Raw genomic sequence first — 59,260 nt, forward strand, 5'->3', positions numbered from 1 at the left:
CTGTAACGTGTGGCTTGCTTGTGTGTGGTGTAGATGGCTAGGAGGGGGGGGGGGGAGGGTGCCCCACACATCTCTCCGCGCTCGATCTGAGTTATCTCCGGGCGCGCCATCGCTCGGGGCACGCCCCGCCGAGCCGCGATTGGCCGGCGCCGCGCCAGGCCACGCCCCCATCCACCCCCCTCCACACCGGGCGCCAGGGACGCGCGCAGGACGTCTCTGCGCGCCAGTCCCCGAACCACGGGCGACGAGGCAAGGAGCGCGAGGTATCGATAGCTCGCCGGATCAGTTCAGGACGGGAGATGCGCGCACGCGTCAGCAAGCCGACAATGCGTTAGTCGGCTTTTCCCGTCGCGGCTCCACCGATGCCAAGGCGCCACACGGGGGGCGCTGCCTGTGGACTGCTCGAGGACTCTGCCCCCGGGGGCCGAGACCCCGTCGCGCGGGAGACATCGAGGACTGCTAGACACCCGGGACTGCCGGAGGAGGTTGCGCGCCATGCCGTGTCTGTGACCGTCGCGACACCGGGGCTGCCGCGAGGCGAGGGGTCGATAGTCGCGCGATGAGTGTCGACGCGGGGTCGAGGGGTCGCGGCGTGCTGCGGCCCGTGGCGCGCAAGCAGCCGGCCGTCGCGTCCAGGCAGCTCAAGTTCGGCGTGGACCGCATCCTGTCGCCGGACATCTCGCCGGCGGCGGCGCGGGTTCCTGAGGCCTGGGCCTGTCCGCCGCCCCCGGACCTCGGTGCGTGCCGCCCCCACCCTGCCCCCCGCAGTCCTGCGCAGCACGACGTGTCCAGCCGTGACACACGTAACAAGCGATGAGTAGGGGCTTGCAGATTTCGCGAAAAGATTTCGAGACTAGATGAAAGTTAAAACACTGTAGCATCGTCTGTGTTTAGTGATTGGGGTGAGTTTCTCCCAGGTACATGTCGATTGTGACAACACCAATCACAGTGATTCAGTGCGGAAGTAAAAGCGTCCTGAGTGGCTCTGCCAAATAAGGCAACGACTTCTCTCGCAGACGGCCGCCAATTACAAGGAAGAAACCACAGGTGCGGGTATACCTTGTTGCAGTCTAATAAGTGTTCTGATCTTTTCGCGAAAAATACCTGCCCCTACAAATGAGTAGAGACCTGAAACATTCGCGGATTCATTTCGTGTTATGGTAGAATTAAAATAATTACACCTTATTGCTGCTTCTGCCATTGGTTCACTGTTAATCTGGAGGACTGAGGGCCAATTAGAGACCCATCTCTCATAGAAGTGTCGAATCACAGGCCCACACAATCGAGACGACTCACAAGTCAGCAGCCAATGAACACGACTCACAAGTCAGCAGCCAATGAACAGTTGGCATTTGCCCGAGTGTGTGGAAGATATTGGGAGTCTATCGTGAAGGTCATTGAACCCACGATTTTTTTCCTGTCTCTAGGAATAACTAAGAGGCAGGTATTTTTCGCGAAAAATATCTGTACGTCCATTAGACTGCATTAAGTTATGCCCGCGCCTATTGTTTCTTCCTTGTGATTGGCGGCCGTCTGCGAGAGAAGCCACTGCCTTGTTTGGGCCGGGCCATTCAGGACGCGTTGCTTCCGCACTGGACGGCTGTGATTGGTGCGCCGACAGTGGACATGTGACTGAAACCTAACCCAGCCAACCACGAAACACAGACAAGTCAACAAAATTTTTAACACACAGCTGGTCTGGTAAACCTTTTTCGCGCAAAATACATGGCTCCAACAAATAGCTATGCAGGGACACTTGCGTTTAATTTGGTGCTATTTGAACATCAAAATATTGTGTTCATATTTTCTACGTTAGTTACTTTTATTGCCTCTGGCCGGCGAGGAAAGCTTGAACTACACTTGTCATGGCCAATCAGTAGAGACCAACGAATATCGCAGATTAATTTCGTGGGAGGTTAGGATTCATAAAATTATTTCCTTCGTTCTGTTTGTGTGTTTGTCTGGAGGACTGAGAACCAATAAGAGACATCCAACCAAATAAGTGTCCAATCTCAGTCATTGCAGCTGAGAACTCTCAATAAGAGGGTATCATCCAAAATTATTTTGCTTCTAATATTTATTATTTTTAAGATGAGTTTAAATAAAGCCATAGTATAACCACATTATATATGTGAATGTTTGTTTGTTTGTCCCGTATGCGTTGCAATACCAGTCATCCGATTGTGATGTAACTTTGGTGGGGCGTGATAGTTTTAACAAACGTGTGTGTGTATTATATATAAATAGAGACTGGAAAAATTCGCGAGTTCAATGACTTCAGGATAGACTCCAAAACCCTCTACACACTCGGGCAAATGCCAACTGTTCATTGGCTGATGACTTGTGAGTCGTCTCGATTGTGTGGGCCTGTGATTCGACACTTCTATGAGTGAGGGGTCTCTAATTGGCCCTCAGTCCTCCAGATTAACAGTGAACCAATGACAGAAGCAACACTAAGGTATAATTATTTGAATTTTAGCATAACACGAAACGAATCCGCGAATTTTTCAGGTCTCTATATATAAATTAATGTTTGTGTGTTCGTCTTCCATGTGTTTGCGGCTCGTTCATCCGATCTCAGTTAAATTTGGCACACTTGACCTTAGTTACACGAGGAATATCACTGTTTAGGCGAGCTTTCGATAAAACCAACACTTAAAGCATATTTTAAGGTGGCGCTTGAGTAGTATCGGATAATTACTAGAGACCGGAAAATTTTGCGAGTTCATTTCGCGATAGGCTAAAATACAAATAGTTATACCTCAATGCAGCCTCTGTTATTGGCTCACAACTCACCTGGATGACGCTGGGCCAATGAGAAACACCCAACCAAATCTGTATCGAATCACAGGCTGCTACGTTGGGACGTCTCACAAGACAGCAGCAAATGAGTAGATGATATTTGACCAAGTGTAAGTAGAACTATGGAGTTCATCCTACAGGTCACAGAACCCGCGAATTTTTCCGGTCCCTAGATATAGGGAGATACAAACTGATACAGGGAGATATAGAGGGAGATATAGCGATGCATGTATAAATGCTTTGCATATGTGAACCTACTTCAAACAAAATGCAAAAAAAAAACTGGAAGAGGCATTGCAACGCATGCTGGGCATTAACTAGTTATTCATATTTTTTTTTTACTAAGCAAGTTCTTAGAGCCTATTTAATGTTTTTTTATAAACTTTAAGGCAAATTGCTATGTCAGTCCCAGCATGCAATTTACTGAAAGCACAATGTCATGTTACAAAGTTTATGATTAACAGCATACAGCATTCATCTTAAAACTTCTTTTTTTTATTATTTCGTTCATAAATATATATATATATATAAGGATTATCTAAAACCCCTGAAATCTCAGGTTTGTACGGTGTTAAGAATACCTAATTTCTTTTATTGATTCAATGAATTGATGATGATGATGATGATGATGATGATGATGATGATGATGCTGATGATGATGAATCACGAGCATGCAACGTCACAATGTCTGTGCTTACCGAGGCAGGATGCCTAGAGACCGGAAAAATTCGCGGGTTCAATGACCTTCAGGATAGACTCCAATATCCTCTACACACTCGGGCAAATGCCAACTGTTCATTGGCTGCTGACTTGTGAGTCGTCTCGATTGTGTGGGCCTGTGATTCGACGCTTCTATGAGTGATGGGTCTCTAATTGGCCCTCAGTCCTCCAGATTAACAGTGAGCCGATGACAGAAGCAGCACTAAGGTATAATTATTTGAATTTTAGCATAACACGAAATGAATCCGCGAATTTTTCAGGTCTCTAAGGATGGGTGGGGCCGGGTGGGGGTGAAAGCGGCACCACAAACAGTCCCGAACCCAGGGAGAAGGGTAGGGGAGTGTATCAGGGGGTCTCTCGGCCCGCCAGCCACTGCATCGAGTCGGCGGACATTCGACCAAGTATACCTATACTTATAGACCGGAAAAATTCGCGAGATCATTTCGCAATAGGCTAAAATACAAATCGTTATACCTCAGTGCTGCGTCTGCTATTGGCTCACAACTCACCTGGATGACTCTGGACCAATGAGAAACACCCAACCAAAGCTGTATCGAATCACAGGCTGCTACGTTGGGACGTCTCACAAGACAGCAGCCAATGAGTGGGTGACATTCGACCGAGTGTACGTAGAACTATGGAGTTCATCCTGCAGGTCATTGAACCCGCGAATTTTTCCGGTCCCTACCTATACTTAAGATAAAGAGTTTTGATACGAGGCTGCACACGAACGGTCGATCCAAAACTGTACACAACATGACTTCATACTCTCAGTACATGCTAGAATTTACATAATAATTTCCTTTTAAGTTTATAAAATTCCTCAAATCAAAACTTTTTAATTAGAAAGAAAAAAATTTTAATATTATATATTATATTTATATAATAAATTAATTCAAATTCATTTTAAAATACACGAAAATTTTGAATCAAAATAATTTAGGACACTACCGCCTAAAGTCAGCAGCCAATGAGCGGGTGACATTCGGACAATTATGTGATACCCGCGAATGTAAACATTCTCACCAATCAGAAGGCGGGTGTTGTACTACTGAGCGGCTGTGATTCGCTGGGACACCGCTGCGTCTGTTGAAATTGATGCTGCCAATCAGGAGCTAGTAAAAGCTTTGAGAAGTGTTCTGGTTGGACACATTTGAGCTAGATAAAACTGGTCTCTTTTGGGCATGCAGCCTGTATGTTTTCCGGGACAAAGGCAGGCGACTAGTGAAATGTAGCAGCAGTTGCACGGGCAATGGAACAGCCAGCGCCTAGGGCTGACAGCCCACAGACCACGGGCTTTGCTGCGCCCATCTTGTAGTTACGTATAAGCTCAGCTGTCCTGGTGGCATGAGCTGTACCTAGTGTAGTAAACAATGTTGATGGTACAAGATTGGTAAATGTTTTATTTAACATTAATTGCTAGAGACCTGAACAATTCGCGGATTCATTTCGTGTTATGCTAAAATTCAAATAATTAGCTATACCTTGGTTCTGCTTCTGCCATTGGTTCACTGTTAATCTGGAGGACTGAGGGCCAATTAGAGACCCATCACTCATAGAAGTGTCAAATCAGGCCACACAATCGAGACGACTCACAAGTCAGCAGCCAATGAACAGTTGGCATTTTCCCGAGTGTGTAGAGGATATTGGAAGTCTATCCTGAAGGTCATTGAACACGCGAATTTTTCCTGTCTCTATTAATTGCTAATTGTGTGTGTGTGTGTGTGTGATTTTTAAGCATGAATACATTTTCAGAACTTTGGAGTTATACGAAAAATACATAATTTTCAGTACAAAAGAAGTTTTTATTCCGAATTAGAGAAAAACTGTGCCTAAGTCATGGTGCGGACGCTTGCAGCTCACGCCGCTAGGAGCGCGGTCTCGTGCTTCGCCCATGCTAACAGGCCTCAGTTTCCTACACTGTCTTCTACAATATTTGCATGATGGGCTATCAGAGCCCGTAACCAGGCTAGTTTTTAGGAGGAGGTCCATATTTCGAACTAAATCGATTTAAATGAAAACAATAGCTTACCAATTATATTTCGAACATTGCTATGCATATCTAACTTTCCGGATGCTATCACAAAGATAGGTTCAAAGAAAGCAATTAATGTGAGATCAAGTTGACATAATAGTAATCTATGTAAGATGGGATGGAATTTAGGCTACAGCCATAACTAGAGACCAGAAAAATTCGCGGGTTCAATTACCTCCAGGATAGACTCCAATATCCTCTACACACTCGGGCAAATGCCACCTGTACATTGGCTGCTGACTTGTGAGTCGTCTCGACTGGGTGGCCTGTGATACGACACTTCTACGAGTGATGGGTCTCTAATTGGCCCTCAGTCCTCCAGATTAACAGTGAACCAGTGGCAGAAGCAGCACTAAGGTATAATTATTTGAATTGTAGCATATCACGAAATGAACCCGCGAATTTTTCAGGTCTCTAGCCATAACTATATCAATTATCCAGCTAACACACATTTATTTACAAATAGAGCTGTTGTACTCAATTAGTTACATGTTCTCTCTGTATATAGATGACCTACATAACTTGGTGTCATTAATAGAGAAAATATCACATTCACTGATAGATGTCAACCAGTTTGATATTGATCTCGGAAATTGGGCACCGATAACAGGCATAACATTGATCATAACAAATCAGAAACTATTTTGTTTGGTGGTGGTAATTCATTACTGAATTTGATACGCACAGAATTCCTAAAACTTGTTGTAGATTATGCAGGAATTTAATTTAAGCTAAAATTTAAAAATGTTGGTCTCATTCTTAACAGTGCTTTGGACTGGTCTGATTAAGTTGCAAATTTGAACAGGAAAACATTATCTTCAGCCCATGTTTTGAAACGTTCAATTTTTTTCCCCCATGGGCGTATAAAAAAATATCTTGTCCAGACACTGATGTTTCTGTGTTTTGATTACTGTGACATAGTTATTTATAATGACCTTACTGGGAACAAAATAGGTTGCAAAAAATTGTCGTAGGGCTAAATTTTGTTGCCTAGAACACAAATAGACAATGTAACGGGATTTATGCGACAATTTGTTTTTATACGAGTATGACTGTTCCTATGTAGATTTTATCAAAAAAAAATTTATTTTAATTTTTTCATTCTGAGACCATCACTTGTCTCGAGGTTTTTCAACGACTTTCCTAAATTAACCTACTACAATATTTGGTATATGTAATGTAATGGTATGAACTTATTTATGTTTAATAATTGGCAATTAATTTTATCAATACTTAATTTTAAATGACGTGAATTAACTACATAGCAAAACAAACACTTTACATATAAATCCCTGATATGTTTAAAAAAATTTCAAAGCAGTCATGAGGTCTGCCGACAGAAGTGAAAACTTAGAACTATAAACAAACAGTTGTTACTTTGGGATATCCAAATTAATTTTTGATAAAAATCGGAGACTTTTTTGCAAGTTTTACGAAAAAATATTATCACACAAAAAATTTGTTTTATCACGTTAGTAAAATTACTCATAAAGTCATAAATTACTATAAAATAAGCATTGCATAGTAATTGTAGGTATTATAAAATAAATAATGCTGTTCTTAATTTTTAGGTTGTATTGCTGCAAAGACTCCGTTTACTTCGTTATTCAAAATATATTTATATGAGAATATTAATATATTTTATACTCACTTTTTACTGTATACACACATTCGATTCGCATATGCACAGCACTGATGTACAGTGACTGAAGACGCGTATTAATAAGATATGTATTGGTATATGTCGTGAGCATTACTTGTTGACCTGTGTTATGTGTACTGGCTGCGCGCGCACCACTGAGTGTGTGTGTGTGTCTATATATATACATATATATACACAGTTGACGTCACGTAACCATGTCGATGACGACTTACATGAATTTACTCCCTATCCAAACCTTCCTATAGAAGTTTTTACTTCAAAAAGACATGTTGTTAGAAAAATTGGCTGTTTGTAAAGTCGTTTTACGGACGATAGTTTAACGTGACAACGTAATAACAAAACATTGATGAATAGATTGCGTAATTTTATGAATAAAATTGAATCATTTTTATTGAATCATCACTATTTTGTATGTATACAAAGAAGGAGTGAAATGAAATCTACAATTTAATTGATAAATTTACTTATATTTGCACTCAATAATTCAAATATGTTTATTACTTTAACGAACAGATTATTTTAATATAAATTTTATACGTGTTTGCTATTTAACTTATTCGAATCTGTGTTATTCTGTTAAGGATAGGATGATGATAGGAAAAGTAGGAAACGAATGGGAGTGTTTCAAGTTAAATGTGCCTCGAAAAAGTCAAATCGATGGTTGTTCCAATCGAGTGGAAGAGAGATAGATGCGGCGCAAGCGTACAATGAGCGTAACGGGACAAAGCGTAACGGGAAAATGTGCGTAACGGGACAATGAGTCATCCTTTTTCGTGCGTGCAGCCGGCGTTCATAGATTTATTAGACGTTGTCACGTCAAAATTGTGTTAATACGTTGTTACTAAAAATGAATGAACTCACCTCGGTGAATCACTGTGCGTGCACTCAAGTCTTCGTAACAACGGAAGAACGAGGCGATGTGAACGGGAGGTTTGTTTCCTCGGCGCCAGCCACCGTCAGAGAAGGAGGAAGGGGGGGGGGGGGGTGTGAGAAGAAAGAAGACGCGTCTTTATTGAACAATGCGCGTTTATTTTGGTAGTTGGTCGGGCAGGATGCCGCTCGTGTCGTGTTTAACCTCACTCCCCGGTGGATGCGAGCTGCTGTTTGGGGGATCGTCATTCAGACGTGTGATAATTCAGGGCGCATGATCAGGTCGGCTCGAGAAATGAGATGATGAAGGACAAGCAGTTACCAACCTGCAGTCGGTGCCAGTAGGCTGAATTAATCATCTGCATACATAACATGTTAGTTAGTTTATGGTGGTTCTGCATATTGCAGAAAACCTTTTTTGGGCCCTGTTGTACCAAAAAGCCTACATTTTATTTAGCAGTGATATATATGTGCGTTGTGTAGCCTTTTCTTAAATTCGGTTACTGCAACAATTAGTTTTTTTTATTTATGCACTTAGGCCTAGCAGAGCAGAATTTTTATAACAATGTTTACGTGGTTTTTCTTTGAACAATTAGTATTTTACTATATTCCTACACATGTAAATTATTTGTAAGTATATATGTATTTATATTTTCATTATGACTATTAATTTTGTTAATAATATTATTATTTTTTCAGCCATGGGGTTATCCCTGGTTTTTGCAGCTATAAAAATTGCACAACCTTTTTCAAAATCTTACTCTACGAAGCTGAGTAACATGATAATTCTTTATAAAGATATCAAAATAAAGCCCTCATTGGGTGAATATGTGAATGTAGGTTTGAAATGTTGTCACCTTATCAACCACGTTAAAACCACGCAACTTATTTTGATGGAAATTCCACCCGGACTTACAATTAGGGTACTGAAATAATATAAATATTTTTGAATATTTAAGCTCGAATTACGAAACAATCTGCAGCCATTCAAATAAATGACGTGAGTTAAGTAGAATGTACCAAAATTATTCAACCAAAAAAAAGTTATTATTACAATGAAAAACTACATTGTAAACTACATTGTTTTACGACACGCAGTAAAATAACAAAATCCCGTAAACAAGTAAAGGACTTTACATTCCTCGGCAATAAGTGTTACAAAAGCAGTAACCGATATAAGTTTCGTGGATTCAGTTACAGTGTGTTTGAAGCCAGGCCTCGTGCGCACTTAATGGGAGAAGAAATCAGTGAATGAGAGCGACGTTTGACTGAATGACGAAGTGGCGTATCGGCAACAACGCCACTTTATAACGGGCCTTTGTGTGGGTGGTTATTTAGGGACGCTCCTGGCTTCTTCAAACACTCGCGCCCAACTGTATACAACGAGTAGCAACAATTTATGTTCAACAGGCTTGCCTCCCACTTTGAGCGTGAGAAGTAAACTCCAACAACCCACTTTTATTCCTCGCAAACAGCCGCTTGGCAACGGCCGCTTGGTCCGACACTAAACATCTGATTGTTCCGTCTTCTGCTCGGGACGCCAGCTCGCCACGCGTTTGTCTGCGCTCGAGGCATCGCGACCAGGCAGCGTGCGGGTTCGAGTCCCTCCCGCGACCCCGCCAGAGAAACAACATTTTGACACCGCCTTATAAGTAGAGACCGGGAAAATTCGCGGATTCATTTCGTGTTATGCTAAAATTCAAATAATTATACCTTAGTGCTGCTTCTGCCATTGGTTCACTGTTAATCTGGAGGACTGAGGGCCAATTAGAGACCCATCACTCATAGAAGCGTCGAATCACAGGCCCACACAATCGAGACGACTCACAAGTCAGCAGCCAATGAACAGGTGGCATTTGCCCGAGTGTGTAGAGGATATTGGAGTCTATCCTGAAGGTCATTGAACCCGCGAATTTTTCTGGTCTCTACTTATAAGTAGAGACTGGAAAAATTCGCGAGATCATTTCGCGATAGGCTAAAATACGAATCGTTATACCTCAGTGCTGCCTCCGCTATTGGCTCACAACTCACCTGGATGTCTCTGGGCCAATGAGAAACACCCAACCAAAGCTGTATCGAATCACAGGCTGCTATACGTTGGGAAGTCTCACAAGACAGCAGACAATGAGTGGGTGGCATTTGACCGAGTGTACGTATAACTATGGAGTTTATCCTACAGGTCACTGAACCCGCGAATTTTTCCGGTCCCTACTTATAAGTAACCCAGAATCACAGACATCCAAACATGAACAAGAGGCAGTGGGCGGGTCCTTGGTTCGATGCTGGGCTCTGGCACTCGGACCACGAGGCCCGCAGCAGCTGTGCTGACAGCACACTGTGTCGCGGTGTGGTCTGACTGAGCCAGCAGGCCGAACAGCTGACAGCATAGGGTCGCAGCCAGGGGGGGGGTTGGTAGGGGTTCAGCCCCACCCCCCCCCCCCCTTGGCACCAAATATTTAATTAATTTCTTATTCATTACTCAAACAAATTTCATATTAAAATTAATAAAATTTTTACCATTACAATATTTAAATTTAAGAACCGAAAACTTCTAAAATAGCCCTATTTTACACCTTAAAATCCAAATTTTCGGGGTAGGACCCCCGGACCCCCCGCTTTAATACGGGGGGGGGGGGGGCGCATGCTTCTTAACACCCCCCATACACAAATCCTGGCTACGCCACTGGCTGCGCGACCTCTCGGCTTGCAGATGTGCAGTGTGGTGTACCGAGCTCGCTGGAACTTCAGTGATGTAGGGATTTTTCTATTTATTTTTTAATTATTTTCAATCCACCTGCAGATCCCCACATGAGCCAACAGCTCAAGGGATATAGGCCTTGTCACATTATAAACAAAAATTAAACGTAGTTAAAATTAAGATAAAATAATTAAGTTTACAATTATAATGAATTTTGTTTATTTACACTCTCAACAAATAATCACAAATTTTACAATCTTCACAATTTACACAATACAACAAACAGTACATATTTATCATTTAATATACTCTGAATCATTTATAGGGTGTCATATTAATTATATAGCAAATTACATACATTCTAAAACATCACATACATTACATTCTAAAACACGCCCGCGCTCTACGTCTGAACGCATACAACTGAAACTGTTTTCGCAATTGAAACCTCGACTCGCAAGTATAAAGTAAGGAGTAAACTGAGAGATAAATAGAGAGAGAGAATACAATATTCTAAATAAATATAACTTACTGTTGAAATACACCTTATAAAAAAACTGTGCGCGTTACTGTTTCTTCAAAAAATTCTGCCTTTGGGACACGTAACATCTCTGAACGAAATATGAAATCCACAACAGGTAGCGCTATATATGCGGGAAATGCAGGGACTGTCTCAACAGCGCTCTCTACGCTGCTGGTTGAACAAGCAGGAACGTGAGCGCGCTGGTAGCAAGTATAACATTCAAGAACTAGTCCAACCAACCGTTTCCTAATTTTTTTCTCATATATATGATGTAGGACTATTCAGTTGTCAGACTAAAAACGTGGCTAAAGTCAAATGTCAGAAATCACATTAATTCGTAGGACATGCTACACACATTCTGACTGGTTAGTTAAAAGTTCTTATAATTACCAAGCGCAGGGTTCTTAGAAAAGTGTTGGGTGAGGGGGGAGGGGGGAGTAGAGAGATGGTGGTAAAGGGTGTATGTATGTTTATTTTAATACTTAAATTCAAAGCTCTATATATGAGATCATCATTATTATTTTTTTAAATTTCAATCCTATTTCTCGTCATGCCAATGATATGCGGGCCTTGTATGTGTTTGGAATACATGCATAGACCTACAGTTTCGAACAGAATACTTCCGAAGATTAACTATGAAAGTGCTCAGATTAGCGTGAACGTATACAACAACAAAAAATGTAATGCAACCTGTGTTACATAAATAAGAGTATACGCAATTAAATATTAGACAGAAAAGTTAAAAAAAAAAAAGTGGCTCTAGCTCGATATCCAAAGCAGTTACGCCCGGATGAGGCAGGTAAACGCCAGGCAGGTAGGCAACCTACGAAACGAGAGAGCCGACAAGGCTGCCTACCGCCTCGGATCAAGTCTCACAGTTCTGGCATGATACTGGGTCTAATTGGGTTCAATATTTGCTATCCATGTGGAACATTGTCCTTTTTGTGGTTTTTTAAAGAACTTCATTTACTTGGAATGAAAAAATACCATTGTATATTTGTCCCATAATAAGCTGTCAAAGTACCATTATTAAACATTAAGGGGACATGCCATTTATAAAAAACCAAATAGATCACGGAACTGAAACAGTTCACGTTAGAAGTCAAAACGTTATGTCAATAAAATATGTATCAAAATAATGTAGTACATTCTACACGTTTGAGACTGATGACGCCAAATGAATGTTAAAAGAAGAAAATAATATATTTGTGAATATTCCGAATTGAATTAATATTCGAACACCAGGTAGGTAAAAAAAGGGGTCGTCTGTAAAGTCGGTTTACGGAAGATAATTTTACGTGATAACCTCATAAGAAAACATTGATGAAAAAATTACATTCTTTTTTTAATTTTCAAATATTATTTACAGTTTTTGCAAATTTAATTTAAATAATTTGTTTAAATATAATCACGAACAATTGGTTAAAAAAAAATTCCGCCTTAACCTGTTTGATATTACAGAAGATTTTTCTCGCACGGTGGTTGGCCGGTTCTTTCACGCTCGGCTCAGGCGGAACGTGACAATTTTTTCGTGCGTGCAGCCGGCGTTAATCGATTTATAAGACGTTATCACGTCAAAAAAAAGGTGTTTGCTGTAGACACGAAAGGTTTTCCAATGTTTATTTTAATGTGATAAGATTGTTATTGTTTATTAATGTTCAGCCCAACTGACGAAGACGCTCCTGGTGGTTTAAGGCCGGTGTTGTTGGCGGAGTTGAGGTGAGGTGTTCTCGCGGTGGGCGCTACAGACAGCCGGGGGCCTCGGGGCTGGAGGAATGCGGAGGTGCGGACCCGCCAGGGCCCATGGACCATGTGGTCCGGCTTGGCACCGTTTATTTTGGAGCGCGCGTCGCACCGACCGCACGGCGCTCTTAAATTAACTTGTAATCGTTCCCTGAAGAAGCGAGGGGGCAAACAAACCGTCCCGAGACGTCGGCCAATGAAATTCCAGGCTATGTACTGAGAGGCTGTCCCTCGCCTCGTGGTTGGAGGGCCTTCGAGTAGCCGTGGTGTCCCATGACTAGAGACCTGCAAAATTCGCGGGTTCAATGACCTTCAGGATGGACTCAACTATCCTCTACACACTCGGGAAAATGCCAACTATTCATTGGCTGCTGACTTGTGAGTCGTCTCGACTGTGTGGGCCTGTGATTCGACACTTCTATTGAGTGATGGGTAGAGACCTGAAAAATTCGCGGATTCATATCGTGTTATGTTAAAATTCAAATAATTATACCTTGGTGCTGCTTCTGCCATTGGTCCACTGTTAATCTGGAGGACTGAGGTCCAATTAGAGACCCATCACTCATAGAAGTGTCGAATCACAGGCCACCCAGTCGAGACGACGCATAGGTCAGCAGCCAATGTACAGGTGGCATTTGTCCGAGTGTGTGAGGATATTGGAGTTTATCCTGAAAGTCATTGAACCCGCAAATTTTTCCGGTCTCTAATGATGGGTCTCTAATTGGCCCTCAGTCCTCCAGATTAACAGTGAACCAATGGCAGAAGCAGCACTAAGGTATAATTATTCGAATTTTAGCATTACACTAAATGAACCCGCGAATTTTTCAGGTCTCTACCCATGAGTAGTGTTAGTTATACGGTGTCATATAGTGGTACGTGTGTTGGGGAGAGGGGACTTATGCCTGGCAACCCTCTGCTCAAGTCCTGCGCACGCCTCCAGTAGCATTTACTCTACGGAACATTTGCACCTCGAAAGTAACTTTAAATGAAATATCGCGGCCGACAACCGATGGGAAAAAAAGCTTATCGAAACAAATTCACAGGAAACTCGCTTGCACAACAGCAGCGAGGTGAGTCGCGTGGCTCGTGGGTTGTAGCCGCGTCCAAGGAGAAGACGTCACGGAAGTTTCGGCTCGACGCTGCAGTCGCCATCGTCAGGGTAGCAGCTGGCGACTGCTTCCCTGATGGCGACTGCAACTCCGGACAAGGGTCGGGGAAGTATGCGGTCCTTATCAGCAGCTCTGACGATAACATGAAATAACCAACTTGAGTTAAGGAACCGAGCCTTAAAAACTAAAACCTATGGTGTGCACATGTCATTATAGTAATAGAGAAATGACACTTTGAGTACGATAAGTAAACAGCATAGCTTGAAATTAGGTGTGTTAAAAACTATAATACATACTGTCATAAATTAGAAACTTTCACTGGAAAGAAAATAACACACAAATATATTTTATAACTATTATAATTTTTTTATTTAGTCGATAAAATTGAAATAATATTTATGTTCTTGTCATAATTTAGGAAAGCTGTTAATATATATAATTTTAGCTTAATTTTGTTTTTAAATATGTTTAATTCTCATTATTTAGGATAGGCTGTAGAAATATTTTTACAAATTGTTGTTATGAACACTTTTTACATCTATGTGTTGTCTGTGTGTTGTGTTGTGTACATTGTCACTTAGGTCCTCTCCTAACCTGGACCCTCCCCTTACACACTTAGAATAACTTAGGCTAGGAAAAAATATCCCCGAAAAAAAACCTGGGTTTGATCCCTACATGACACGGCCCAGGGTTTTCCGTGTGTCTATACAGGTTTTACCTGGGTCACTTTAGTTAGCTTTAGGCTAAGGCAATCTAAGGGGCGTCAGTCATGGCAAAAATGGTGCCATGGCTGGCCAATAAACCCCAAATAAGCACACGATGCACGCGCACTTGTACTGCATGGTTAAAACCTCGCATGGTAGAGTGTATAGGCTTCGGCCCAAGACACACTTAGGTCCTCCCCTAACCTGGACCCTCCCCTTACACACTTAGAATAACTTAGGCTAGGAAAAAATATCCCCGAAAAAAAAACCTGGGTTTGATCCCTACATGACACGGCCCAGGGTTTTCCGTGTGTCTATACAGGTTTTACCTAGGTCACTTTAGTTAGCTTTAAGCTAAGGCAATCTAAGGGGCGTCAGTCATGGCAAAAATGGTGCCATGGCTGGCCAATAAACCCCAAATAAGCACACGATGCACGCGCACTTGTACTCCATGGTTAAAACCTCGCATGGTAGAGTGTATAGGCTTCGGCCCAAGACACACTTAGGTCCTCCCCTAACCTGGACCCTCCCCTTACACACTTAGAATAACTTAGGCTAGGAAAAAAAATTAGAGCGTATAGGCTTCGGCCTGAGACGCACTTAGAGTCTTATTATCTTTGAAAGATTTGTGCAATGGGAGTGCATGACTTGATGTAGGCTTTTGGACATACGCCATTGCTATGCTCATGTATGTCTGTAGAAGAAAACTACAAAAAACACATACAAATGACAAAAACACAAATTAAGCAAAAAAATTGCTGTTGTCGGGATATAAACACCACACAATACTCCACAACACTTTGTTTGCTGACCATATTCCTGTTGTGGAGTATTGTGTGGTGTTTGTATCCTGACAACAGCAATTTTTTGCTTAATTTGTGTTTTTGTCATTTGTGTGTGTTTTTTGTAGTTTTATTCTACAAACATACATGAGCATAGCAATGGTGTATGTCCAAAAGCCTACATCAAGTCACTTAGAGTTTTACCTACCCAGAACTCTCCCGCACACTCATAGCTTTAAGTTAGGTTAGGGAGGGGGGGGGGAAAAACGGAAAACGTTGCATGAAAATTCGGCCTCGGGATTGTTCTCCCGTGGTTTCACTGGAATGACCGACGTGTGTGCCTCAGGATCTGCCCGCGGCGCTGAGCTGCCCTGCGCCGAGTGTGTCGGCTCGCTCCTGCGCTGCTGTCGCCTCAGCAGCGAGCCCTGCTACGCCGGCTACTACGCCACGCTGCACGCGCCTAGGCCGCTACGACCCTTCACCAGCCGTGAGTGTCCGCCTCGCCTGTGTGTCGCGGGAGGCCCTCATCTCACAGACGAGAGAGCCACACCCGCAGTTCCCCCGAGTTCATGCTCGCTTCTTTTTCCCCTCCCGTTCTATCTCGTTGTACAAACCGGTGTAGCATTACATTTTGCGGTCGATTAGGATAGGTCAGCTACATTATAAATACTTTAAAACATTGTGGATGGTTGGTTATATTAGGTAAGTATAGCTACATTAAAAAATACTGTGAAATCATTTTATGGTTGCTTAGCAAATAACTTTTTTAATATGTAGCTATCCAGGGCTAGGAAACCGTTTACATGATTTCGCAGTATCTTTAATGTAGTTATATCCTAACCAAATCAACCGTCCACAATGTTTTAAAGTATTTATGATGTAGCTAACCTAACCTAATTGACCATTAGTTATCATGAGTTACAATGAACAAAAAAAAACAACCGAAGATGCACGATCGGGAGTTTGGCTCTCTCGTCTGTGAGAAGAAGGTTTCCCGTGTGTCGTGACCATCCTCACTGCAGTGTAGTGGCCCTACTGGTGGTGTGTCCGGGCGAGCTAGGCCTGTAAGCCTGTGAGCCTGTAAGCCTGTAAGCCTGTAAGCCTAGCCGAGGGCAGGATCCCAGAGGGCCTGCGTGACTGCGAGACAGGTTTGGCAGCAGTAAACAGCGAAACAATGTTTTATGGAAAAAAAAAAAAAAAGGAGGTTGAAATGTAAATTCGGTTTACGGACGATAATTTTACGTGATAACGTCATAAGAAAACATTGATGAAAAATTGCATACTTTTTTTTTAATTTTCAAATATTATTTACAGTTTTTTTTCGCAAAATTTAATTTAAATAATTTCTTTAAATTTAATCACGAAGAATTAGTTTAAAAAAGCCTGCCTTAACCTGTTTGGTATTACAGAAGATTTTCTCGCACGGTGGTTGGTTGGCCGGTTCTTTGCACGCTCGGCTCAGGCGGAACGTGACAACTTTTCGTGCGTGCAGCCGGCGTTCATCGATTTATAAGACGTTTATCACGTCAAAAATGTCTGCATCTGATATATAGTTTTCTGCTTGATGCGTGCGTGTTGACCAACATATGAGCAGTGTACAACATACAAGCAGCTATCCAGGGATGACCTGTGTCGCTTAAAACCCACGAGCAAAACTCTCGTGTCACGGATTCCCCCCCCCCTTCCCCCCCCCACCATTGCGCTATTAGAATTTCCCCGGGCCCTCCTTGCGGATCCTACAGATTTGCATATTTGCAGGCCCAAACCACGGCTTCAACAAGTAGCCAGAGCTAATTCCTATGCCATGTCAAACAAAGCAAAAAATGGTTGTCTGTAAAGTCGGTTTACGGGCGATAGTTTAACGTGACAACGTCATAACAAAACATTGATTAAATGATATTTTAGATAAAGTACTAAATTTAAAAGCCACTTTTGAAAAGCCCGCCTTAACCTATTTAATATAATAGTCGATTCATAGGCCAATCGAGTGTAAGAGAGATAGATGCGGCGCAAGCGTACAATGAGCGTAACGGGACACAGTGTAACGGGACAATGTGCGTAACGGGACACTTTTTCGTGCGTGCAGCCGGCGTTCTTCGATTTATTAGACGTTGTAACGTCAAAAAATGAATATAAAAGAGGTCGGAAGCTAACTGTAGCTAAATCAAAAATATTTGAAATTGCTATAGATGGTGAGGCTTAATCCCCGTTGATGAAAGTGTGATTAATTTGTGGACAGACAATTAAATGTTTATAACTTTACGAATATATTAGGTAATAAATAAAACTGCATTTAATTAATTGTCCTTCCAAACCTGTATTCCCACACACGTAACAGTATTATAACATTTTACTTGTAGTGGCTTCTAACTAGTTGTAAAGGTTCGAGCTTCTAAAACCAATTACTTTTTTCTTTTTTTTTTTTTGCAATAGTGTCTAGTCTTATGTCTGACGCAACCACACAAAAAAAAAGAGAGAGATAATTTCCGCTATTCTGTAAAGTACGTTTCTTTTTCCTGCGCTTGTGGACGTCGAACGACAATGAACCAGACGGCGGTGTATTGTCAGCGCACATTCCGAGGTGGTGACGTCGAGTCTCACTTTGAGAGCGGATGTTTCTGGAACTAGCTGATGGCCGCCCTGCAGACTGGGGCGCTAGTGTCTCCTGGAAGGAGGCGTGTTCCCGACGAACAGCTGTGGCGGCGCACTTCCCGTCGCCGTGTTTGTTGTGATTTCCTGCCTGTCGCGACGGCAGCGCGCGCGTGGCCGGCCGCGCAACTTCCTCGTGCGAGCCAGGGTTGCCAACCGCGAGGACATCAGGAGCATAACAGTAGGTCGTCGCACGGGAAGGATTTGACCGCCATTTTCTCCTACCTACTGATTCACAACAGCGCTGAGGACGGTAGCGTGCGTAGGCTACATGGGAAACGAACATATTTTATTTCTGTTGCGGACGCATGGCGCAACAACCAGTGAGAGTTGGGACTAGAGAACTGTTTATATTTATCAATCATATATTGTGGCAAGAAATAGTCGATATATTACAATGCTCAGGTGTAATTCCTGCTTTAAAAATTAATTAATGTTAATACTTATAAGTCATTAGCAAAAATTGTAAATTTAAAAAACGTTTCGTAGTTAAAAAGGTAAACTAAATTTTTTTTATATTCCTTATTTATTTATATGTTCAAAAACTGTGCTCTCAAATCGCTGGTTGGATGATGTCCCGGAAAAAAATAATTTGGTAGTTAATATAATTACTTAATAACACTGCCAACATTTGTCGGATGCATCGCGAAATTTAATGCAGTAAAGTGTCTCACGCTTCGCCAATGTTAATTGGCCAGTTTTTTCAATATTGTCCTACTACGACATGTGTTACAGGGTCATGTTTACGTACATGAAATTATTTCAGTTAAATTAGTTTTTCATAACAGTGGAATTCGTTCTCATTGGTTGCCGTGTGTTAGTGTACCGTCGGGAGGGGGTTAGGGGCTGGAGGGGAAGAAGGTGCGCGGGTCTGTTCGGCGCGCGAGGAGTGCAAGAAGCGGGGTCTGGTTCGCTCGCCCGAAGCTGACCCCACAAAGACGAGGCGTGTTGCAAGCGGGCTCTTGTTTCCGGCCTCGCGAGTGGTCCTTTGCCGCGCCAGACTGCTCCCCCCTCCCCCTGATCTTCGTACCCTCCTCCGAGCTGGCATCGTTTGTTTACCGCCGACGGCTGAGGGGGCGGGACATCCACTTTCCGGATGAAGTGAGCGAGCAAGCTGTTTACCCGGAGTTTATAAACACGCGGCTGTGACGGGAGCCAAACTGCCTGCGCGCCGTGTTTACACAGCAGCGCCTCTGCTGGCGGCGGCGCGCACTGCAGGCTTCGCGCCCGCTTATTGTCACACACGTGTTTCGTGATATACAACACTATTTGAACGGAATGCCTCACGTTCTAAATGATCACCTGTAGTTTATATTTTCTTCGTTTTTGGACATTGTTGTCACATGGGTTGTTGTCATAACTTACAAACACACAACTTAGGAACACTTAAACTTGAGAAACACCCCAAGACAGAATTTTCTAAGTTATGATGTTTCGGCGTTGCGTGTTTCTTATGACATTTCTAAGTTTTGACGTTCTAAGTTATGAAATGTTCTAAGTTGTGTGATTCGGCTTTGAATGTTTCTTAGTCAGGTACATATATTTCTAAGATATGACAGTTCTAAGTTCTGTTTATAAGTTGTGATAGTACGAAGTTATGACGTTTCTAAGTTGTGTTTCGGCGTTTGTTTCTAAGTTATGATCGTTCTAAGTTATGTGATTTTATTATATAATTCTAGATATTGACAGTTCTAAATTGTGACTTTATAAATTATGTTGGGATCCTTTCTCTTGACTTTCTAGTTTATGTGGGGATCCCTTCATCTTACATTGCCCAATCAAATATTTGCAAAATTACTGCCGAAAGATCCGGTATCAAGATAAGGAATATTGGAACTACTCTTTATTCTATGACACTCCCTATTCGGCCGTTCACACCTGAAGACTGCGGCTGACGCTCCATCCAATGGAGATGGTCTTTGCCGGCCCCATTCATCCGACCAGAATAACTATCCTTTAATACCTAATAGTTTATAGTCATCTAACGTGTGCGGAACTATATGGTATTAACTGTTTAATGAAGTCTATCAGTGTGGGCAGTATTTTAATAAAATTAGGGCCTACTCGTCAAAAATCGGGCCAAGCCGCGGCTTCGTTTTTTTTTTTTTTTTCCATTTTATTTGAGACATTTCATTATATAGTTTAATCTTTCGCTCTACAAATGAATGATTCTATAGTCTAACGTCCTTAAGCATAACAATAGTTTTTACTCATAACAGGAAGTTTCCTACCTGTTTAGTTTTAATATAACTCATTTTAAACTTCAGTTATAATTCAAGAAAAATTTACATTTGTTTTTTTATTATATTTGTACAATGTTCAACGTTTTAGGAGTAATAACTGAAAAATGGTATTTTATAATTATTATTTTAATGCTGAATTGATTTAATTTGTGAAATGAGATCATTTCTTGCATGAACTGTGTTGTATATTAAAAGGATGCTGATTGATTGGGTTAACATTTATACCACTTTGTAGCCTGGCCCCGCCATCTTGGCCCACTTGCTTTACTCCATAGATATATTCTTGGTGTGTGTGCCCCACACACTATATATAACCGGAGAGGTGGAGAGACTGTGGTGGCGTGCCCAGTGGTGGGGTCGGAGGCCCCCCGCGGCGGGGCGGAGCCACCCGGGCCGGGCGCCAAGAGGAGGCGCTCCTGGTCGCGCGCCGTCTTCTCCAACCTGCAGCGCAAGGGCCTGGAGAAGCGCTTCCAGCTCCAGAAGTACATCACCAAGCCGGACCGGCGCCAGCTGGCCGCCACGCTGGGCCTCACCGACGCCCAGGTCAGCACACCACTCGCCACTCGTGCGTTCAAGCTTTGAATATATATACTGTATAGAGGTCGCCAGCCCAGGTTAACATTTATAATACGGTTTTGAGGTAGTTGGTTAATTCACCGCCGCAATCGCCACCATCTCTAGGGCAGCGACTTGTGGTGGTCCCTAGCGGACAAGTGTCCAACTCCTCAAACACCCCTTCCCCCTCCTGTTGAACGACCTTGAGATGCAGTGAATGATTGGTGGGGAGTGCGGGGAATGACAGCGGGCGACAGGAGTGTAAATAACAGCCTAAGTCGATACAGGGCGTTACGGCAGCGCACTGCAGCGGTGAAGTTCCCAAGCTGCTCATTATACGCTTCTGAAAAACGTAGAGTAAATCCTATCCACTCGCGACTTCTATACAGTATATATATTCAAAGATTCAAGGGACATTCTCCTCCTAATAGTCACCTGATACCCAGGGACGTAACTACAGGGGCAGGCAGGGCTTGTGCCCCGGGCGCCTCATTGGTGGGCTGGGGGGTTGCTAAACTGTCAGAGTAATTTTTTCTGTAGATAAGATATACTTGAATATCCGAAATGTTAGAAAACACAAAAAAAAAAAGTTGGGAGGGCAGGTGATCTAAATTATTTGTATCGAAAGGTACATGCATGTAAATCTCATATATTGTAAAACTGGTATTTTTTTTTAGCACACTATTCAACTTGCGATGTATTAAAAATGAAATGGCTGCAAATAAATCAATTCATTAACTATCTAGGTTGAATAAAAAAATATTTGGAATAGTTAAATCAAAACGGGGTGGTGATATGAAATGTCGGAAAATGTTTTGGTTTCGTTGTTTGATAAAAAAAGGAAGGAGGGGGCAGATGAGTTTTTGCCCCGGGTGGAAACTAGTCTAGTTACGTCTCTGCTGATACCTACTAAACATTATTATTTGTGAGCTACACAATGTCAACCACCAAGTCATCATAATGATGAACACACACAATTGTTCACCACTACTACTTTACTACCATTGCCGCACACATCCCTTTTAGATATCGTCGCTTAAGAAACAGCACCGCCTGTGTGACAAAAAGCCAAATTTTTCAGGAGAGCTTCATAACTTTATGCACCACGCTGGAACTGAATGATTGTGCCAGTGTTTAGAAAAAGAGACCATAGCGGAGCATTCTGTTGGACTTTTTTGCGAAACACGTCATGAGAAAACGCTAAATGCTTTAAGTTTCCATGGAAGAACAAAATGCTAATTTACAACAAAAAAAGTCACTTAGGCAGTGTTGTTTTTTTAAGCAAAATATATGTAAAGTTAAATTCATATTAACATTCGCAACGTTTTCAACGCTTCTGCAGCCGTAACAAAACAAGAGGCAATACGATTATAAATGAAGCATCAACGAGGTTAATGGAGGGGACGAAACAGGAGTACCCTGAGAAAACCTACCAGCGTACGGTAATGTCTGAAATGTTTCCCGGTGGGGTTGCATAAAGTCTCCAGGTTGGAGCCCACTGGGAACTGAACCAGATCACCTTGTTAGTCAGAGACTGATACCTCCACTCAACCGCCACAGCACCACAGAAACAATACACGCAGTAAAATACCCCACCGACACTTCAGAACTATGACTTCATGTAGGCTTTTGGATATACGCCATTGCTATGTTACTATGTTGCTATTGTTATTATTACTATGTTACTATGTTACTATGTTACTATGTTACTATGTTACTATGTTACTATGTTACTATGTTATTATGTTGCTATTGCTATTTGGGTTCAATATATTTGTGGGGTTTTTTTTTTTCCTTCTCTTCTGTTTTTGGAAAACTGTTTTGTTTGTTTCGTCTTTACGTTTTGCTGTATTTTTGTCTCGTTTCAACTGTTGTGCTGAATTTTTTGGGTTCGGTATTTTTGTGCTGTCATCATTTGTGGGGGTTTTTTCGTTTTTGTTAGTCCATTGTTCTTTGTTTTTCTTTGTTTGTTGGCCGTATTCCTGTTGTGAAGTATTGTGTGGTGTTTATATCCTGACAACAGCAATTTTTTTTGCTTGATTTGTGTTTTTGTCATTTGTGTTTTTAGTTTTCTTCTACAGACATACATGTGCTTGGCGCTCACAGTGTAGAGGGGGTTTGGTTCTCCGGTGACACAACAGTTGTGATGTGCGCCTGGTGTGTGTGTGTGTCGTTGCGCAGGTGAAGGTGTGGTTCCAGAACCGCCGCATGAAGTGGCGGCACAGCAAGGAGGGCAAGCACGCCCCCGCAGACGCGGGGCAGGCGCGCGACGAGGCGGGGCGCCCCGACTCCACCCAGGGCGAGGAGCTCATCGACGTGCACACCGTGGACAGCTGAGGGGGCAGGGGGTCACCTACACTCGCACGTGCACTGCCGTGAGCGGGGAAAAAAAAACTATCACAAACGTGAAAAGATCAAACACACAAAAATGTGTTTTCCACCAAATACTGGTCACTAAAGTAAAACCTTGTAAAGAAAATTCTGAAATTACAAAATATTTATTCTTATTACCATGAAAAATTCTAAAAAAAAAAAACACGTTTTTTTACAGTATTATGCCAATCTAGAGGGGTTTTTTTTTTTTTTGAACAGCTCGTACTGTCAAAGCTAGGTTGTACAAACATGTTGCAACAATGACTTTGACATACATTTTTGCATCAACACGATTTTAAACCAAACAAACTATTGCAGGATTTATTTCAAAATATTTGGGCGTCCAAACTGCTATCATGTGCTAACTACATTAGCTTTAGTAAACTTCTCTTTAATAGTACACTTAAAACAGCAGGAAGCATAGGCCTGTGCGAATATACTAGTTTTGGCTCTGTACGCTGCATTTGGTAGGAGGAATTTCGTGAATATGAAACCAAAATGCGTAACCACAATGCTGCATCTACGTAAAAGTCTTAGAAACTTCGAAAAGGTGATGGACCTGTGAGATTCATTCGCATGTGTGTGTGTCCATACCGACCAATATAATTGGTTTTCGAAATTTACTTGCTGTTTTACAAATCTATGGCTTAGTCTGAAATTTATCAAAAATGGTGAGAATACCAAATGTTTAGAAACATAAAAAAATATTTGGTGATGTGTATTTGAGGGAGTATTTAGCACCGATTTAAAATAGAATGTTACCTTTGAAAACCTTCATAAATTGCTGGAAAATATAAACATCAATAACGTAAATAGAAGGTTTCTTCAAGTTAATGTGGCTGATCTTATCGAACTAACCACCTCTTCATTTTAGTTATGTTAATCTGCACTCACATAATTTTAAAACAGAATTACAAAATTAGAAAATTTGGGCTTGTAACTGAGCAGCAGCAAATCCTAGACTCCCTTTTTTTTTTTAAAAGCTTCACAACTAATGCCAAGCTTCACATCAAATGCAAACCTTTGCTTTACATTCGAAGCTTGAAATTAAACAAACACAAATATCATGGTGAAGTCAAATTGAATATTATAAAGAGTTTTGATTGATTCACTTAGTCAAAGCTTAGCACAGGCCTAAGAAGCACTGTATTATAAGTTATATCCTGTAATGACTAAAACAATTTAAATAAACATGATTAAGCACACAACTGGCCGACAGAAAACAAAAGTCGGCTTTCAGGAGTGCCTGGGCTTCCAAGAAAAAAACTAGCACACTGCGAGTGCAAGGGTCAGAATTGCATTCGCACACGTCAGGTAACGCTTACCTCACAAAGCTTATCACCTTCCAATAAAAATTATTTCCTAAAGTATTTTCTCAAGGAATCCACAGGCACACAAAAACTATTAGTAGCAGACGGGTCGAAGAGGAGGGGGGGGGGGGGGGGGGAAAGAACCTTACTATGACGTACAATGTCCCTCCTAAGTCATTTTCACAAATTGTTGCTGGGCGTGTTGTCTACCGACGAGAACAGTGGTGCCAATATTGGTAAAACTAATACATTTATAACCACAAAAAAAAAACATTATTTTAATGACTTTTTCAGAACTTTGTATAGTAATATAAATTAGTATAGCATACTACAGTCTATTTAAACTGCAGTACAAAACTATTTTTCATATAAAGGTGTATATAAAACTAAAACTCTTAGTCATGTAAGACTGCAAGACTAAAGGAAATGAAAGTCTTCTGAACTTTCACGAATTTCCTACTAAATACATAATGTCTTTGTTGAAAATGTACATCTTATATTCAGGTTGAATTTTAAGATGAATTTTTTTTCCAATAAACAAACTTGTTATCAAAAGTTGTCTTTCTCTGTCTATAAAACATTGAACACACAACATGATCGATCTTAATAATTATTAACCTATTCATTCATGTTAAATAGCAAAGCTATTAATTATGCTTAACAAAACTATTCCAAAGTGGAAATGTCGCAGTCTTGGTCATTGGTATGTTATAATTTCTGACTCATAAAGATGATGGATAAAAAAAAAAGATTATATCACAATTAAATGAAAACCCTGCAATTTCGAGAGACCTTGGGAAATCTCAATCGGAATGTTCCGACCAGGATTGCTATGCCTAGTGAGTGTGCCACCTCGCTTGGTGGTTTATTAAACAAACACGTTTGGAAGAATTGGCAGCCCTGGGTGAGGGCCTAATCACCTGTCATCCTCGAGAGGACTCCCCTGCTACGGTACACAGTGGTACCAACAAAAACAACCTGAGATAATGCCAGCTACAGTCATGTCTACTAGAGTAGCTACTACTAATTCCCCTCGCCAACTAAGGATTTCAAATTAAATCATTACATCCAAATCCATGTTATAATTAATTCATAATAAAATTAGGTCACAATTCACTTATAACAAGTATATTAATAACATTCAGAGTAAACTCAATATTTTTGTGATAGGTCTTTTAAAAATACTAAAAGGTCAGGCATAAACACACAAGAATAAATACAAAGAAAAATAAGTGTCGCATGTATGGTACATCAGAAGTTACCTTTATTTATTTCTCAGAGGAACACAAATTTCTCACATTGGTTTAGAGTGGTTCTGTGAACAGTGAGGCAAGAATTATATTCTTGTTATAATTTTTACTTTGATAAGGCTGTTTTTTTACCACCAGTTGGTGTCTTGCACAGTGAACAAACCACCTAAATAAATACACATAATTTATATACATGCACTTTTACTGAATAATTTTTCCCACAAGTTTTGAATAGTAAAAAGATAAATATAAAAGACGAGGGAAAAACATGATTTTACACAATGGTACCGGAGAATCTAAAAACAAATTCACAATTTCTGGTGAAGACTTCAAGCGAATTGCCAACATTCATAGAAGTTTATTCAAAATATGCACAATATAGCTAGTTTTATTTTTTATTTTTTTTTTTAATTTCAGCTACATTTTCCTTTGACGATATAAATTCATATACAGACAACATGGACTACTTTGGTTCCACTTCACCCAACAGGACTTGTTCCACGGCTCCAGCCTCCGCGGCAAGGTGCACAGCTCGGGACAACGTGGGTGCCTCAGCACCACTCGGCAGACTGTCGTCCCGCCCACGGGACTCGGGTTACTCCAGGCCGGGGGGCGCCGGCTCTGCCATGAGCGTCGCGTCTTCTACCTCGTCCTTCATGTCTATGGTCAGCTCCGTCGGCGACATCTGGCGCAGGAGAGAACAAACACAGCTAGGTTGTTGTTTGTGTTATTGTTATTAGTCAGCTCCGTCGGCGACATCTGGCACAGGAGAGAACAAACACAGCTAGGTTGTTGTTTGTGTTATTGTTATTAGTCAGCTCCGTCGGCGACATCTGGCGCAGGCGAGAACAAACAAACACAGCTAGGTTGTTGTTTGTGTTGTTGTTATTAGTCAGCTCCGACTGCGACATCTGGCGCAGGAGAGAACAAACACAGCTAGGTTGTTGTTTGTGTTGTTATTATTAGTCAGCTCCATCTGCGACATCTGGCGCAGGCGAGAACAAACACAGCTAGGTTGTTGTTTGTGTTGTTATTATTAGTCAGCTCCGTCGGCGAAATCTGGCGCAGGAGAGAACAAACAAACACAGCTAGGTTGTTGTTTGTGTTGTTGTTATTAGTCAGCTCCATCGGCGACATCTGGCACAGGAGAGAACAAACACAGCTAGGTTTTTGTTTGTGTTATTGTTATTAGTCAGCTCCGTCGGCGAAATCTGGCACAGGAGAGAACAAACACAGCTAGGTTGTTGTTTGTGTTGTTGTTATTAGTCAGCTCCGACTGCGACATCTGGCGCAGGAGAGAACAAACACAGCTAGGTTGTTGTTTGTGTTGTTATTATTAGTCAGCTCCATCTGCGACATCTGGCGCAGGCGAGAACAAACACAGCTAGGTTGTTGTTTGTGTTGTTATTATTAGTCAGCTCCGTCGGCGAAATCTGGCGCAGGAGAGAACAAACAAACACAGCTAGGTTGTTGTTTGTGTTGTTGTTATTAGTCAGCTCCATCGGCGACATCTGGCACAGGAGAGAACAAACACAGCTAGGTTTTTGTTTGTGTTATTGTTATTAGTCAGCTCCGTCGGCGAAATCTGGCACAGGAGAGAACAAACACAGCTAGGTTGTTGTTTGTGTTGTTGTTATTAGTCAGCTCCGACTGCGACATCTGGCGCAGGAGAGAACAAACACAGCTAGGTTGTTGTTTGTGTTGTTATTAGTCAGCTCTGTCGGCGACATCTGGTGCAGGAGAGAACAAACACAGCTAGGTCGTTGTTTGTGTTGTTGTTATTAGTCAGCTCCATCGGCGACATCTGGCACAGGAGAGAACAAACACAGCTAGGTTTTTGTTTGTGTTATTGTTATTAGTCAGCTCCGTCGGCGAAATCTGGCACAGGAGAGAACAAACACAGCTAGGTTGTTGTTTGTGTTGTTGTTATTAGTCAGCTCCGACTGCGACATCTGGCGCAGGAGAGAACAAACACAGCTAGGTTGTTGTTTGTGTTGTTATTAGTCAGCTCTGTCGGCGACATCTGGTGCAGGAGAGAACAAACACAGCTAGGTCGTTGTTTGTGTTGTTGTTATTAGTCAGCTCCGTCTGCGACATCTGGCGCAGGAGAGAACAAACACAGCCAAGTTGTTGTTTGTGTTGTTGTTAATAGTTAATTCTAGTAAAAAAATACTGTAAAATCCCATTACAACAAACGACCTGAAAAACAAGAAGTATTGGTACTTAGTACTTTATACTGCACTGCTAACAAATGTAAAAACAACTTGTAAGGATCTCAAAACACTATAAGGCAAGAAATCCTTTAAAGCAATAATTTAAATTTGTAATCAGATTTTACTGCATTTATTAAAAAAAAAACCAGGGATGGGCCAATCAAATCCTCAAATCCTTAGTATTTGAAGTATTTGATATTTGAGGAAAAAGATTCAAAGAAAAATATTAGAGATACTAAAATTAAAAATTTCTACACCCATAACCTCTGAAGTTTACAACGTCAATATTTTTCTACATACCTAGCCTGTTACCATTCCCCAAGATACAGTACTTTTAACATGTAATTACATGTATAAAATACATTATGTAATGATTCCGGAAACTTAGTTTACGAATAAAACTTTTGAAGGGTCTAATGTTTCAATACCAAAGTTAATAATTTTTTTTCTTATACATTATTTTATTTTGAACCCTTCATACCTAGATTTGGATTAGAGGGGTACATTTGAGGTACTCTTTGGGATTCAAATTCAAGATTTGGCCCATCATTAATTAAATTATACATTCTTTGAAAAGGTTTGAAGATGCACAGTCATGCACTAGAGGCTTAAAGTGGGCTCCAAGCTGCTGGGTGACTCAGCAGTGCTCGTGATGCTGAGTCACGCCCGAGTGTCGGGCCAACATGGACACACTGATCCACTGTGGCTTAGAGATGAGCTGGGAATGAAACTGCAGTGGAAACAAAGGAAACAAAATGTTATAATGGGAAATGGAAATGAGATAAGGGGGGAAAAGTGAATAAATGTACTTAAGATTAAGATTACAGACAACATTTAGTAAAACCAAATTCATCCCTAATATGTAAGCCCATTGTAAAAATTTATGGGTAACATTTTCACACTAATGTGTGTATCTGTGAACTGAATTCACAATTTTGTGCTTATTTAATATTTTTTTTTGTATTAACTCATAAGGGGGAAAAAAAACACAAAATCTTAAAATTTTTGTAAATACATTATTGCTTCATAACCAAAAATATTCCGAGATGCCTCGACAAGATAAAATGCATTAAGGTTTATCATCTCCTTGACGAAGAGGGTCGCTAGAGATGGTAAAGGAGAAATGGCAATGCACGTGCCCTGGTGGGTGGCGAGTGGACCACTAGACTGCCGCCGTGCTCAGTGACGAGAGAGACTCACCACATCAGCTCCCAGCACGTACTCCTCGGCCATGGCTCTCCGTTTGCCCATCAGCACGTCCATGATGGACTGGGGGATGTGCGTGCGCTGGAACACCACCACAGAGCTCTACACACTCTACACTCACTGCCTTCACACCACCACACAGCTCTACACACTCTACACTCACTGCCTTCACACCACCACACAGCTCTACACACTCTACACTCACTGCCTTCACACCACCACACAGCTCTACACACTCTACACTCACTGCCTTCCACAACACCACCAAGCCACTTCATCTGACACACCAAATCAGTCACTTCGCCCTACTTGGAATCCACCCACATCTACGACCCATGCTAAAAATAACATACAATATGTTTTTGTCATTCAAACCACGGGATCAACGCATGCATCATTAGGTTTAGGGAAAAAGTTAGCTTTCACATGTAGTGGATACAGATGATACATGCTTGTCAGCGAGGGACTACAAAAGTATTTTCTGGCAAAAAATACAAGAATTTTATTCAAATTAATAGAGCTCTAAGCTGGTAAATCATCTTACACGACAACCTTCTCACGTGATGGTAGTACACGTGTTGCCGCTACATGTATAGACACAACTCGCCAAACTTATGTTCCCGTTACGAATAAAGGATAGAAAGAGCTAATACTGTTGGAATGAACTGACCCATCTTAAGCCTCTGTACCCACACTTACAACCTCCATTAATTGGTGTTCTGCATCTTCGTGTTTTTATTTTCGCATGATGTCATCATTTCTAGCGTGCAGAATTCGAAATCAAATCAGTTAACAGATCCCTCCCCAATATGTTAAAAAAAAAAAAAACTGCCAGTCGATAATTTTACGCAACAACCCTTCGCTTCAATATCCTGCCAGGACACAGCGCAGTGAGGGGAGAGGGGAAAAAACTGAACTTGTCCATTATCCCTAAAATTCTCATCAGAGAGTGAACCAAACCGCCACATGACTTCACCGAGAGCGTGTGAAGCACCGAGCGGAGGACAGCGCACCTGGTTGTCCGTGAGGGCCTCCACGTGGGCCAGCAGCGGCGCCTGCAGCTCGCTGCAGCTGTCGAACACGTCCTGCAGCTGCAGGGCTGGCAGCTGCAGCAGCACCTGGAAGCTCTGCGGCTGAGTGCGCTGGCAGCACTTGATGAAGCCCTCCCACACCTTCTTCTGCGTCCACACCTGCACACCGCACCCCACGCCCCGCCCGTCAGTCCCCCCTCCCCGACCGCACACCACACCTGTTCATCATGCAGGGGTCTGCAAGTGTTGGCAAAATATTTGACGATCACGAGCAATTTGATATGCGATCCACGTTTCAAATAAAATAAATTTTATTACTCATTCATTAGCTATACATACAAAAAGTGGGACTAATTCACAAAAAATTTAAGTGAAAAGACTAACATTAATGATGCCCAGAATATTCATTAAAAATTTGTAATTTAAAAAAAAAAAAAAAGATTTAATATGAAACAAATAATCCGTAATTTTGAATAACAAATATATCACTTTATTATAATTCCATATACATTTCCATCTTTTTTTAATTTTCATGTATACTGCATATTATTCTTTATTTTTTAAAATCAAGTTTAAAAATGAGTGCATGTATTTATGTATGCACGTTAGACGTTATACTTACTTGATGTAATAAAAAAAAACTAACTTTAATTTAGGATGCGTTTAATGAATAAAAATAAAATATCCAAAAGGTCTGATTTGATATTATTAAATACAGTTCATAAGTATAAATTGAATCAAATTAAATTTTTTATTAATAAATACTCTGTATTCAATATTAATATAAAAATGTGTTTAAGATTTAAATTAAATAAATTAATGAAGATAAATTTTTAATTAATCATGATAATGTGCTGACAGTTTATTCTAATGTAATATTTTTTATTATATATTAAATAATAGTGTAATAACTGTTTAGTTATAATTTAAATTGAAAATAAATTACACATACTGGAACATAATCTCACTTACATAAATACACTTAAAAAATTGTATAAATACAATTACTATCACTAACATTTACAATGAACGCATTTTATTTTTTTTTTTAATTTTTATGAACCAGTATTCAATATCCATCACTAGAGTACATGTTTTGAGAGCACATGTAGAGTTTTTATTTGTGTGTCGCCTTTTTTTTTCATCCTGTCAATTTTTGTTGCATGGTGCGTGCGTATCTAAAAATCCACTTTCATCTTTTTTTTTTCCATAACGCACCTAAAGAAGTATAACTCCAAAAATTTAATTACAAAAATATTTGATGTTGGTGAATAACTGGATGTTGGAAGCGGCCGCACCTGCTTGAGGATGAGGCGCTGCAGGATGTTCATGACGAAGCCGATGAGACGCGGGTAGAGCGACAGGGACTGGATGACGGTGCGCATCAGCAGCGTGGGCAGCGGGCTCTGCTCCATGAGGTGCTGCATCACCACCGCCAGCACCTCCTGCGTGTACGCCTGCTTGTCGGAGAAGCACAGCGACGTGGCTGCAACACACCCCCGCCCGTTGCACACACACGGCCACCGGCCACCGAGCTTCGTCCGCACCAGCCCTGGTGCGAAGTTCCTCAAGCGCTGGAGACAATTTTACTAACAAAAAGGTTAAATTGGAATTTGGAAATGTTCGTAATTGGGATTTAAGGTACTCCTCCTGGGCTGTCCATTCAAGAGAAGCCAGTTCATTGTCCCTATACACACAATTCGATAATCATCTTTCCTCTGCCGACCAAGAATTCGTGGAAAGAAAAAAAAAAAGATATACCTAGAGGGGACTTAAAATTAAAATTTTATTTTCCCTTTAAAGTTAACTTTAGGTATCTTTAAACACAGTATGTACTCCGTGTCTCCTTGCTTTGCAGTGCAATCTCCGTCACGCCCCCCGGCCCTCCCGAACTCACCCTTGATGACCATCTTCAGCTCGCACTTGAGTGGGTCGATGTTGTGCAGGGCTATGAGCAGCTCCGCCGGGGTGATGGGCGAGGAATGGTACTCCGAGTGCGTCCCCAGTAACCTGCGGGCAACGCACCGCTGGCTGTCCCACAAGCAGTGTACACTCAAGCCTCATTAATGCAATATATGTTCACAGTCCCTAGTAATCACCCACGAGTTATAATGCCAAGCAGTTACCATTTAATATATATAGTTTTTTTTTACCAAGACAAAAAAAATTACATGTATTAAATGTTAACGTCTCGTCAACACCTAGGTCCTGAGACACGATGTAAAGTGATGCTGCTAAAAAAAAGAAGAGCGACACAGAAATACCCTGAGAAAACCTACTGGCCTTGTCAACTCCAGTCATGTTTCACAATGTTCTACGCAGCAGCTCACGCGGGATGAATACAAACCGAAAGACGGCACCTTGGTTTTTAACAATTTTTTTTACGACATACTGAAAAACTGTCTTCTCAGAACAAATTAAGATATTTATCGAGATCATAAAACATTGTACATTGACGTTATTAGCTACAAAATTACAGTTGCTGTCATTCCCAAACACTGATGTACGTTGACACTCCACGGGGGAAACTAGTTGTAGCAGCCAGTCACTACAGTATAGAGTATAGACTAACCTTTCAAGAAGACAAACTACAAATCTATTTCAAACAGTTAAATATTGTCAGAATCTAATAAGGACGGTTGTAACCCGGGAAGCTCCGCCGGTACCTGTTGAAGACCTCCTTCACATCTATTTCAAACAGTTAAATATTGTCAGGATCTAACAAGAACGGGAAGCTCCGCCGGTACCTGTTGAAGACCTCCTTCACATCTGTTTCAAACAGTTAAATATTGTCAAGATCTAATAAGGACAGTTGTAACCCAGGACGCTCCGCCGGTACCTGTTGAAGACCTCCTTCACCACGACGGGGTTCAGCTTGATGAGCTTGGGCAGGGCCGCCACCACCTCCTTCTTGGTGAGCCCGTTCAGCACGGGGATGAGGAACCGCACGTCCGACACCCGCGTGTGGTACAGCTCTCGCACCCGCTCCACCAGCTCCGAGCTCGGCGGGGTCTTCTCGGTGAGGATGTGGATGACGCGCGTGACCAGGGTCTCCGCCCCCTTGGGGCACTCCTCCACCAGCCGCAGCAGCTCCAGGGAGTGCATGCCCATGCCCCTCACCGGCTGCTCCAGCAGGCGCAGGATGGTGCGCTTCACGTCCGCCGACGTCTGCACGTACACGCGCGCCAGCCTGCACAGCACGCACGCTCGCTCTCCAGCTCTGCCTGCACACAGTAACTGCTCGCTCGCAGTCACTCCCCGCTCACACACAGTCACTCCTCGCTCGCACACAGTCACTCCCCGCTCGCACACAGTCACTCCCCGCTCGCACACAGTCACTCCCCGCTCGCGCACAGTCACTCCCCGCTCGCGCACAGTCACTCCCCGCTCGCACAGTCACTCCCCACTCGCACACAGTCACTCCCCGCTCGCACAGTCACTACCCGCTCGCACACTATCACTCCTCACTCGCAGTCAATCCTCGCTCGCTCACAGTCACTCCTCGCTCGCACACACAGTCACTCCTCGCTCGCACACAGAGTCACTCCCCGCTCGCACACAGAGTCACTCCTCGTTAGCACAGAGAGTCACTCCTCGTTAGCACAGAGAGTCACTCCCCACTCGCACACAGTCACTCCCCGCTCGCAGTCACTCCCCGCTCGCACACAGTCACTCCCCGCTCGCACACAGTCACTCCCCGCTCGCGCACAGTCACTCCCCGCTCGCGCACAGTCACTCCCCGCTCGCACAGTCACTCCCCACTCGCACACAGTCACTCCCCGCTCGCACAGTCACTACCCGCTCGCACACTATCACTCCTCACTCGCAGTCAATCCTCGCTCGCTCACAGTCACTCCTCGCTCGCACACACAGTCACTCCTCGCTCGCACACAGAGTCACTCCCCGCTCGCACACAGAGTCACTCCTCGTTAGCACAGAGAGTCACTCCTCGTTAGCACAGAGAGTCACTCCGCACTCGCACACAGTCACTCCCCGCTCGCAGTCACTCCCCGCTCGCACACAGTCACTCCCCGCTCGCACATAGTCACTCCCCGCTCGCACACAGTCACTCCCCGCTCGCACACAGTCACTCCCCGCTCGCACACAGTCACTCCCCGCTCGCACACAGTCACTCCCCGCTCGCAGTCACTCCCCGCTCGCAGTCACTCCCCGCTCACACACAGAGTCACTCCCCGCTCGCACACAGAGTCACTCCTCGCTCGCACAGAGAGTCACTCCCCGCTCGCACAGTCACTCCCCGCTCACACACAGTCACTCCCCGCTCGCTCACAGTCACTCCCCACTCGCACACAGTCACTCCCCGCTCGCACACAGAGTCACTCCCCGCTCCCACACAGTCACTCCCCGCTCGCTCACAGTCACTCCTCGCTCGCTCACAGTCACTCCTCGCTCGCACAGTCACTCCCCGCTCACAGTCACTCCCCACTCGCACACAGTCACTCCCCGCTCGCACACAGTCACTCCCCGCTCGCACAGAGTCACTCCCCACTCGCACACAGTCACTCCCCACTCGCACACAGTCACTCCCCGCTCGCACACAGTCACTCCCCGCTCGCACACAGTCACTCCCCGCTCGCACACAGAGTCACTCCCCGCTCGCACACAGAGTCACTCCCCGCTCGCACACAGTCACTCCCCGCTCGCACAGTCACTCCCCGCTCGCACACAGAGTCACTCCTCGCTCGCACAGTCACTCCTCGCTCGCACAGTCACTCCTCGCTCGCACACAGAGTCACTCCCCGCTCGCACACAGAGTCACTCCCCGCTCGCACACAGAGTCACTCCCCGCTCGCACACAGAGTCACTCCCCGCTCGCACACAGAGTCACTCCCCGCTCGCACACAGTCACTCCCCGCTCGCACAGTCACTCCCCGCTCGCACACAGAGTCACTCCTCGCTCGCACAGTCACTCCTCGCTCGCACAGAGTCACTCCCCGCTCGCACACAGAGTCACTCCCCGCTCGCACACAGAGTCACTCCTCGCTCGCACACAGAGTCACTACTCGCTCGCGCACAGTCACTCCCTGCACGCACATGTCTCCCTGACGAAACCCACAACACTTTCCCAACCTTTCAAAAAAACTAATCACAACTACCGTAGTCTGTTGGTACTTGAATGAAACATACACCAAAATTCAAAATGAACAGAAATTTTTCAAAATGTTTGTATCCTTTTCTACAAAAAGTATGAATGGGCCCTTTAAATCATATAAAAAATTTTGTGTCACTGAAAGATTTGAGTTTTAATGGAAAAGATATAAATATTGAATTAAGTAAAATCAAAAATTCAATATTGACAACTAAAGTTAACTATGTATGCACATCTCCATTTTCTTCATGCCTATCCTATTTCGATACCCGTGATATAGTACTTTTAATATGTAATCATGAAAATAAAGTTACAATATATACATATTGATTTGGGAAACTTATTGAAAATTCAACATTGAAAACTAAAGTTAACTATGCACATCTCCATTTTCTTCATGCCTATCCCATTTCGCTACCCATGACAATGTAATTTTAATACGTAATCATGAAAATAAAGTTACAATATATATTTATTTGGGACACTTATTGAACTGAACATTATATGTACATATGTTTAATGTTTTAACTAGGCTTGTGAGAATATTTCAGATACTGGTCGCAGTCCTCAACCAAGTCACAGGCTTGGCCACGGTATGGCGGGCGGACCGGGTATCTTGCAGTGGTTTCCCAGTGCCTTCCGCAGCACACCATTGGTCCTGAACCAGCGACAAGTGACAAGTCCTCGACCCGGCCAGTATCAGAACCCGGGCATTTCCCAAAACCCTCAAGATATGGCGAGCTCTTCAAGCCCACATTTTTCTCCTGGCTCAAAGCCACTGCTACCATTTTACTCATTTAAGAATAATCACAACCAAAAAAAAATTACATTTATTGAAACAAATCAGCCTGAGGCAAATGATCCTTGCTGATTTTCATTATTGAATATATCTGGAATGCTTCACAGGCAAACAGCTAACAAACTAAACAATTCTAAATGCATCAAAGCCAGAAGCAGAACTTAAACCCGGGACCTCGGGGTAAGAGGTCAGGTACACTGACCTCTAAACCAACGCCATTCAGCAAATGTTCTGAGCACCACAACTGGTAGGCCTGTGCGAATACTAGTTTTTTGATGTAAAAAATAAATAGTGAATACTCTCAGCGAAGCTGTATCACACTTACTTTATAAAATACAAGATTTCATTTTTCAAAAAAAAAATAATCATTTAACATTTGTAGTGTTTGAACTGATTAAGTGATTAACCATTTGGGCCCTTTGAATAACCTCATTCAATACAAATTATAACATAACCATGCCTAAATTTAATTGAGCATTCATAAAAAAGCAAAAATTTGCAACCTTTATTTCAGCAAAAAACATACAACACATATAATATATATATATATATTTTTACGAGCAAATCTTAAGACTTCCAATGTTTTAAAGCTCTGCAACAAATACAAAGCTTCACATTACAAGCGAAGCTCCAAATAAAATGAAAAGCACATGTTAGAAAGAGCTGGGACTGAAGACGACCGGGACTCACTCGTGTATGAGCTTCTCGTTGACGGGCAGCAGGGCCATGTAGAGGTAGAGGCAGGCGCGCACTATGTCGTCCGACCAGGCCTCGGACTTGGTGGGCCGGCCCCGCTCCAAGCCGAACAGCAGGTCGGGCGGCTGCGGGAAGCGCAGGAAGCTCAGGTAGAAGATGGCGTACTCCTCCACGATGCTGTGCAGCTCGCTGCGGCCGTACAGCTCCGTCACGCACTCTATCGCCTTGGCGCGCACCTGGAACACGCCTCGCCGCTAGCCATCGCTCAACATTCTGCAGTTGCGCACCTGGAACACACCTCGCCGCTAGCCATCGCTCAACATTCTGCAGTTGCGCACCTGGAACACACCTCGCTGCTTGAGATCACTCAAACTTCATTCACTAACGCCTCCGAGATGTACGAGAAAGAAAAACACATCTGTTTTAGGAAATTTTAAAGATAGTTTACAACACGTTTGTAGAATGCGTTAAATTTTTAACACTGAAAACTACGTGTAAAATAAATAATATTTGTTGAAGACAAAAATTAAGCCACCTGCCATTTTCACTAGATAGTCAAAGATATGAATATACACAGTGCAACAATTTCGTGTTCGAGTAGTGCAGTAATACTCTAAACGTTTATTCCCGACAATGTTTTCTTTTGTAGTTTATTTGCTATGTAACAAATCTATAAAATACAACAGACCATTCCAAACTGGCGCCTTTACCTTTGTTCTGAAACGTAAATAGTGGAATAAACATTTTATGTTTTAACCATACTTTAAGAAAATTGTGATAATGTAAATATGATATTACATTGGGAAATGCTTCCAAATTATTTTATGCTCTATGAAATATTTTAAAAATGTAACAAGTTATAAATAAAGATTGTCAAGTCTCATCCTGTTGCGTATAAAGAACTCAAATTTAGAGTCAAGTCAAGCTTTAGCTGATCACTTGATTTGGCTCAAACTTCGAGCCTCATCCCCTCTCTAACATAATAATATAGATTACAAAAAATAGAAATAATATATTTGGGTATTTTTAGAGAATAACGCTCTTTCTTCTGACAAATTATCCAACATCCGTGCAAGCAAAGCGGCTAACACGCAACTGTATACCTAAAAATATTACTTTGCTGAATGATTCTTCGGTGGGCCGCAGTAAACAATTTCAGTCGGGCAGAACAGGCACAGATCGCCAGCTGGCCTTCACTGATGTAAATAATCAGTTTTTCCTTAAAACGTTGCCTCGAAATAAGTGCGATAATTTCACACAAACTACTTGAACCCTATGTTTAAGCACTCGAGCGTTCATCCAACTGGGTGATGGGTGATTCTCCTCCGCAAGGAGGCGGGGGCATACCTGCGGGTTCTCGTGGGAGGTGTGCTCGAGCAGGGCGTTGAGGAAGACGAGCTGGCGCGGGGGCCGTCGCAGCACCAGCTCCTGCAGCAGTCCCAGGCCCACGGCCGAGCGGCCCTCGTCTCGGCACAGCTGCTTCAGCAGCTCCACCGCCCCCTCCGTGATGTGGGGCGCCTCCAGGTACAGCCGCGTCACCAGCCTGCGCCAGGGCCGGATCCAGAGGTCTGGAGGCCTCGGGGCGACAGAGGAGCGGAGGGCCCCCCCCCCCCCGGCCCCAAATTTGTTTTCCAAATAAAATGAACAATTTTTTTTTTCAGGCGAGTTTTCCAATAAATAATTTATTGTGAAATCAAGTAGATTCTCTTAGCATTAAAAAAAAAACATACATGAATACAACCGGAGACAAGAATTATGTATATGAAATTAAATTTTAGTGTTAATGAATATTTCTGTTAATATTTAACAATGATGTAATCATGCATGTACAAAGTACTGTAGGTAGGTAAAGGTAAAACAGCGAAAAAAGAATATCAAAGGATTTGTGGGGGCCCCCTCCGTTTGTGGAGTCCCCGGGGCTCTCGCCCCGGTTGCCCTCCCCTAAATAGGGCCCTGGCCTGCGCGCACCACGCCCGGCCATTGTCCCCCTCGCCACCTCCGTGCACACAGCATCTCTCTCCATCACTACATGTTTCCCTACGGATCTCCACCGTCACCAGCCTGCGAGCACGACACTGCACGTGCCACCTCTCGCCACCTCCGTGCTCACAGCGTCTCTATTTCCCTGTGGATCTCCACCAACAACTCATTAGTAGAGACCGGAAAAAAATCGCGGGTTCAATGACCTCCAGGATGGACTCCAATATCCTCTACACACTCGGGCAAATGCCAACTGTTCATTGGCCGCTGACTTGTGAGTCGTCACGAATGGGTGACCGTCTGTGATTCGACGCTTCTACGAGTGATGGGTCGCTAATTGGCCCTCAGTCCTCCAGATTAACAGTGGTCCAATGGCAGAAGCAGCACTAAGATATAATTATTTGAATTTTTAGCACAGCACGTAATGAACCCGCAAATTTTTCAGGTCTCTACTCATTAGTAATCAACATGAATCATATGTGTACTTTCAATTTTCAAAATTTTTCAGAAGCAACAGGCAACAGAACCTTTCAGATTTTACAACAAAACCTCGTTAATTTTAACTTATATCATATTAAAGGTACAGTTTAATTGAAATGGTTTTTAGATGCTTCGTAATTAAGTTTTAAAAGTAGTACAATGTGAAAGTCAAAACAAAATGACCTGTTATATAAACCGGCGGCCAGAAAACTGCCCGGCTTACGAATGCTAACAACCGGCAGCTCCAAATCCTTGTGACACTTTACCAGACATCCTAGCAACCCTGTCTTCAACTTTCCAGACTCGTAAATCTTTGCTATACAATAGGCGATAGACTCCCGATGAACCAACGTAATGACTGGCAAGAGGTCCATGGATTACCAAAACAACATGGTTACAGCAATGTAAAAAAAAATTTTTAATTTTTCATCCTGACTATTAATACAACCACTGTAACAGACGTCCCTCAAAATAACACCTTAATTTGTTTCAGTAGAACATTGTACTAATCAAAACAACACTAGTCAAGTACAATTTTTTCATTAATATAATATTTTAATCCAAATAATTTGCTTTCCAATTAGGTTAAGTGTGCTTGCTGACTAAAATTTAATCAAGACACTACATCATTAAAATTAATTTACAGTACTAATGCACATAAGTCTAAACAAACTTGAAATACTTTTAAATGACATTCCTATGTAGTCGCTACCAACATTTCTGAGTTACATAATGTGTTTGACATCAGTTAAAATTCAGTTACACACAAGTGAAGTTGTCACTGTGCGCGCAGGGAAATAAAAAGTCAAAATGGTTTATGGAAATATGGCACGGTTAACCTGCCGGGTAGTCAAGATTCTACTGTGAGAAAGCAAAAATTTGCAGTATTTCACACTTCACCATGTGGCCGGCCAATTGAGAAAAGTAGTTCCTGGCTTAGTGTAGTGTAACAAAACTCCAATTCTGAAACGGGCGGCTGTAGGTACAGTAAACTCCCTATTATCCGAGCATGCTACAAAAAAATACAGCACATATGTAAATCTGTATTTTATTACAAGTGAGCAAATTTGAACTCTACTGACAAGTGTATTGTGTGCAGTATACAGTAAAACGCCACAGGTCTTCTCGGAACTCACGCAGTGTCTAATGAAGTCTCCGAGTACGTACAGTACTGTATCCTTGTCACGAAGCAAGCACCGAGCACTTTTATGTTTACATTACTGAAATGTATTGTACGTTAATTATTCAGTAAAATACTAAAAATTTTAGCATCATTTAAAATTTTTAAACTGTTAATTGTAACTTTTACTGTACATACATGTTTAGATTTTTAAGTTGAAAATTAATGTTTATTTTTTTTGTTTCCCATTTTCGGCTCTTTTGCAGATCATCCGCGATTTTCACTATCCGCGGTGGCCTTGCCAATTAATTTCGCGGATAAGGGATCGTCCATTAATCACATGAGGCTCGAAATGGGGGGGGGGAAGGTTGGGAAAAATCACGTAATATCACAAGGGGGGAGGGGGGGGGTGTACAGAGACATCACGTGTATTTATTTTTTGGGCCCGATTTATACTAAATCGAAAAGTGACGCGTGACCTTGACTCGCCGCAGCCGGGCGACGATATCCCCCCCGCCGCTACATGAACCGCCCGGCTCGGCTCGCTGGTCGCCAGAAAAGACTGCGATTTTGGCGTCGAATACACGCGTAAATCACACATAAGCTTTTTCCTTTTTTTTTATTTTTATTTCCGGTGAGAATAAAACCTGCAACCTTAATGTGTGCGCCTGGACATTTTTATCACTGTGCTTAATTTTCCGAAAATACAATTAGATTATACCTATATTTAAAGATAGTATTCTGAAATTTTTAAAAATATTTCGTACCAAAAAAAAATACACGTGATTTATTGGGGGGAGGGGTGGAGGGGGGGTTTAGTCTTAAACCTCACCACAAATCACTAGGGGAGAGGGTGGGAGGTTGAAAATTTGCTAAAAAAAACCATCACGTGATGAACGGACGACCCCTAACTGGGAGCGCCGGGTGCGCACTCACGAGTCCTTGGCGTCCACGAGGCGGCGCGCGAGGGCGCACAGCAGCTCGTCGTAGGCGCCCGCCGGGTCCACGTCGCGCCGCAGGAAGCCCGGCACGCGGCTGAACCCCTGCATGAAGCTGTACTCCTCGTAGAGCCACGCCAGCGCCAGGTCGAGGCGCGCCCGCACGTCCTCCAGCAGGAACCCCAGCACCTCTGCGGGCCAACACACACACCACACACTCGCGCGTGCCGGGGCGCTCGAGAGCCGTCGCCCTCGCCGGTCGCCGGCCGGCCGGGCACTCACCGTGGCGCACTCGCGCGTCGAAGGTGGCGGCCATGGTCGTTATCATCTTGCTCCGGAGCAGGCCGACCCCGGTGGGGCCCGTCGCCCCCTCCGTGCGCATGACGCGCTGCACCGCGCTCACCAGCATCCGGCCGGACGTCTCCCCGTCCAGCGGCTTGGTCACCTCCGACAGCTTCAGCGTCTTGATGCGCTGCTTCGGCGCCTGCGCACGCACACGGCTCACTTCCCCGTGTCCCCACAGCAGGTTCGTGCACACAACACCACCTCAGACATCGCAATTTTCAATGTATTCTCTCCTGACTACCTCAACTTACCAGAAAACATAACTGGTGAAGCTAAGCATCAACGCTCATTGACTTCCTCCGTCACACAAACATTGCCAGTGAAAACAATTCATGCCATGTGACACTCAACTGCTAAAAAAATTGAGTTGTCTCATTTTTTAAAAAATCAAACCTGTTAAAGTCTTCCGACCGTGAATATATTTATATGCTTAGTGGTGTTAATTTTTTTTCCAGCATATTTTAACTACTATGTAGTTGAAATATGAACAGTTAATCCAACTGGCTCAAACTTAAGCATACTGAAAGACCGAGCATATGCGAAGTTAAAGCACCGCATGTCAAAGATTCAACACAAGAAAGGGGGATGCACATAAAGGATAAAGATAGTTATCTTGGGACCACAAGGTCCAACTGAGAGTTTTTAAATATTCATCATGCCTGGTGTTTGAATAAACCCTTGCCTTGTCACATGAGCAAGATGAGTCAGTGGTCCTGGCCTCTGAGCCACTCTGATGGCATGCAGTTGTTCACATCTGCGATTTTAAATTAACTGCTTTTTTTTTTGTGAAAACCTTTTCTTTATAAACTCAAATAATAAATAACTGGACATGCAATATCTGTTCTAAACACAACACAATGGAATAAAGACCTTTCACTATATTCTGACAAAAATAACTGTAATCTAACATGAACTCCAGAATAAGATACAGTGAAACCTCCTTTATCGGGTTCAGATTTATAGACATTTTACATATTTAATGACAATAGTGTTCCACATCCATGCAAACAACTGTTAGCACACGATAAAATACCTGATTATATTTTTGCTACATAAATGTAGCAAAGACCACCACACGCAGCAAAAAAAATACCTGCCACTAGTTTTCATAATGCCGCGTTTGATCAGCACCCACTGTATGGTACGAGGATCATTCTAAAAGTAAAGAACGTCTTGATGTTGACGAGCCACGCAGTCCTGCCAACGCCCCCACCGCTGCGTTGTGGACCTTCCCGTTCCTTCGCCGGTCTGAAGCTAACAGTATCACAGGGCGTTGACGTGGATTATTTTTTTTTATATTTAAATAGTATAGAGCATGTATACTATGTATTTTTCTTTAAAAAAAAATTAAAATTTGTAGTAAACAGTAAGTCTGCGTAGGGATTTTGTTTTGCTTTATTAACCATATTGCCTGGATCATCCAGATTTAAAACTGTCCTGATTTCCTTCGGTCCCAGTTAGGTCCAGATAAAGGAGGTTTAACGGTACGTCACGAACACGCGGGTGATCCCCGGCAGCCAATCACGACTTGCCTTGGCCGGGCCGCCCGCGGGCAGCAGCGTCGCCCGGGAGGCCTTGGAGTCGCGGTCGTCCATCATGCCGGTCACCACGTTCAGCACGGAGCTCTTGGTCGCGTCTATCTCGTCGTCCTCGCTCATGGACACCAGCTGACACCACGCATACAGACACAAGACACGGTACACTACACAGAGCTGGTCCCAACATGGGCCAACCTCCCTATCCATTAGTTTCATATCAATATTAACAATAATTAGGAACTGGAGATTTTTTTTTTTTTTTTTTTAAGAGAGCAGTACTTTAAAATTAAAATCTAAGTTTTTTCAGCCTGGTGTTTTTTGACTAACATAATATTACTGCTTTGTATCCCAAAATGACTTTCAAAATTGAATGATACAAAAATTAAAAGAAAAACAAGCCGAATAAATGTGTGTGATGAATGTCAAAATGTTTAATTAAAATCATCTACAGATATGAATAGTAGTACTTCAGATCATTAAGGTGAACAACATTAGCTCTAGCATTGTGCGCAAAATTTTATCATAGGAACAAAAAAAACCTCATGCATGATTGCATGGTGTAAAAACAAATGTAAAATTCAGCTATTTGAGGCATCTAACAGGAACTGCTTTTTAGATTCAAACCCAATTGTAATTGAAGTACATTGTAGGTTTTCGGTGTAAATTCTTAAACAATCAAATCTGGCTACTAGAAAAAAAAAATTTTTTTCTAATGTTAATGAGGATGGCCATTAAACAATTGGAAAATCTGCCAAAATTTTGAAGTTTCAAGAACATTTACAACTCGCTCTGTGATAAACAAAAACTCATGCATGATGCTACTGTCTATTTTCACATGTGGTCTAAAATTCACGGTGTAAAACGAAATGTAAAATTCAGCTATTAGAGGCACTTAAGGGGTCGTCCATTAATCACGTGATGTTTTTTTTAGCAAATATTTAACCCCCCCACCCCCCTAGTTATTTGTGGTGAGGGTTCAGACTACCCCCCCCCCCCCAACCCACCCACCCACCCAATAAATCACGTGTATTTTTTTGGTACAAAATATTTTTAAACATTTCACAATATTATCTTTAAATATAGGTATAATCTAATTTAATTCTGGAAAATTAAGCATAGTGATAAAAATGTCCAGACACACACATTAAGGTTGCAGTTTTATTCTCACTGGGCATAATAATAATAAAGGAACAGGCTTATATGTGATATACGCATGTATTCGGCGCCAAAACTACAGTCTTACCAGCGACTGGCGAGCCGAGCCGGGTGGTTCGTATTGCGGCGGGCGGGGACATTGTTGCCTGGCTACGGCAAGTCAAGGTCGGTTTAGTAGAAATAGTGCGAAAAAATAAATACACGTGATATCCCTCTACACCCCCCCCCCCCCCTCTCACCCCCTGGTGATATTTCGTGATTTTTTTCCCGACCCCCTTTTCGAGCCTCACGTGATTGACGGACGATCCCCGACGGGATGCCAGGGGCGCGGGCGGCCGCGGAAGGGCCACTCACGGCGAGCAGTCACCTTGGTGAGCGGCAGCAGCTTCTTGCTCTTGCCGCCCGTGCCGACGCCCGCCGAGGCGAACTGCGTCGCCATGAGGCGCGCCACGTGCTTGATCTGGCCGTGCGTGCCGGCCGCAGCTATGGGCGTGTACATCGCGCTGAAGTGGGGCGGCATCGCCTCCGGCAGCTTGCTCTGCGACACGGAGACACACGCACCTGCGGCGAGGACCGCCCGGGCCAGGGACACAAGTTCCCGTACCGGAGCGGAAGCTCACAAAAAAAGTCACATCTCAGGGGTCAACTACTTGTAAATACATGCCATACAGAAACTAAATTAGTTGAATAGTCTCTTTTTTATTATTATTATTATTATGTTTAAAAATATATCTATTATATAAGTTTCCGATAGGCCTGTGTGTGAAATACCAATTTTTTTTTATGCAAAGCAAATTTCAAATTGAATATATAAAATTTTTGCAAAGTCAAATCAAATTGTGAATATTGATCTCAGCGGAGCTGTATTAGGTGTAACACTTATTTCATAAAATACACAACTGAAGTAAAAAAAATAAACAAATGAAATGTAAGGATTGAACTCGATTATGGCTTCTATTAATAATTCAATAATACCTAATATAAAATACACATGCATAATATTAATATTAAGCATTCATGAAGGCAAACGGAACACCTTCTTGTCGATTTCTTTAAGTAACCAAATCTATACAACTAAAAAAAATAAAACACCAATAAAAAATAATATTTTCATGAACAAATCTTGAGCATCAATTTTTTTTTTTTAATCTTTGCTTCACAACCAAAGCTTCAAATAAAACCAATATCAAATATCCCGGTGAAGTGAGCGAGCTTCGATTGCGACAGCTAACCATGGAGGCGATGACGAGCTGCGTGGCCAGCTCGGGGCTGAGCCGCTCCGCGATGAACTGCTCCATGAGGTCGAGCGTGACCTCGGTCTGCTTCTTGGCGCGCTCGGAGGGCGGGGGAGGGGGGGCCGCCGCGTCCTCCACGGACACCGCCGCCTCCTGCTCCTCCGGGGGCTGAGGCCCCTCCGCCTCCACCCGGGGCCGCTTGGCCACCACCGCCTGCACCACCAGGCTCTCCGCGGCCAGCCGCTTCTGGCGCTTCCGCACCTCGTCCGGCTTGGGGTAGTACTTCATCACCTGCGCACGCACACACACGCACACGCATGTCGCGTGCCTGCTGGGTTCATCCCCTGCACACACCCTCCCCTCACATCACACACACACACACACACACACACACACAGGGGCGAAGCCAGGGGGAAGTTTTAGGGGTTCAACCTCCCCCCTCCTTAGCCACAAATCTTTAATTAATTTCTTATTCATCAGTGATCACTCAAACAAATTTCATATTAAAATTAATAAAATTTTTACCATTACAATATTTAAATTTAAGTATCGAAAACTGCTAAAATAGCACTATTTTACACCTTACATTCCAAATTTTCCCAGGGGAAGACCCCCGGACCCCCCGCTTTAATACAGGGGGGGCGGGCGGCATGCTTGTTAACACTCCGCATACACAAATCCTGGCTACGCCACTGCACACACACACACACACACACACACATATTGCTTAGCTGCTGGGTTGCACGAGTAAACATAACACAGTAAAACCCCTTCTTTACACTATTCAAGGGGGGTGTACGAAAATGTTGTAAAATGCGGGAAAGTGTAAAATAAAGGAAATGTGTAAAATTCCTTTTTTTTTTTGCCCGAAGAACTGTTATATTATAAGACCTAAACACAGAGTACTCTGGTATACACATAATTGTTCGTTATGAGTGTCTGACACATAGCTAAAAAGGGTTATTAATACTTAAGTCCCATACTATATATATTCTGTAGAGGGTAAAAATTGGCACAGTCTATGTACATACTTCCTTACTTTAATTAGCAATTGATACTAACATTAACAGAGGTTCCGCATTATCCGAGCTTACCTCAAGATGTTCTTTCAATGATTCATGCAACGGGGGTATTTTGATTCAATACAACTTCTTGGACATGCACCATTGCAGTTTCGCAAATTGTCATGGGGAAAAAAAAAAATCAAGAATGCAAATTAAGAACTAAAAATGAAAACATTAAGACTCGCAGAGAACAGGACTAAATCAGCCGATGTCAAACAGATAAACCCAACGATGAACCTGAACAGGTATTATAGACAACACGGCGGTGACAGCACACATGAAATCATCCAAACTTACACAACAGACAGCACAAGAATTACGTGGAAGGTTTGACATAGTGGCGAGTTTTCCTTATTATTTCTTAATTTGCATTCTTGAATTTTTTTTTCCATGAAAAACAGTGCAAAACTGTAATGTCATATGTCCAAGAAATTGTATTAAATTATCAAAGACTGTTGAAAAATTTGCTTGAGAACCTATAAAATGATCTAACTGTTGTCGAAAGCCTGAAGATATTGGTAGGGCAAATCATGGAGTGACGTGAAAGAATCTACACCAAAAAAAAACTAGAAAAATGCTAGCCCAAAATTGATACCACTGTGTCAACTGAAAACCAATTATTATAGTATTATATCAGTATTATCCAAGATTTGGCTAATCTAAGGTTGCTGCCAACCACATTAACTTGGTTCGTTGAGACTCCACTGTAACTTCTTTACTTTGTAAGGCAGAAATAGGAATATGTTACTTTAACTTTCCTTTCTATGGTTCCTCAAAAAAAAATTAGTAAGGTTAATCAAACAAATTTCCACCATCAGTACTGAATTTATACTGACCTCATGGAAGATATAAAATAATACTTCAGCTAGTGACTTAAAAAAAATTATAGCTTTGCTTCAGTTTTAAAGAAACTTGCTTGGAGAATGTCAAAATAAAGTAAATAAACAAAAACAAACTTTCAAGTTCAACACATTTTCAATTGTTTGTTACATGCTTATAGATATGTCCACAGAGAATAACAACCACTGCAAGGTTAAACACATTACGAAGGACTTACTCCTGATTTTTAAAACAACCATTAAATAAAGCTTATAGAAAATTTTGATTCAGTTTAGTATCATATTAATAATGCTAAATTCTTCTATTAAACTCTAATTAAATTTTTTTTAAGATATCACTTTATTCTCAGTCATACTCTCCATCTTTAACTTTGAAAGAAAGAAAAAAAAAAACAATTAAGCAAATAACCATTTTAATGCATGCAAAAACACAGAATTGTTAGCTTAAAATAACATTTCTACTTTTAAAAATAAACAAAATCGAAAAAAAACATTGTTATTTAAGGAATACTGGCGCAACAACCACAGGCGCACACATGCAGCAGTGCGAACACCGACTGGCGACTGACTCGTCCCACCCGCATCACTCGCCTCGCCAGAGGAGAAGAGCAAATGAAAGTAACCTCAGCGCACAATAAAAACAAAAATGTCATGCCCGTCCGTGTCGAGTTCCCAAAAGCACCCGTCCGTGTCGAGTTCCCAAAAGCACCCGTCCGTGTCGAGTTCCCAAAAGTACCCGTCCATGTCAAGTTCCCAAAAGTACCCGTCCATGTCAAGTTCCCAAAAGTACCCGTCCATGTCAAGTTCCCAAAAGCACCCGTCCGTGTCGAGTTCCCAAAAGTACCCGTCCATGTCAAGTTCCCAAAAGTACCCGTCCATGTCAAGTTCCCAAAAGTACCCGTCCATGTCAAGTTCCCAAAAGTACCCGTCCATGTCAAGTTCCCAAAAGTACCTGTCCATGACAAGTTCCCAAAAGTACCCGTCCATGACAAGTTCCCAAAAGTACCAAACGAACCGGTTATCGTGTTTAAATTCCCAATTCTTTTACTTCATTGAAAGTTCCGGGAATCCCGGTACTCCCGGGGCCAGGGCCTTGCTAGTTCGGAACCCCACCCTCCTCCCACCTGCACCGCCGAGGAGCCCCCAGGAATATGACGGGTGAGGACGGGGGAAGGGAAGCGAAGGCAGCAGGGGCGGACTTGCCTCCTGGTAGGTGGCACCCAGGTCGGTGAGCAGCGTGGTGATGTTGGTGTGGTAGTCGACCGAGGACGGGTGCTTCAGCAGGTTCAGCAGCTGGATCTTGAGGTGCTTGCGCACGGAGCTCACCTGCGACTTGGACAGCGTCGGCGGCAGGTTGGCTGTGGGGCGACACACACGCCACGTTCCGTTCATCAACTAGCATCGCATGTGTGCACCATAGTAAAGAAAACCACAAAATAGGATACAAAAATTTTAGAGCTGTAGCAAACTGTATGTATTCGGTACTGAGTAACGGGTGCACCATCTAGTACTGAGTAACGAAACGTTACACACGAATGCATTTCGTTACTCGCATTTTTCGTATGTTTTACGCATGCGCGCGCTTATTCGATGAATTTAAAAACGTACGTTACAAAGAACGATGTTTGTTTATTAAGTAAAGCATAATTTAGAAACTCGTCGTCCAAGTTTTTTACTGTTTATTAAAGGTATTGTGTGTGTAAACAAAGTTTGAAAATGGAACAGAAACAACGTAAGAAAGTATTTTTACAAATTAGAAATATGTGTTTTTGTTTTTTATTATCGTGAAATTTCACTTTTTTTTTTGTTCTTATCTTAAAAGATATAATATAATAAAGCCACTCTAATGAGATTTAATTGTTTCATGGTTAACAAAAACTGTTAATTATCAAATATTTCCTTTATTTTAGCTTTTACATTACACATACAACAAAAGACATTTATTAGCATTTGTTAATATTACACAACTTATAATTCTAGCTCATGATGTTTGTATTTATGTGTTTATGAGAAAAAAAATGTGAATTTCAGCAAAACAATTTTTTTTTTTTTACATTTTCTTGGCTTCTGGGTGTAGGCCGTGTCAGGTAAATTGTCTTGCGACGTTTCGCAAGTCACTGCAACTGCCATCATCAGGTAGACTAAGTCAGACTGTCAGACTTAAAGTCTACCTGATGATGGCAGCTGCAATGACCGCCGAAACATCGCGAGACAACTTACCTGACACGGCCTACACCCAGAAGCAAAAAACAAAAAAAATGCAGACAACGGCCATGAAAGCATGGGATGTTTATTAAATTTTATTTTTAATTCATAAATTGAAACCTGCTAGTCACGATTACTCTGCTCAAGTTTTCGAGTCTCGGCCCATCCCTACTGATTCAACACTCACGTGCGAACGGCCACCATTCTGAGGACTGAACATATCTCATCAGTAGAGACCTGCGAAATTCGCGGTTTCGATGGCCTTCAGGATAGACTGCACATACCTCTGTACACTCGGGCAAATAACGCAAGTTCATTGGCTGCCGACTTGTTAAGTCGTCTCAGCTGGTTTGTCTGCGATTCGATAATTCTTTGGTTGAGGGTTTATAACTGGTTGAGATTCGTCCAGGTGAACAGTAAGCCAATAGCAAAATTATCTAAGAGGTATATGTGTTTGAATTCTAGCCTATCACCGAATGAATCCGCAAATTTTGCAGGTCTCTACTCATCGGGCGGGTCGAGGAATCGGCACAAGGACCGGACTCACTGTGCAGCGTCTCCAAGGCGGCGATGACCCGGCCCATGAACTGGGGGCGCATCTTGGCGATGAGCGTCAGCGAGCCCATGCACGTCATGAGGTTGACGCTGCTGATGTGCGGCGAGCTGTGGAACTTGAGCAGCAGCTCAAACACCATGCTGCCGACACACACACACACACGGACACACGGCCGTCAGTGCAGCCACACGCTTGTCTGCACAGCCGTGCCAGCAGCCACGCTGGCTCAGTCTGCTCGAGCTTTGGTTTCGGAGAGAGAGAAACACGTACACACAGTGGTACATCTCTACAGACGAGATTTTTATGGTTTTATTTTTGGTCCAAAATTTTTTTGAAACAGAGAATTCAGATATTTTTTTTATTTTTATAACAGCTGTTTTGTAATTTACTTACTTCAAAAGTTAGGGGTAAAATTTATGCGCCTCATTTTTACGGTAAAACAATTTTTAATAAATTGGTCTAAACAGATAAGTAAAAAAAAAAAATTAGCAATAATTTATGGCATAAAATTCATTTGATAATGGATGTGCAATAAAACAAATTTAATTTATTTTTCCGATCCACACACACTTTGGAGTAATTTTTTTCCCCCGGAAATAACATTTCTTGAATTTCACACATTAAAAGATAACAGTTTTTTATGAGTTGATTTAAGTTTTGGTTGAAAGCTACTTGATTCCATGATGTAACTTGCGTTTCGGTGCTACATGGTGTGTAACTCACATGTCGGTGTTAAAAGGTGTTGGTACAGTTTCATCGCAACTCGCCACACAATCTCGTCTCTAGGCACGAGGGACGAAGCCTCAATGCGGGCGGGCGGCACAGGAGCTACTCACTTTGCCTCCTCCTCCAGCTTGCGACGACGCGCCACCTTCAGGGTGAGGGGGATGTCCTCCAGCGAGAGGTCGTTCTCCCGGTGCATGCTGTCGGGCGTGGGGTAGGTCTGGGTCAGCACCACCCGCTCCAGGAACTTGACGGAGTGGGTACGGATGCTGCGGCACACGCGGACGCAAGCTTCAGGAATCAAGAGGGTCTGGGCCCAGCCAACTCGCAATTTTTTTATTGCCAGAAAATTTAATTTTGAGTTATTCATCACAATTTCCGGCATGGCAGGCCTTTTTAACACCTCTTTACAGAATGATATTATTTTAATAGGTTACAGTCTCTAAAAACCCCTGGGAGAACATAACTGATTATTCAGCGTGAGCAGCAACTACAACAAACAAAATAATCAACCGTCCACGAATGTTGACGTCAACAAAAAAGCTCAAAGCCCAGTCCTGGCTGCGTCGAGCCAAAGAATACGATAACCAAGATGGCATGATGCCTGGCAGATTATCTGGAGGACCAAAGGACCTTCGCACTGACTACATTAGGTGAAGATAAGTTACTCAGTTTTTACATCTCTTTTGGTTTAACGTTAAAAACATGTAGTTTGTTTTAATTTTCATGTTAAGTAGTTTGTGACGGCTGCAGCTTTGTGTTTCTCTCTGCCATCCTGGAAGTATAATCATTTACATAAGATTGCAGGGGGAATTATATAGTTATAAGATCGGGTCCGTATTTGATTTAAAAAGCTCTAAGTTTGTAAGTGAAATTATTAAAAGACTTAGAAAACTGGGTTTGTTCTGAAGCATTTTTTTTTATTTTGCAGTTTATAGATTGCCTGTTCTGTGATTAAGTATTTGGCTTGTTTTAATAATTCCTTATTTTTTTATGGCCCACAATTAGCTATTAGGTTTGGTTTGGCAATTTCACAGTCTGCAATGCCAAAAGATTCCGGTATCATATTACCTAATCACTCTTCTAGAGCTACGAGGTGTTAGATGTGATTTCTCTGGTGACTTGGCGAGATCATTCACGTCAGTAATCAGGGTTTGAAGGTCGTTGTATGAGTGATGGCTCATCCTAAATGCTTTCGTAATGTTGGATTATTTTCAATATAGTTTTATTTAAACAATTTTAATAAGGCCATGTTGTCTTAGTCATTCTTTTTTCACGAGTTCATTTTTACTATCTCCCATAAGCACGCATAAAAAAAATCACGGCTTCAATATAATCAAAGCAAATGTAGTACGAAATTTTCTACGATTAGCAGGAACGTCCCGGTTTTTATGTTGTAAGGTTAAACGTTTACTGAGAGGATGAACACACGCGACTGCAAACTGAAGTAACGACACGTGAGCTAGCGAAGGTTCTGCGGCCTCACTGACCCGTCGTTGTCGCTGTCCACCTTGTTGACGATGCTGGCCTTGATGCGGTTCATGACGGACCAGGCGGCCTCCATCTCCTCGGTGACGTTCTTGACGCGCGACAGCCACACCAGCGTGCAGCGGTACACCTGGCCGGCAGCCTGGATCACGCGCTTCTGCACCTGCACGCTGGGGTCCTCCAGCAGCATCGCCAGGTTGGTGATCACCTTGGGCAGCACGTCCGGGTCCTTCTTGCTGCACACCCACCCATCAACCATTCGTCAACGCAGCTGCGCCAGCGCTGGGCCTTTTCCGATACTGACACTGCCCGTTCCCATTACCGATACTGCCCAAATGTTATTACTAGTGTGCAGCGGCGTAGCCAGGATTTGTGTATGCGGGGGTGTTAAGAAGCATGGCTCCCCCCTCCCGTATTAAAGCGTGGGGTCCTCCCCCCGGGGAAAATTTGGATTTTAAGGTGTAAAATAGCGCCATTTTAGCAGTTTTCGGTACTTAAATTTAAATATTGTAACTGTAAAATTTTTTATTAACTTTAATATGAAATTTGTTTGAGTGATGAATAAGAAATTAATTAAAGATTTGATGGAAGGGGGGGGGGGGGGGGGGTGGTTTGAACCACTAAAACCCTCCTCCTGGCTACGCCCCTGCTAGTGTGTTGGATGAGGATGAGGTCAACATATTTTACTTTGGAAATATAATGCAATAACACAAATCAATGACCATAACTTTAAATACAACTTATCACTTTTCGAACGCATCTAGTTGAAAATTTTACAATACCCGGCATAATCCTAGTGAGTTCATAAAACTACTTGTACCTTTTTATACTTTCGTATTTTGATTTTTTTAACGCATAAACATGCACTGTAGACTGTAACCATATTTATTTTTTTTCTTTCTGTTCGGCGAAATTTTTTTAGAAATGGATAAATAAACTCGGTTGGGATCATGTAATAAAAAACAATGTTTAATTATTAAAATGTACAAATTTATCAATTTTAATATAGGCATTTTTTATGTGAATCTTGCACGACTCCGATATTGATTATATCGGCCGGTTTCGATATTCGGAACCTGGTTCGGCTCAGCACTAAACTACACACTGGGATAACAGGTGGAAATTTTATATGTACGTCCATACACCAATTGTTTCAATGTGCAAACGTCTTAACTCTCCTTATAAAGCATTTGGCAGGAGTAAATTCGTGAATATGAATCAAGAATGCATAACCACGGTGCTACGTCTCGTGGAAGTCTCAGGAACCTCGAAAAATTGGTGGACAAGCGTGATTCATTCGTACATAAAATGGTGCTTGACTTTGATAGTAGTCCGAACTCAAGGATACACCTTTAAGCTTTAACCGCTCGGCCACCACGACATCATGAAATATAATAGCGTTATAAACTAAGATATATAAGAAAAATATCTCGGAAAAAAATAAAAATTTTACAAGTATTTTAACTGTAAAGTTAAAGTTTTGTTCTTTCAAGCCACCCTGCCTACACCAGCGCAGAAACTGCATTGTAAATGTACCGAAACTACCCAAAGCACACCAAATGCACTGATTTTGAAGGGAATAAAAATAATTAGCCTAACCTGGATTGGGTTGTATTTTGTTCGGTTATTACCATCATGTTAAACAGAATTATAGTTATATTTTAAAACGGGAATTTTTTTTTTTTACTTGTTTCCCTAAAATGAATCCTTTTTGTATAATAATCACGCTCTGACCTGTTTTTTAAGAATACTACGTTAAATTTTGCGTTCGAGTTTTGTATTATAAGTTTATTTGCAACATAATCTCATTACAAAGGTTACATGTTTACACATCACTGCGGAGGACTGAAAGACTTGCGGACATATATTTTTTTCTCTTTATGTTTAAACATATTGTAGGAATTTGAAACATACCTACTTAATACTCTTGTCTCAAATGCAAAGTTAGTTATTTCATTCTTCATTACCACAAATAAAGTGTTTTTCCTGCAATTCATTCTGCTAGAGCTCATGCAGTGGTTGTTGCATCACCGGTTTTTTTTTTTTTTCACCGGAAAATTACTAAACATTATTTTTGAGTTGAATAAAGTCACACAAATTTGAGAAAAAAATTTTAATGCAAGGAGAGCTATCGTAATAAATTTACAGAAGCATTCAAACAACCGTAACAACAAGAAAATGAAATACTCAACATGAAATGTGAGACTGACCTTTTAGGAAGTGACACAACGTATAAACCTGTGGCTGTATGCACATGATTATACTACTTCAATTTTAAGGTTTAACAAAATTTTCATATTACTTAGAGTGTTTTTTCAGATGTCACATTATCATCCTGAAATGGTTTTATCGGCATTATAAGTTATATTATTAGATTATTACAGTAAACTTCCCATTTCCAAGATCAGGACAAAAATTAATGTTTATAACATGCATCCTTCCAGGAAAAACTGATCCGATCTGCTCTAGGTCGTTAAGTTACTTCCAGGGGAAGTTTTACTTCCAGTAGCTTTGTGAGTTTTTAATTCACTGACATTTCTTAGTAACCTCAGTGTTCCAGGTCTGTGGGGCCCCCTCAGCACCTTCTGGCTGCCCAAGAAGAGCAGTTCGATCGTGGCTAGACGCTAGACCTGAGGAACTCACTACTCACATTGCTTCCTCAATGAAGCCAACTATTGTCTTCCGCACGTCTGCGCTGCGATCGTTCTGGAAGCCCAGAACTTCATCCAGGAAGTTGTCCAAAAGGCTCGCGTCCTTATTTATGATAATTTCTTGCACTTTGCGAAGGAACTCCATCTTGCTGTTGTCGGAAGAGGAAAGAGAGGCTTGATTCAGCCATTCTACAATCTGCAGGAACAAGGATTACATTTTCAGATGGTTTCACATGACAACTTACCCACATAACATGTGGCAGAAACTACAAAACGATGGCTCTTGAAAGTCGAAAACCGAGTTCCAAGACAGAAATTCACTCCAGGAAAATACCATTTTACAAACTCCAATCTATGTGAACGTTAAAAGTGAATATGAGGACTCTTTGAGAAAGAGAATTCCAAAAGATAATTTATGAGTAGGATTGCTAATGTTACTTGATTAGTCCTATCCAGCAAAGATACATTTTTAAATTTCAACTCAATTCTAAGAAAAGTGCAGGTAGGTGTGACTATTTAATTTTTATGAAGTGTTTAATTTGTAAAATATGATATTTCAAGGTCAACTTTTTGTTTTGATAATGTTAAAACTGTTCAAAGTTGTGTTTTTTTAGTAAAAAATAGTTGACTCCTCATATATTTTTAGATTACATACTGGTAATTCATTTTGTCACCAAAAAAAAAAAAAAATATTAAATAAAAGTGAAACCGGAAAAAAATAAATAGAATAATACAATACTCAAAAAAGCACATTATTTTAGGGCATACAAATCAAATGGTGAAGTAAGTAGAGCCTGCCCACTTACAACATAGAAATTTACATAATATTAGGTCCCTGTCTATCTTGAACATGTGCCTATTTTTCCAAAAGAACCAAGCCTATTTTTCGGTTGTCAATATAGGCCTAATTTGCCAATAAAATGTAACTATTTCCCTTCATCCTTACGTCACATATAATAGCTACGATACACATGTCCGGTATCAAAAGGTGCACCTAATTTTACTTAAATTTTCTAACCAATTTACTCGATTGATATATATAGGCTAGATTTTAATGGTTCTAGAGCCACAATCTGTTACTAATTACCAGTTTTTCCAGTTTTGTTTCAATTTTGTCATGTTAATGTTAAAGATAAACCTAGGTATTATGGTTACTCAAACGTAGAGCCAAGTTAAAAATAAAATCCAACCATACACTGTAAACATCAATTCAGAGTACTGACGTTCTTGAACACATAATACAGTCCGCTATAACAAGAATGTTAATACTAGAGTAAGCTAGATGTGTTCAAGGGCTTCGAATGAGTGGGCTATCAATGTGATTGCACTCAGGTGGTTAAAGATAAAGAGGGATCATGAGATTAGAGCAGTATAGAGTGCTGGCAGAAGGAATAGGTGGAAAAAATTGGACCACTCCCAGAAGATACACAGACTCACAGCAGCATCAACCACGTTTCCACTCAAAACTTCTGGGTTCAACTTCTCCGGCAATCTAACACAGAGTGCCTTGGCAGCAGGCGAGTGATCTGACCTCTCACTCACCATGGAGCCTTCAAGGCTTCTGATTGGCTTAAGACCGGGATAATAACGAAGCAAGAAACGCAAGATGTAAAAAGTTAAATACCGTAACAACTTTTTCAAACACCAGTTCAAAAACAATGCAAGGCGCAACAGCCGCAACGAAAGCATCTGCCAACTTTCAACTTCTTGAGCTTTGGCTTGCGTTTTCATCTTCCATGTTTTTATAATACATACATAAATACATAACATTACATACATACATAACACTTGAACTTGTTAAACTTTTGCAAAGTAAAAGACAATATTAAAGTAAATAAAATTATTGAGAATAATATGTTTTCATGGTAAACATAAACTATCACGAAAAGCCCAGGGAAGAAATTTGTTTTCTATGTTATTGTCTACTGTAGGGACGTCAAATTAAAAAAAAAGTATTTAAAGTTCCTTGTTTTATTTCTAATGATTCTGTCAAGGCACATTCAGATTTTCCAAGAACTTCATGTGTCAATAAGCATTTTACGTATTGTAAATTATTAATGTAAATATAGTGATGTAAATTTATGTTGTGCTTTAATAGCATATCCAAGACTGTTTTCAACTAGAAATAAATTTTAATAATATTAAAATTGACACAAAAGTTTAATTTACAAATTCCCCCAAGACCTGATGCTACAAAATCAAATTTTATATGTACAACTAAACAAGGAAGAGAGAAACGGAGTGGGATACAATAAAAAAGTTAAATTTTTACAAATAGGCCTATATAATTATTTTAAAATACCAAAAAAAAACTTTCACAAAATAAAATATATACAGAAGCTGAAACTGTTTAAGATGAATAACCTAAATACTACTAAAATCTGAATATTAACTATACTTAAAAATTAAATATTAACATACATACATAATGAAATATTTAAAAAAAAATAAAGTATATAGAGGTTATACATGACGTGCCATCCAGTGCAACATAGTCTAAATAATGCTTTTATTCGCTTTATACTATAAAATAATGGTTTTAAGAGCTCGTAATCGCAAACACACGTATAATGTTAAGTTGAGTATTTTTTAAAACGGTTGGGGCGTTGCTACAAAAAAAACTTGTCAATCTATTTCAGTCAACTAAAACATATTATGCGGAACTCAATAAATATAAATACTTGAAGTGTTTAAATTATTTTATTTATTCACTACCAGACACATTTATTATTCGATTTATATTAGCATGCCTACTTTGGTACTACAAATTCCACATAACCTTATTGTACGAAGAAGACAATTCTTCATTATCTTGCAAAAAGAACTGAGCTGCGGTGCTCCGTCGGGAATCTAGTGCTTTATGAGTCATTCTGTTAAATATTTAAATACATTAATACTTTAGAAAGCCTGCCTACATATACAATTTAGTTAGGTTTATTTATATGCCGCCATTTGTACTGCAGTTTGTCAAACGCAGTCGACTGTCGTCAAAAAACGATCGAAAAGTCCACTGAAATACCAACAAAAAAACATTTTTAACCGTAAGAACACTACACTTTTATACACTGTTCTGTTCAGTATTATTATCATTCGATTGTTCCTTTTTTCAAGAGAATGAAAATTAAACTGAAAGACCGAGAAGGATTACGACTTTTTGTGGAGAACATTTAAATGTACGAATTTTATGTGTTTTGTAACAAAATGGACCCACTCTATCACAATACACACGTTAGGGAGGCTACCTATTCCTTCTTATTGAATAAATATTGAAAATATGACGAAAAGTCAACAAAGCCAATGGTGATGTCCTAATTAATAAACTATGTTGAACTTTCAACCAAGTTTATCGCCAAAACTATCAAAAATTTTCATTGAAAAGAGTTATTCATTTTTTTTTCACTTTGCGAAAGTTTTATAATGAATTAAAAAAAATATACCTATCATAAAAAAAATTTCTAACCAACCATATTACTTTTGTCTCTTTTTGGAAAAAGTTTCTTCGAATATCGAAGGCTGAGACACAAGAAATTGCTCCTTCGGTTGGCCAATGCGTTTTCGCGATTCGCTTAATTCCAAAAAAAAAGTATGGAAGTATGCTAAAGAATGGTAAAAACTTTTCACTAAATGGTTTTCGGAAAAATTGAGTACATTTAATATATGGGTATTTTTAAAGTTATGATAAAACGAATAATGCAAATGCTTGCCAGCTTCTTCCCTATTTAACGAGCTATATTACAATTTACAAGTATTAAATAAAAGAGTGTTGTAACAGTCACTTAATTATGAGCCATTACCATCTCTTCTTCAAATAAGGCAGACAATTGTCTGCTACGAATGAATCTGATTGGATAGGAATGTA

General features: G+C 41.7%; 2 protein-coding genes across 3 annotated transcripts; one reads left to right on the plus strand and one right to left on the minus strand.

Annotated features, from left to right (window-relative positions):
* The first annotated feature begins 244 nt into the window (after positions 1 to 244).
* LOC134534479 (H2.0-like homeobox protein) lies at positions 245 to 23,597 on the plus strand. Its single transcript, XM_063372957.1, has 4 exons — positions 245 to 737; positions 15,996 to 16,136; positions 20,891 to 21,084; positions 23,278 to 23,597. The coding sequence occupies exons 1-4, from the start codon at positions 560 to 562 to the stop codon at positions 23,431 to 23,433; spliced, it is 669 nt and encodes a 222-aa protein (XP_063229027.1). The 5' UTR covers positions 245 to 559; the 3' UTR covers positions 23,434 to 23,597.
* Positions 23,598 to 26,008: 2,411 nt separating this feature from the next.
* Positions 26,009 to 58,398, minus strand: LOC134534307 (symplekin). Of its 2 annotated transcripts, none has more exons than XM_063372680.1 (19): positions 58,181 to 58,397; positions 55,401 to 55,597; positions 52,753 to 52,986; positions 51,376 to 51,531; positions 50,531 to 50,679; positions 48,982 to 49,136; positions 45,873 to 46,166; positions 45,008 to 45,178; positions 43,480 to 43,614; positions 41,885 to 42,086; positions 41,601 to 41,793; positions 38,432 to 38,627; positions 37,079 to 37,320; positions 33,319 to 33,669; positions 32,377 to 32,489; positions 31,778 to 31,965; positions 30,462 to 30,638; positions 29,443 to 29,529; positions 26,009 to 26,714 (listed from the first exon to the last, which is right to left on the minus strand). In XM_063372680.1, the coding sequence occupies exons 1-19, from the start codon at positions 58,268 to 58,270 to the stop codon at positions 26,625 to 26,627; spliced, it is 3,420 nt and encodes a 1,139-aa protein (XP_063228750.1). In that variant the 5' UTR covers positions 58,271 to 58,397; the 3' UTR covers positions 26,009 to 26,624. The 2 variants fall into 2 exon arrangements, with proteins under 2 accessions (XP_063228750.1, XP_063228749.1); XM_063372679.1 differs by lacking the exon at positions 26,009 to 26,714 and adding an exon at positions 26,755 to 26,862 and having other exon boundaries at positions 58,181 to 58,398.
* Positions 58,399 to 59,260: the final 862 nt, after the last annotated feature.

Source organism: Bacillus rossius, chromosome 7 (assembly GCF_032445375.1).
Source record: "Bacillus rossius redtenbacheri isolate Brsri chromosome 7, Brsri_v3, whole genome shotgun sequence".
NCBI classification, from domain to species: Eukaryota; Metazoa; Arthropoda; class Insecta; order Phasmatodea; family Bacillidae; genus Bacillus; species Bacillus rossius.

Excerpts from the sequence above, each read along its gene's own strand:
- LOC134534479 (XM_063372957.1), top strand. The coding sequence starts at position 560 with ATGAGTGTCGACGCGGGGTCGAGGGGTCGCGGCGTGCTGCGGCCCGTG. Across the intron at positions 738-15,995 it reads TCCGCCGCCCCCGGACCTCG|GATCTGCCCGCGGCGCTGAG; the intron begins GTGCGTGCCGCC and ends TGTGTGCCTCAG. Across the intron at positions 16,137-20,890 it reads GCTACGACCCTTCACCAGCC|TGGTGGGGTCGGAGGCCCCC; the intron begins GTGAGTGTCCGC and ends TGGCGTGCCCAG.
- LOC134534307 (XM_063372679.1), bottom strand. The coding sequence starts at position 58,270 with ATGACTCATAAAGCACTAGATTCCCGACGGAGCACCGCAGCTCAGTTC. Across the intron at positions 50,680-51,375 it reads AAGCTGGAGGAGGAGGCAAA|CATGGTGTTTGAGCTGCTGC; the intron begins GTGAGTAGCTCC and ends GTGTGTCGGCAG. Across the intron at positions 29,530-30,461 it reads AGGCCCTCACGGACAACCAG|CGCACGCACATCCCCCAGTC; the intron begins GTGCGCTGTCCT and ends GTGGTGTTCCAG.